Here is a 72,089-nt window from a genome sequence, read left to right on the forward strand (position 1 = left end):
GGTAATATGAACTTGTGGGACTTCAGCAAGATCAAAAGCTTCAGCACAGCCAAGGAAACAGTCGAAGTAACTAGGAGGCAGCCCACGGAATGGGAAAATATATTTGCAAATGACACTACAGATAAAAGACTGGTATCCAAGATCTACAAAGAACTTCTCAAACTCAATACTAGAAACAAATAATCAAATCAAAAAATGGACTCAGGGAAACAAACTGAGGGCTTTAGAGGGGAGGGGGATGGGGGATCGGCATAGGCCGGTGATGGGTATTAAGGAGGGCATATATTGCATGGTGCACTGGGTGTTATATGCAAGTAATGAACCACGGAGCTTTACATCAAAAACTTGGGATGTACTGTATGGTGACTAACATAACATAATAAAAATTATTATTAAAAAAGGATAAAGAAGACGTGGTTCATATACACAATGAAATATTTCTCAACCATCAGAAAGGATGAGTACTTACTATTTGCATTGACATGGATGGAACTGTAGGGGATTATGCAAAAGGAAATGAGTCAAGCAGAGAAAGACAATTATCACATGGTTTCACTCATATGTGGAACATAAGCAATAGCATGGAAGACCACAGGGGAGGGTAGGAAAAACTGAATGGGAAGAAATCAGATAGGGAGACAAACCATGAGAGACTCTGTACTCTAGGAAACAAACTGAGGGTTACTGAAGGGTGGAGGGTCAGGGCATGGGGTAACTGGGTGATGGGTATTAAGGACGGCATGTGTTGTGTTGAGTACTGGTTATTATATGCAACTAAGGAATTGCTGAATAGGGGTGCCTGGGTGGCTCAGTCGTTGAGCGTCTGCCTTCAGCTCAGGGCATGATCCCGGTGTTCTGGGATCGAGCCCCACATCAGGCTCCTCCGCTGAGAGCCCACTTCTTCCTCTCCTACTCCCCCTGCTTGTGTTCCCTCTCTCGCTGGCTGTCCCTCTCTCTGTCAAATAAATAAATAAATAAAATCATAAAAAAAAATAAAAGGAATTGCTGAACAGTACATCAAAAACTAATGATGTAGTATATGTTGGCTAACTCAACACAGACAAAGACAATTATCATATGGCTTCATTCATGGGTAGCAAATAAGGAATAGAGCAAAGGACAACAGGGGAAGGGAGGGATAACTGAATGGGAAGAAATCAGAGAGGGAGACAAACCATGAGAGACTCTGGACTCTGGGAAAGAAACTGAGGGTTACAGAAGAGATGCGGATTGGTGGATGCATTAACCAGGTGATGGGTATTAAGGAGGGCATGCACTGTGATGAGCCCTGGGCATTATACACAACTAATTAATTGCTGAACACTACATAAAAAAAGTATGATGTAGTATATGCTGGCTAACTGAACATAATAAAGAAAAATACAAAAGGAGAAAAAATAAAATAAAATAAAAAGAAATGCTATGAATTTTCTGGGTATTAATTTTGTATCCTGCACATGTACTGAATCCATTTATTACTTATAATCGTTTTTCAGTAGATTCTTTATTGTTTTTTATGTATGGTATTGTGCCATCTACAAATTGTGATACTTAAACTTCTTTACTAATAAGAATATCTTTTATTTCATTTTCTTGCCTGATTGCTGTGGTTAGTACTTCCAGTAGTATGTTCATTAAAAATAATGAGGGGAAATACTTCTTTTTCTTCTGATCTTAGAGGAAAAGCTCTCAGCTTTTCATTATTGAGTATGCTGTTAGCTATGGGTTTTTCATATATGGCCTTTATTATAATGAGGCATGTTCCCTCTAAATCCATCATGTTGAGAATTTTTAACATGAGTAGTTGTTGAAATCTCTCAAAACTTTTTTTTTTTTTGCCTTTGCTGAGATGATCATATGTTTTTTAATTTTTCATTTTGGTGATGGGGTGTACCCCATTGTTTCACTTGCAAATATTGAACCATCCTTTGCATACCAAGAATAAATTGCACTTAATCACAGTGAATGATATTTTTAATGTATTATTGTGTTGAGTTTTTATTGTTTGTTTTCAACTTTTAATTTAAATTCCAGGTAACATACAGTGTAATAATAGCTGTAGAATCAGTGTAGAATGTAGTGATTCAACACTTACATAGAATGCTCAGTGCTCACAACAAAAAGTGCCCTCCTTAATACCCATCATCCCTTTTTTATTATTATTATCTTATCCATTACCCCTTTAACACAACCCCATCCCCTCCTCCCCTCCTGTATCCCTGAGTTTGTTCTCTATAGTTTAGAGTTTGTTTCTGATTTGCCTCTCATTTTTTTCCCAAAATGTTCACATCTCTTTTGTTACTTAAATTCCACATATGAATGAAACCGTATGGTATTTACCTTTATCTGACAGATTATTTCACTTAGCATAATACTCTCTAGCTCCACCCATGTCTTTCCAAATGGCATGATTTCATTGTTTCTTATAGCTAAGTAATATTCCATTGTACATATATACCACCTCTTTATCCATTCATATATCTTTGGATTTGGGTTCTTTCCGTAATTTAGCTATTGTTGACAATGTTGCTATAAACATTGGTGTCCTTCCTTCTTATGACAGCTTTTGCTGCATCACAGTCTTGGCCTGTCATGTTTTCATTTTTGTTTCCATGTATGTTTTTTTTCTTCTTTTTTAATTTCATGATTAAACCATTTACCCTACTAGGATGTTTCTTAACCTTCATGTATTTGAGGTCTTTCCAATTTTTTTCTTGTGGTGGACTTCAAGTTTCATAGCATTGTCATATGAAAATATGCATAGTATGATCTCAAACATTTTGTAGCCGTTGAGTCATGATTTGTGACCGAGTATGTGATCTATTCTGGAGAATATCCCATGTGCACTCAAAACGAATGTGCATTCTATTGCTTTAGAGTGAAATGTTTTGAATATATCTGTGAAGTCCATCTGATACAGTGTGCCATACAAAGCCATTGTTTCCTTGTTGATTTTCTGCTTAGATGATCTGCCCATTGCTGTGAGTGGGGTGTTAGAGTCCCCTACTACTATTGTATTATTATTAGTGAGTTTCTTTATGATTATTATTAATTGATTTATATATTTGGGTTCTCCCAAGTTGGGACATAAATATTTATAATTGTTAGACTTCCTGTCGGATTACCCCCCACCCATTATGTTGTAGTGCCCTTCTTCATCATTTGGTAGTCTTTGGTTTAAAATTTAGTTTGTCTGATATAAGTATTGCTACTCCAGCTTTCTTTTGACATCCACTTGCTTGATAAATGGTTCTCCATCCCCTCACTTTCAATCAGCAGGTGACTTCAGGTCTAAAATGAGACCTGTAGGCAGCATATACATGGGTCTTTTAAAAATCCATTCTGACAATCTATGTCTTTTGATCGGAGTGTTTACTCCATTTACATTAAGAGTAATTATTGATAGATATGTATTCAGTGTCATTTCATTACTTGTATTGTCAGTGTTTCTGGAGATTTTCTCTTTTCCTTTCTAGGCTTTGTTGCTTTTTGTTTTTCCTTTTCACTCAAAGAGTCCCCTTTAGTATTTCTTGCAGGGATGGTTTAATGGTTATGAACTCATTTGGTTTTTGTTTGTCTGGGAAACTCTATCTCTCCTCTTCTGAATGATAGCCTTGTTGGATAGTCTTCTTGGCTCCAGATTTTTTTTCCCATTCAGCACATTGAATATACCATGCCACTCCCTTCTGGCTTGCCAAGATTCTGTGGGGGAAGATATGCTGCTAAACTTATAGGTCTTCCCTTGTGTATGTTAAGGGTAACTTTTCTCTTGCTGATGTTAAGATTTTTTCTTAATCACTATATTTTGCAAATTTAATTACAGTATGTAACAGTATGGGACTTCTCTATGCCTCCTGGCTTTGGATGTCTGTTTCCCTTCCGAGATTACGGAAGTTTTCAGGTATAATTTCATCAAATAAACCTTCTGCCCCCTTTTCTCTGTCTTATTTTGGGACTCCTATGATATGCAAGTTATTATAATTCAGGGGATCATTGAGGTCACTAAACCTATTTGTGTGATTCAAAGATTTTCATTCTATCTTTTGTTCAGCTCCATTACTGTCAGTAATTTTATCTTTTTTTTAAAATTAGTTTAAGAGGTAGAACGTAGTGACTCATCAGTTGCATATAACACTTAATGATCATTAGACCAAGTGCCCTGCTTAATGCTCATCAGCAAATTTTCCCTTCCACCAACCATCATCCCACCAGCAACCCTAAATTTATTCCTAGAGTTCAGCATCTCTTATCATTTCCCTCCCTCTAAATTTTCATCTTATTTTACTTTGCCTTGGCTTCCCTTATGTTCATAAGTTTTGTTTCTTAAATTCCAATATGAGTGAAATAATAAGCTATTTCTCTTTCTCTGACTGACATATTTTACTTAGCATGATACCTTTTAGATCCATCCATGTTGATGCAGATGGCAAGATTTAATTCTTTTTGAGAGCTGAGTAATATATATATATATATATATATATAATCACTTTCAGATATCTATATCTATATATCTCCATCACTTATTCTTTATTAATTCATCTGTTGATGGACATCTGTGCTCTTTCCAAATTTGGGCTATTTGGAATATTGAGATATTGCTGCTATAAACATTGGGGTGCATGTGTCCCTTTGAATCACTGTATCCTTTGCTTTAAAACACAGTAGTGCAATTGCTAGGGTGAATGATAGCTTTATTTTTAAATTTTTGAGGAACTTACATACTGTTTTCCAGAGTGGCTGCACCAGTTTGCATTACAACCAACAGTGTGAGAGGTTACCTGTATGTCTGCATCCTCTCCAAAATCTTTTGTTTCCTCAGTTGCTAATTTTAGCCATTCTGACCAGTGTGAGTTGATAACTCATTTGGATTTTCCTTTATTTCCACATCTTATTAATGCAAATAATGCTGATGTGCACATATACTGAAAGAATTTTACATTAAAAAATTACATATAATGTAATTTTGGTTTCAGATGTACAGATCTTTGAGTCATCAGTCTTTTTTTTATTATGTTCAGTTAGCCATCATATACTACATCGTTAGTTTTTTATGTGGTGTTCAATGATTCTTTAGTTGTTTATAACACCCAGTGCTCATCACAACATGTACCCTCCTTAGTACCCATCATCCTGTTACCCCATCCGCCCCCACCTCCCCTCTGAAACCCTGAATCTGTTCTGCAGGATTCATAGTCTTATGGTTTGCCTCCCTCTCTGATTTCTCCCCCATTAGATTTCCTCTCTTCACCTATGATCCTCCGTGCTATTGCTTACATTCCACATATGAGTGAAACCATACGATAATTGTCTATCTCTGATTGACTTATTAACTTAGCATAATCTCCTCAAGTTTCAACCATGTCAATGCAAATGCTGGGTATTCATCCTTCCTGATGGTTGAATAACATCCCATTATATATATATGTACCTTATCTTCTTTATCCATTCATCTGTTGAGGGGCATCTTGGATTCTTCCACAGTTTGGCTATTGTGGACATTGCTGCTATGAACATTGGGGTACATGTGCACCTTCTTTCACTACATCTATATCTTTGGGGCAAATACCCGATAGTGCAATTGCTCGGTCATAGGGTACCTCTATTCTTTTTTTTAAAAAAGATTTTTATTTATTTGTTTGACAGAGAGAGTGAGTGAGAGAACAAGCAGGGAGAGAGGGAGAAGCAGACTCTCCACTGAGCAAGGAGCCCAATGTGGGGCCTGATCCCAGGACCCTGGGATCAGGACCTGAGCTGAAGGCAGATGCTTAACCTACTGAGCCACCCAGGTACCCCAGGGTACCTCTATTCTTAACATCATGAGGAACCTCCATACTGTTTTCCAGAGTGGCTGTACCAGCTTGCATTCCCACCAAAAGTGTAAGAGGGTTCCCCTTTCTCCATATCCTCGCCAACATTTGTTGTTTCCTGTCTTGTTAATTTTGGCCATTATAACTGGTATGAGGTGGTATCTCATTGCGGTTTTGACTTGTATTTCCCTGATGGCTAGTGGTGTTGAGCATTTATTCATGTGTCTGTTAGCCATTTGTATTTCTTGTTTGGAGAAGTGTCTGTTCCTGTCTTCTGTTCATTTTTTATTTGATTATTTGATATTTTAGGTGTTGAGTTTGATATGTTATTTATAGATTTTGCATATCAGCCTTTTACCTGTAATGTCATTTGCAAATATCCTCTCCCATTCCATAGGTTGTCTTAGTTTTGTTGAATGTTTCCTTTGCTGTGCAGAAGATTTTTATCTTGAAGTCCCAATAGTTCATTTCTGCTTTTGTTTCCTTTGCTTTTGGAGGCGAGTCTTGAAAGAAGTTGCTGTGGCCAATGTCGAAGAGGTTACTGCCTATGTTATCCTCTAGGATTTTGATGGATTCCTGTCTCACATTGAATCTTTCATTCATTTTGAGTTTATCTTTGTGAATGGAGTAAGAGAATAGTCCCGTTTCATTCTTCTGTTTATAGCTATCCAATTTTCCCAGCACCACTTATTGAAGAGACTGTCTTTTTTCCATCCGAAATTTTTTCCTGATTTGTCACTATGGTCCATTTCTGGGGTCTCTATTCTGTTCCACAGATCTATGTGTATGTTTTTGTAGGAATACCACAGTGTCTTTGAGATCCCCACTTTGTAATATAGCATGAAGTCAGGCAATGTGATGCCCCTAGCTTTATTTTTCTTTTTTTTAAGTTCAATATATGCAAACATTTATTTAAATAGTTTTCTCAAATAGAACAAAAAAAATTCCACATGATCTTGCTTTCAGGGCTCACAATAAATAATTGTCCAAATATTTTCATAAGCTATAATTTCAAAAGCTCAAATTGTATTTTGGTAAGCTAAATTCTAGGGACCTGATGTAAAATCATAATTTTTGTCACAAAGCATAACTTTGAGTTGCCCATTTATGAAGTTTATTGGAAGTAGGGTACATAGAGAGTATCAGTTGCTTTAGAAAGTGTGTGAATTTTGTCAGTCCAAATGTGATTGTTCTTCCCAAGCATCAAGGTATCTCCTTAGTCTATTCCTGTACTTCTTACTTGGTTTTGGTGATGATCATCTATGCTATCTATGTGTGTGACTTGTTTATTGAATTTGGTGACCATTTTCATAGATTATCAGTTTCTCTGTGTTCTTCGTTTACTTCCCACCTCAGTTCATTTAGAGATTTAAGGAAATAGTTATTTTCTCACATGTTATAGATGATTTGAAGAGTTTTGTGAAATGCAACAGATTACATCCCCACCCCCCAAGGCTGAAAAAGGTAGAATGTGAACCCAGAATACTTGGCTTTATTTTTCTTTTTCAACATTCCCTTAGTGGTGCCGGGCCTTTTCTGGTTTGATAAAAAATTTAGAATTGTTTGTTCCAGGTCTTTGAAAAATACCAATGGTATTTTAATAGGGATGGCATTGAAAGTGTAGATTGCTGTAGGCAACACAGACTTTTTAACAATGTTTATTCTTCCAGTCCATGAGCATGAAAAGTTTTTCCATTTCTTTGTCTTCTGCAGTTTCCTTCATTAGTTTTCTGTAGTGTCTAGTGTATAGATCCTTTACCTCTTGGGTTAGGTTTATTCCTAGGTATCATATGGTTTTGGGCGCTATTGTAAATGGAATCAATTAATTAATTTCTCCTTATACAGCCACATTGATAGTGTACAGAAAAGCAACTGAATTCTGCACATTGATTTTGTATCCTGCCACATTGATGAATTGCTGTATGAGTTATGGCAATTTGGGGGTGGAGTCTTTTGGCTTTTCCACATAAAGAATAATGTCATCTGCAAAGAGAGAGAGACTGACTACTTTGCCAATTTAAATACCCTTTATTTCTTTTTGTTTTCTGATTGCTGAGGGTAGGAATTCTAGTACTATGTTGAAAAATAGTGGTGAGAGTGGGCATCCCTGCCACCTTCCTGACCTTAAGGGAAAAGAATGAGATTCGCTGTGGGATTTTCATAGATGGATTTTATGATACTGAGGAATGTACCCTCTATGCCTACACTCTGAAGAATTTTAAGTAGGAAAGTGTGCTGTATTTTGTCAAATGTTTTTTCTCCATCAATTGAGAAGATAATATGTTTCTTGTCTTTTCTTTTATTAATGAGATCTATCACACTGATTGATTTGGGAATGTCGAACAAACCTTGCATCACAGGAATAAATCCCACTTGGTCATGGTGAATAATCCTTTTAATGTATTGTTGGATCCTATTGGCTAGGATCTTGTTGAGTATTTTGGCATCCATGTTCATCAGGGATATTGGTATGTAATTCTCCTTTTTGATGAGGTCTTTGCCTGGTTTGGAAGAGGGTAATGCTGGCCTCATAGAAGGAGTTTAGAAGTTTTCTTAATGTTTCTATTTTTTGAAACAGCTTCAGAAGAATAGGTATGATTTCTTCATGAAATGTTTGGTAGAATTCCCCCTGGGAAGCCATCTAGCCCTGGACTCTTGTTTTCTGGGAGGTTTCTGATTACTGTTTCAATTCCGTTACTGGGTATTCATCTATTCAGATTATGTCTTTTTTCCCATTTCAGTCTTCATAGATTATAAATTTCCAGGAAGGCACTCATTTCTTCCAGATTGCTTAATTTATTGGCATATATTTGCAGATATTAATTTCTAATAATTTTTTCCTATTTCCTTGGTGTTGTGATCTTTTTCCTTTCATACATACTTTTATTAATTTGGGTCCTTTCCCTTTTCTTTTGGATAAGGATGGCAGGAGGTTTATTGATCTTGTTAATTCTTTCAAAGAACCAGATTCTAGTTTTGTTGATCTGTTCTACTGTTCTTCTGGTTTCTATTTCATTGATCTCTGCTCTAATCTTTATTATTTCTCTTCTCCTGTTGGTTTAAGCTATATTTGCTGTTCTTTCTCCAGTTCCCTAGGTATAAGATTAGCTTGTGCATTGGGGATTTTTCTAATTTTATGAGAGAGGTTTAGATGGCTATGTATTTCCCTCTTAGGACCACCTTTGAAAATATCCCATAAGTTTTGGACTGATGTGATTTCATTCTCATTAGGGTCCATGAATTCTTTAAGTTCTTCTTTAATTTCATGGTTAAATCATTCGTTCTTGAGCAGGATGCTTTTTAGCCTCCAAGTGTTTGTGTTCCTTCCAAATTTTTCCTTGTGGTTGACTTCCAGTTTTAAAGTATTGTGGTCTGAAAATATGAAGAGAGTAATCTTAATCTTTTGATATCATTTGAGACCTGACTTGTGACCCAATATGTGCTCTACTATGGAGAAAGTTCTGTGTGCATTCCAGAAGAATGAGTATTCTGTTTTTTTAAGGGGGAATGTTCTGTATATATCTACGAAGTCCATCTGGTCCAATGTGTCATCCAAAGCTCTTGTTTCTTTGTTGATTTTCCGCTTAGATGACCTGTCTATTGCTGAGAGTGTAATGTTGAGGTCTCCCACTATTAAAGTATTATTATCAATATGTTTCTTTATTTTGGATAACAGTCAGCTTATGTATTTGGCTGCTTCCATGTTGGGGGCATAGATATTTGCAGTTGTTAGATTTACTTATTGGATACACCCTTTAGGAATGATATAGTGTCCTTTTGTATCTCTTACTACTGTCTTTAGGTTAAAATCGAATTTGTCTGATATAAAAATTGTTACCCCAGCTTTATTTTGAGATTCGTTGTCGTGATAAATGGTTTCTCATCCCCTCACTTTCAATCTGGAAGTGTATTTAAGTTGAAAATGAGTCTCTTGTAAACAGCGTATGCATGGATTCCATCTTCGCATCCAATCTGCAACCCTATGCCATTTCATGGGAGCATTTAGGCTGTTCACATTGAGGTTAACTACTGAAGGATACGAATTTATTGCCATCACATTCCCTGTAAAATCCCTGTTCTAATAGATTGACTCTGTACATTTCTGGTCTCCTATATTACCCCCTGGGGTCTGTCTTCTTTTAAAGAATCCCCCTTAATATTTCCTGTAGGTCTGGCTTGGTGGTCACATATTCTTTCAGTGTCTGCCATTCCTGGAAGCTCTTTATCTCTCCGTCTCTTTTGAATGACAGCCTTGGTGGATACAGTATGCCTGGCTGCATGGTCCTCTCATTTAGTACACTGAATATGTCTTACCAGGCTTTCTGGATTTCCAGGTCTCTGTGGTTAGTTCTGATGTTATTCTAATGTTCCTCCCTTTGTAGGTAAGAAATTTCTTCCCCATAGCTGCTCTCAGGATACCTTCCTTGGCTCTAAGATTTGAAAGATTCTCTCTTATATGCCAGGTTCTTGGTGTCTTTTTATTGATATTGGGAAGGGACCTCTCTGCCTCTTGGACACGAATGTTTGTTTTCATCCCCAGATTAGGGAAGTTCTCAGCTACAGTTTGCTCAAATATATCTTCTAGACCTCTCTTTCTCTCTCCACCCCCTCAGGGATCCTAATATGTCTGACATTGGAATGTTTCATGGCATCATTAATCTCTCTCACTCTGATCTCTTGGGCTTTAAGCTGTTTTTGCCAGGCCTCCTGGGTTTCCTTCTTTTCTATCATCTTATATTCTTGCTCACTAATTCGTTCTTCTGCCTCATTTACCCTGGCAGTCAGAGTATCTAGTTTAGACTGTACCTCATTCATAGTGTTTTTAAGTTCCAACTGATTAGATCTCATTTTTGCCCATAGAGATTCTATATTGTCATGAATACTTCTCTCATGCCTAGATATCAACTTCATAATTGTTACTCTGAAGTCTATCTCTAACATCTTGCTTATATCCATATCCATTAGGTCTGTGGTAGAGGCCATTGTTTCTGGTTCTTTTCTTTGTTGGGAGTTCCTCCTTCTAGTCATTCCATTAAGGGATGGTTGAGGGAATGTACAGAGTCCAAAATATCAACCACAACCCAAACAAGATGCACCCTAGAAAAATCTGGAGCATTCGGACACTTGAAATCAACCACAAAAAAATATTTGTAACATCAACACATATATGGAAGTTAAAGAACATCCTACTAAAGAATGAAAGGGTTAACCAGAAAATTAAGAAGAAAAAAAAGTACATGGAAGCAAATAAAAATGAAAATATTGCAGTTCAAAACCTTTGGGATGGAGCAAAGTCAGTCCTTAGAGGGAAGTATATTGTAGGGGAGGAGAAAAGATGGTGGAGGAGTAGGGGACCCCTTTTTCAGCTGGTCCCCTGAGTCGAGTTGGATATCTACCAGACCATCCTGAACATCCACAAAATCAGCCGGAGACACAGGAAGATACATCTGGATCTCTACAAATGAACATCTCTGGATCTGAGTATTGAGGTACAAAGGGGGAGCCATGAAACCGCGCACAGATATTGGAAGATAAACAGAAGGAGAAGGGAGCCACTGCACCAGGAAGCAGTAGCCACCTACACTGGAGAGAAGGAGGGACTCGCCGACCAGCACCCTCAAGAAAGCAGACTGAGACCATGAACCTGGGAATGCACATGTAACCAGAATGAAAACTGGAGCTCTGGAGCTCTCACTAGAACCGGACTAAAACCGGGAGCTCGGGAACTTGCGCTCATCCAAACTGAAAACAGGAGCTACAGATCACTCGCAAACCACACTGAAATAGGGAAATCAAGAAAATGCGCAGGAACCAGGGGTGGCTGGCTCTATTAGAAGCACAAAGGAGAGAGACATGTCGGCCCTGGAAATGAGGGATGGGAGAGGGGCTGTGGGGTGCACAACCCAGGATCCTGCAAGGGTATTTGGCAGCACCAACAGAAACAGAATTAATGAGGCCAAGAGAGCTCAGTGGAGAGCGGACTGCGATCTCTCTGTTCAGAGACAGAGGCTAGGATATAGCCACTGCTGCTCTGACTCTCAGAAAAGTCACAGAAAACCACAAGGGAAAGCCACCAGAGAACAAAAGCCCGGAAATACCAGCTCACATTGTGCCCATCTTCATCACCCCTCGCAGGGGACAGGGCGAGTCTACCCAAACAAGGTTGCCTGAATATCAGCACAGAAGGCCCCTCCCCCAGAAGGCAGGCTGAAAAATCAAGAAGCCCACATCCCGAAGGTCCCTATAAAACAAGTGCACACTGCCTGGGTCCTGGTCAATAATTTGGGCTCTGGGCATCCCTGCAACCTCTCGTCATCAGAATGACGAGGAAGAGAAACCCTCAGCAAAGAAAGGAGACAGAGACTGTGGCCTCTGCCACAGAAATGATGGACATGGATATAACAAAATTGTCAGAAATTGAGTTCAGAGTAACAATGGTCAGGATGATGTGTGGGCTTGAAAAAAAATTAACAAAAATATTAACGAGAATATAGAATCTCTAAGGGGGGAAATGAGAGCAAATCTGGCAGAAATTAAAAATGCTATGAATCAATTGCAGTCCAAACTAGACGCTCTGATGGCCAGGGTAAATGAGACAGAAGAATGAATTAGTGAATTTGAGTATGGGATGGTGGAAGAGAAAGTTAAAACAGAAACTTGGCTCAAAACAATCCAATCTCAAGAATGTAGATTACTGGAGATTACTGACTCAATGAAACATTCCAATATCAGGATCATCAGCATCCCTGAGGGGGTGGAGAAAAGAGGTCTAGAGGAGATATTTGAACAAATTGTAGCTGAGAACTTCCCTAATCTGGTGAAGGAAACAAGCATACATGACCAAGAGGCAGAGAGGACCCCATCCAAGATCAATGAGAACAGACCTACACCACCTCACATCATAGCGCAATTTGCAAATATTAGATCCAAGGATACAGTCTTGAAAGTGGCCAGGGGGGAAAAATACTTACGTACAGAGGGAAGAATATCAGAAAAATGTCAGATCTGTCTACAGAGACCTGGCAGGCTATGAAGGGTTGGCAGGGTATTTTCAAAGCTTTATCTGAGAAAAACATGCAGCCAAGGATCCTTTATTGAGCAAAGCTGTCATCAGAATTGATGGAAAGATAAGGACCTTCCAAATAGGCAGAAACTGAAGGATTTGTGACCACCAAGCCAGCTCTACATGAGATATTAAGGGGGTTCTATAAAAGTAAAAAGGCCACAAGAGTGATACAGAACAGAAATTACAATCTATAGAACAAAAGACTTCACAGGCAACATGACAACATTAAAATCATATCTCTCAATAATCACTCTCAATGTGAATGGACTAAATGCTCCCATAAAGACACAGGGTTGCAGATTGGATAAAAAGACATGACCCATCCATTTGCTGTCTACAAGAGATTCATTTTGAACCTAAAGATGCATCCAGACTGAAAGTGAAGGGATGGAAAACCATTTTTCCTGCCAATGGACCTCAAAAGAAAGCTGGGGTAGCAGTTCTCATATCAGACAGATTGGATTTTAAACTAAAGACTATAGTTAGAGATACAGAAAACATTATATTTTTCTTAAAGTATGTATCCAACAAGTGGATATGACAATTATAAATATCTATGCCCCCATGAGGGGGGCAGCTAGATACACAAGCCAACTCTTAACCGGAATAAAGAGACATATAGATAAAAATACGTTAATAGCAGGGGACCTCAACACTCCGCTCTCAACAATAGACAGATCACCTAAGCAGAAAATCAACAAAGAAACAAGAGCTTTCAATGACACGCTGGACCAGATGGAATCTATATATATATAACACTTCTCCCCAGAACACCAGAATACTTATTCTTTTCGAGTGCACATGGAACGTTCTCCAGAATACATGATATACTGAGTCACAAAACAAGTCTCAACCGATACAAAAGACTGAGATTATTCCCTGCATATTCTCAGACCACAGTCCTTTGAAGCTGGAACTCAATCACAAGGAAAAATTTGGAAGAAACTCAAACACTTGGAAACTAAGAACCACACTGCTCAAGAATGATTGGGTAAACCAGGAAATTAAAAATCAATTTAAACAATGTACTGTATGGTGACTAACATATTAAAATAAAAATATTATTATAAAAATAATAAACAAATTAACAATTTATGGAGACCAAGAAGAATGAAAATACATCATTCCAAAACTTTTGGGACACTACAAAGGCTGTCCTATGGGGAAAATACATAGCCATCCAAGCCTCACTCAAAAGAGCAGAAAAATCTAAAATATAGTTTTTATATTCTCGCCTCAAGAAGCTGGAGCTGGAACAGAAGAACAAGCCTAAAACATGCACGAGAAGGCAGTTGAATAAGATTAGAGCAAAGAACAATGAATTAGAAACCAGGAGCACAGTAGAGCAGATCAACAAAACTAGAAGCTGATTCTTTGAAAGAATCAATAAGATCGATAGGCCACTGGCCAGACTTATTCAAAAGAACAGACAAAGGATCCATATTAATAAAATTTTGAATGAAAGGGGAACGATCACAACGAAGAACAATGAAATAGGATCTTTAGAAACTTTTTTCAAGAGCTTTAAGCCAATAAATTAAACAATCTGGAAGAAATGTATGCCTTCCTGGAAACCTATGAACTACCAAGACTGAAACAGGAAGAAATTGATTATTTAAACAGACTGATTAATTATTAATCGAGGCAGTGATCAAAAACCTCCCCGAACACAAGAGTCCAGGGCCTGACAGATTCCGTGGGGAATTTTACCGAACATTCAAATAAGAAATAATACCTATTCTCCAGAAGCTGTTTCAAAAAATTGAAACAGAAGGAAAACTACCAAACTTATTCTTCAAGGACAGTATTACCTTGATCCCCAAACCAGGCAAAGACCCCATCGAAAAGGAGAATTACAGACCGATATCAATGGTGAACATTGACACCAAAATTCTCAACAAGATCCTAGCTAATAGGGTCCAATAGTACGTTAAAAGGATTATCCATCATGACCACGTGAATTTCATCCCTGAGATGCAAGGGTGGTTCAACATTTGCACATCGATCAGTGTGACAGATCGTATCAACAGGAAAAGAATCAATAACCTTATGATCCCCTCAATTGATGCAGAAAAAAACATGTGAAAAAACAGCATCCTTTCCTGATTAAAACCCTTCAGAATGTAGGGATAAAGGGTACATTCCTCAATCTCATAAAAACCATCTATGAAACACCTACAGCGAATATCATTCTCAATGGGGAAAAGCTAAAAGCCTTTCCCTTAATATCAGGAACACAACAAGGATGTACACTCTCGCCATAATATTTCAACATAGTACTAGAAGTCCTTGCAACAGCCACCAGACAACAAAAAGGGACAAAAGGCATCCAAATCAGCAAAAAGAAATTAAACTGTCTCTCTTCACAGATGACATGATACTCTATATGGAAAACCCAAAAGAATCCACCCCCAAATTACTAGAAGTTATAGAGCAATTCAGTAATGTGGCAGGATACAAAATCAATGCTCAAAAATCAGTTGCATTTTTATACACAAAGAATTAGACTGAAGAAAGAGAAATTAGGGAATCCCTTCCATTTACAATAGCACCAAAAATCATATGTTATCTTGGAATTAACTCAACCAGAGACGTAAAGGACCTATATTCTAGAAAGTACAAATCACTCTCAAAAGACATTGAATAAGACCGAAAAAGTTGGAAAAAAATTCGTTGTCATGGATCGGAAGAATAAACATATTAAAAATGTCTAAGGTACCCAGAGCAATCTACACTTTCAATGCCATAATGAGCAAAATACCAATGACATTTTTCAACGAACTGGAACAAGTAGCCCTTAAATTTGTGTGGAACCAGAAAAGTCCTGAATCTCCAAGGAATTGTTTAAAAGGAAAAACAAAGCTGGGGGCATCACGTTACCAGATTTCAAGGTATCCTACAAAGTTGTAATCAAAAAGACAGCATGGTACTGGCACAAAAACAGACACATAGACCATTGGAACAGTATAGAGAACCCAGAAATGGACCCTCGGCTCTTTGGGCAACTAATCTTTGACAAAGCAAGAAAAAACATCCAGTGGAAAAAAGACAGTTTCTTCAATAAATGGTGGTGGGAAAATTGGATAGCTGTATGCAAAAGAATGAAACTTGACCACTCTCTCACACCATACACAAACATAAACTCCAAATGGATGAAAGACCTCAATGTGAGACAGGAATCCATCAAAATCCTATAGGAAAACTTAGGCTGCAAACTCTTTGATATCGGCCACAGCAAGTTTTTTCATGACACATCTCCCAAAGCAAGAGAAACAAAAGAAAAAATGAACTTGTGGGACTTCATCAAGATCAAAAGCTTCGCACAGCCGAGGAAACAGTCACAAAATGAAGCGGCAGCCCACGGAATGTAGAAGATTTTTGCAAATGACACTACAGATAATAGACTACTGTGCAAGTTCTACATAGAACATCTCCAACTCAATACATGGGAAACAAATAATCAAATCAAAAAATGGGCAGAAGATATGAACAGACACTTTTCCCAAGAAGTCATACAAATGGCTAACAGAGACATGAAAAAACATTCAAAATCGTTAGCCATCAGGGAAATTCAAATCAAAACTGCACTGAGATACCACCTTACGCCAGTTAGAATGGCAAAATTTGACAAGGCAAGAAACAACAGACGTTGGAGAGGATGTGGAGAAAGGGGATCCCTCTTACACTGTTGGTGGGAATGCAAGTTGGTACAGGCACTTTGGAAAATAGTGTGGAGGTCCCTGAAAATGTTAAAAATTGAGTAACCTTATGATCCAGCAATTGTACTCCTGGGTTTTTACTCCAAAGTTACAGACATAGTGAAGAGAAGGACTATATGCACCCCAATGTTCCTAACAGCATTGTCCACAATAGCTAAATTGTGGAAGAAGCCGAGATACCCTTCAACAGATGACTGGATTAGGAATATGTGGTCCATATATATAATGGAACATTACTCAGCCATCCGAAGGGACAATTACACAACATTTGCAGCAGCATGGATGGGACTGGAGGAGATTATGCTACATGAAATAAGTCAAGCAGAGAAAGACAATTATCATATGGCTTCACTCATTTATGGAACATAAGAAATAAGAAGATCGGTAGGAGAAGGAAGGGAAGAATGATGGGGGGGAAACAGAAGCGGGATTGAACCCAGAGAGACTGTGGCCTCTGGGAAACAAACTGAGGGCTTCAGAGGTGCAGAGAGTGGGGGACTGGGATAGGCCAGTAACGGGTATTAAGGAGGGCACATATTCCATGGTGCACTGGGTGTTATATGCAAATAATGAATCATTTAACATTACATCAAAGACTAAGTATATACTCTATGGTGACTAACATAACATAATAAAAAATTATTAGTAAAAAATGTAAATGGATCAAACTCCCCCCCAAAAAATGGAAGTGTATTGTAATACAGGCCTAGCTCAAGAAGGAAGAAAAGTCTCAAATACAATACCTAAGTTTACACCAAAAGGAGCTAGAAAAGGAACAGCCAATAAAGCCTAAAACAAGCAGAAGAAAGGAGATAATAAATGTTAGAGCAGAAATAAATGATATAGAAACAACAATAACAACAATAATCAATAATACAAATCAACAAAACAAAGAGCTGGTTCTCTGAAGGTATTAACAAAATTGATAAACCCCTAGCCAGACTTAACAAAAAGAAAAGTTAATGGTCCCAGATAGTTAAAATCATGAATGAAACAGGAGAGATGACAACTAACATGACAGAAGTAGAAGTAATTATAAGAGAAAATATGAAAAATTATATGCCAAGAAACTGAGTGATTTGGAAGAAATAAACAAATTTATAGAAACTTACATGTGACCAAACTGAAACAGGAAGAAATAGAAAATTTAACCAGACCCATAACCAGCAAAGAAATAGAATCAGTAACCAAAATCTCCCAACAAACAAAAGTCGTGGGCCAGAATACTTCCCAGGGGAATTCTAGAAAATATTTAAGTACAAATTAATATGTATTTTTCTCCAAAGTTCCAAAACATTGAAATGGAAGGAAAACTTCTTTTTTTTTTTAATGATGATTTTTATTTTATTATGTTAGTCACCATACAGTACATCCCCGGTTTCCGATGTAAGGCTCGATGATTCATTAGTTGTGTATAACACCCAGTGCACCATGCAATACGTGCCCTCCTTACTACCCATCACCGGCCTATCCCATTCCCCCCCCCTCCCCTCTGAGGCCCTCAGTTTGTTTCTCATAGTCCATAGTCTCTCATGTTTCATTCCCCGGAAGGAAAACTTCTAAACTCATTATATGAGGCCAGCATTACTCTAGTAACAAACCAGACAAAGACTTCACTAAAAAGGAGAATTACATGCTAACATCTGTAATGAACATGGATGTAACCATCTTCCATAAAATACTAGCAAATCGAATTCAGTTGTACATTGAAAGAATTATTCAACACTATCAAGTGGGATTTATTCCTGGGCTGTGTGTGTGGTTAGATATTTGCAAATTAATTAATATAATACACCACATTAATAAAAAAAGATAAGAAACTTAAGATCCTGTCAATAGATGGAGAAAAAAAATATTTGACAAAATACAGCATCCATTCTTGATAAAAATGTATCAACAATGTAAGGATAGATGAAACATATTTCAACATCATAAAGGCCATAAAAGAAAGACACAAAGCTAATATCATCATCAATGGGGAAAAGCCCTCGGCTTTTGGTCAGGAGCAACATGTCCACTATCATCATTAGTATTTAACATAGAACCGGAAGTCTTAGCCTTAGCAATCAGACAACAAATAGAAACAAAGTGCATCCAAATCATCAAGGAAGAAGGCAAACTTTCACTATTCACAGACAACATGATACTCTATATAGAAAACCCAAAGGATTCCACTAAAATATTGCTAGAGTTAATACACGGATTAATCAAGTTTGTAGGACATAAAATCAAGGTACAGAAAATTTTGCATTTCTGTACACTAACAATGAAGCAGTACAAAAAAGAAATCAAAGGATTGATACCATTTGCAATTACACAAAAACCGATAAGATTCCTAGGAATAAACCTAATAAAAGAGGTAAAAGATCTGTACTTTGAAAACTATAGAACAATTATGAGAGAAATTGAAGCTGACACAAAGGAATGAAAAGGCATTTCACACTCATGGATTGGAAGAGCAAACATTGTTAAAATGTCTATACTACCCAGAGCAATGTACACATTTAATGAAATTGCTATTAAAATACCAACAGCACTTTTCACAGATATATTCCTGGGCTACATGGATGGTTAGATATTTGCAAATTAATAAACATGATACACCTAAATATTGTATGGAGCTACAAAAAACACTGAATAGAAAAAAGTAATCCTGGGAGAAAAAAAAAAAAAACCCAAGCCACCACGATTCCAGACTTCAATCTCTATTAGAAAGCTGTGATCATCAAGACAGTATGGTAGTGTCGCAAAAACATACATAGATCAATGGAACAAAACAGAGAACCAGAAATAGACCCTCAACCAGATGGTCAGCTATTCTTCAAAAAAGCAGGAAAGAATATCCAATAGAAAAAATTCTCTTCAACACATGGTGTTAGGAAAACTGGACAGCAATATGCAGAAGAGTGAAACAGGACCACTTTCTTACACCATACAGAAAAATCAATTCAAAATGGATGTGGGCATCTGGGTGGCTCAGTTGGTGAAGCATCTGTCTTTGGCTCACATCATGATCCCAGGGTTCTGGGATCAAGTCCTGCGTCTGGCTCCCTGTTCAACTGGGAGCCTGCTTCTCCCTTTCCCCCTACCCCTCCCATTCCCCCTGCTCATTCTATCTCTCTCTGTCTTTCTCAAATAAATAAATAAAATCTTTTAAAGAAATGAATGAAAGACCTAGATGTGAGGCAGGAATCCATCAAAATCCTAGAGAACACAGCCAGCATCCTCTTTGATCTCAGCTGTAGCACCTTCTTACTAGACACATGTTTGGAGGCAAAGGAAGCAAAAACCAAATTGAACAACTGGGACTTCATTGACATAAAAATATTCTTCACAGTGAAAGAAAGACTCAATAAAAGTGAAAGTCAGCCTATGGAATGGGAGAAAATATTTGCACATAACATATATAATAAAGGGGTTAGTATCCAAAAGCTATAAAGAACTTATCAAAGTCAACACCCAAAAACCAAAAAATATCCAGTTACTAAATGGTCAGATTACATGAATGCATGCTTTTCCAAAGAAGACAACCAGATGGCTAACAGGTACATGAAAAGATGCTCGACATCAGTCATCATCACGGAAATACAAATCAAAACAACAATGAGATACCACGTGACACCTGTCAGATTGACTAAAATTAACAACACAAGAAACAGCAGGTGTTGACAAGGATGCAGAGAAAGGGGAAAACTTTTACATTGTTGGTGGAAATGAAAGCTGGTGTAGCCACTCTGGACAACAGGTTGGAGGCTCATACGAATGTTAAAAATAGAACCATCTTATGATCCAAGAATTGCACTAATAGGTATTTACCTAAAAGACACAAAAATACAGTGTTGAATGGGGTCTGCAACCAGATGTTAAAGCAGCATTATCAACAATAGTTAAATTACAGAAAGAGCCCAAATGCTTAACTGATGAATGGATAAAGAAGTGTATATATGTGTGTGTATATATATACACACACACACACACACACACACACACAATGGAATATAACTCAGCCATCAAGAAAAATTAAATCTTGCCATTTGCAACAACATGAATGGAGCTAGTGTGTATTATGATAAGTGAAATAAGTCAATCAGAGAAAGACAAACACCATATGATCTCACTCATATGTGGAATTTAAGAAAGAAAACACTGGGTGTCATATACAAGTAATAAATCATGGAACTTTAAAAAAATAAATAAATAGTCTGGACGCCACTGACCGCCACCTGCCCAGCACGTGCTCTCCTCTCCCAGCCCTTGGCTGCCCAGTGGTTCTGACGCAGAAAGGCAGGTACCCCGGGGACAGGAGAAGGTAAGATGGTGGAGGAGTAGGGGTCCCCTTTTTCAGCTGGTCCCCTGAGTCGAGCTGTATAGGTACCAGACTATCCTAAACACCCACAGAATCAGCCTGAGACATAGGAAGATATACCTGGACCTATACAAATGAATATCTCCAGCACCGAGTATTGAGGTACGAAGTGGGGAGCTGTGAAGCCACGCACAGATATCAGAAGATAAACGGAAGGGGGAGGGAGCCTACGCATTCGGGTGCTGGGAAGCGGTAGTCACCTGCACTGGGGAGTGGGCGGACTCACGGACCAGCACCCGCAAGAAAGCAGACTGAGACCCTGAGCCCGGGAATGTGCATGACCAGTCTGCAAACTGACAGTCCAGAGCACATGTGAACCACATTGAAAAGGAGCTCCAGAGCGTACGCGGGGGAAGCTGGTGGCTGGCGGTGTCAGAAACACAAAGGACAGAGATGTGCCAGCCATGAAAGTGACGGCTGGGATGCCGGCTGTGGGGCACAAATCCCGGGACTCTGCAGGGTTTAACAGCACCAACAGAAAGAGAGTTAAAGAGGCAAGAAGAACTCAGTGGAGAGAGGACTGCGATCTCTCTGTTCTAAGACAGAGGCTGGGATTTGGCCACTGCTGCTCTGACTCTCAGAAGAGGCACAGCAAACAGCCAGGGAAAGCCGCCAGAGAACAAAAGCCAGGAAATACTTGCTCACAGTGTGCACATCACCATACCCCCTTGCAAGGGACACAGAGACTCTACCCAAACAGGGTTGCCAGAGTATTGGCGTGGCAGGCCCCTCCCCCAGAAGGCAGGCTGAAAAATCAAGAAGCCCACATCCCTAAGGTCCCTATAAAACAAGAGCACACTGCCTGGATCCTGGTCAATAATTTGGGCTCTGGACAACCCCACAACCTCTCCTCATCAGAATGACGAGAAGGAGAAATCCCCCCCAGCAAAGAAGACAATGAGCCTGTGGCCTCGGCCACAGAACTGATGGATATGGATATAACCAAATTATCAGAAATGGAGTTCAGAGTAACAATGGTCAAGATGATATGTAGACTTGAAAAAATAGTAACAAAAATATTAAAGAGAATGTAGAATCTCTAAGGGGGGAAATGAGAGCAAATCTGGCAGAAATTAAAAATGCTATGAATCAAATGCAGTCAAAACTAGACGCTCTGATGGACAGGGTAAATGAGGCAGAAGAATGAATTAGTGAATTGGAGGATGGGATGGTAGAAGAGAAAGCTGAAACATAAACTTGGCTCAAAAAAATCCAATCTCAAGAATGTAGATTATGGGAGATTACTGAATCAATGAAACGTTCCAGTGTCAGAATCATCGGCAGCCCAGAGGGGGTGGAGAAAAAGAGAGGTCTAGAAAAGATATTTGAACAAATTATAGCTGAAAACTTCCCTAATATAGCAAAGGAAACAAGCATTCGTGTCCAAGAGGCAAAAAGGACCCCTCCCAAGCTCAACCACGACAAACATATGCCATGTCACGTCATAGTGCAAATCACAAATATTAGGTCCAAGGATACAGTACTGAAAGCGGACAGGGCAAAGAAATTTCTCATGTACCAAGGCAAAACTGTCAGGATTACGTCAGACCTGCCTACACAGACCTGGAATGAGAGAAAGGGCTGGGGGAGAGGTATTTTTAAGGCTCTTTCAGAGAAAAACATGCAGCCAAAGATCCTTTACCCAGGAAGGCTGTCATTGAGAATTGATGGAGAGATAAGGACCTTCCAGAATCGCCAGTCACTCACCAATTTCGTAACCACGAAACCAGCCCTACAGGAAATATTAAGGGGGGTTCTATAAAAGTAAAAAGGCTCCAAGAATGATATAGAACAGAAATTTACAATCTATAGAAGCAAAGACTTTACAGGCAAGATATCATTAAAATCTTATTTTCAATAATCACCCTTAATGTGAATGGCCTAAATGCTCCCATAAATGCCACAGGGTTGCAGATTGGAAAAGAAGACATGACCCATCCACTTGCTGTCTACAAGAGACTCATTCTGAACCTAAAGATACATCCAGACTGAAAGTAAAGGGATGGAAAACCATCTTTCATGCCAACGGACCTCAAAAGAAAGCTGGGGTAGCAATTCTTATATCAGACAGATAGGAATTTAAACTAAAGACGATAGTTAGAGATACAGAAGGGCACTATATTATTCTTAAAGTATGTATCCAACAGGTGGATATGACAATTATAAATATCTACGTCCCCAACAGGGGAGCAGCAAGATACACAAGCCAACTCTTAACCAGAATAAAGAGATATATAGACAAAAATACATTAATAGTAGGAGACATCAACACTCCACTATCAGCAATAGATATATCGCCTAATCAGAAAATCAACAAAGAAAAAAGGGCTTTGAATGCCATACTAGACTAGATGGACCTCTTAGATATATAGAGAACACTACACCCAAGAACAACAGAATACTCATTGTATTCTAGTGCACATGGAACATTCTCCAGAATAGATCATGTTCTGGGTCACAAAGCAGTTCTCAACCAATACCAAAAGACTGAAATTATGCCCTGCATATTCTTAGACCACGATGTGCTGAAATTGGAACTCAATCACAAGGAAAAATTTGGAAGAAACTCAAACACTTGGAGACTAATAACCATCCTGCTCAAGAATAATTAGATAAACCAAGAAATCAAATATCAATTTAAACAATTTATGCAGACCAAAGAGAATGAAAACACAACAGTCCAAAACCTATGGGACACTGCAAAGGCATTCCTACAGGGAAATACATAGCCATCCAAGCCTCACTCAAAAGAATAGAAAAATCTAAAATGCAGTTTTTATATTCTCACTTGAAGTAGCTGGAACAACAGAAGAACGGGCCTAATCCATGCATGAGAAAGCAGTTGATCAAGATTAGAGCAGAGATCAATGAATTAGAAACCAGGAGCACAGCAGAGCAGATCAACAGAACTAGAAGCTGGTTCTTTGATAGAATAAATAAAATTGACAAACAACTGGCAAGACTTATCCAAAAGAATAGAAAAGGACCCAAAATAATAAAATTATGAATGAAAGGGAGAGGTCACAACCAACACCAATGAAATAGTAAAGAATTATTAGAAACTTTTATCAACAGCTTTATGCCAATAAATTAAGCAATCTGGAAGAGATGGAGGCCTTCCTGGAAACCTACAAACTACCAAGACGGAAACAGGAAGAAGTTGATTTTTTTAAACAGGCCTATTAATTATGAAGAGATTGAAGCAGTGATCAAAAACTTTCCAAAAAAAAAACAAAACTGAAGGGCATAATGGATTCCCCGAGGAATTCTACCAATCATTCAAAAAAGAAATAATACCTATCCTCCTAAAGCTGTTTCAAAAAATAGAAACAGAAAGAAAACTACCAAACTCATTCTATGAGGCCAATATTGCCTTGATCCCCAAACGAGGCAAAGACCCCAACAAAAAGGAGAGTTACAAACCGATTTCCCTGATGAATATGGATGCCAAAACTCTCAACAAGATCCTAGCTAATACGATCCAACAGTACATTACAAGGATTATCCATCATGACCAAGTGGGATTCATTCCTGGGATCAAAAAATATATATATCAAAAAATACATATATCTTTTTTATCATATTATGTTAGTCACCATATAGTACATCCATAGTTTTTGATGGAAAATTCGATGATTCATTACTTGCGTATAATACCCAGTGCACCATGAAATACGTGCCCTCCTTACTACTCATCACCAGCCTATTCCATTCCCCCACCCCACTCCCCTCTGTAGCCCTCAGTTTGTTTCTCAGAGTCCATAGTCTTTCATGCTTCCTTCCCCCTTCTGTTTAACCCTCTTTTTTCTTCCCTTTCTTTTTTTTTTAAGATTTTATTTATGTATTTGACAGAGAGAAAGCCAGCGAGAAAGGGAACAGAGCAGGGAAGTGGGAGAGGAAGAAGCAGGCTCCCAGCGGAGGAGCCGGATGTGGGACTTGATCCCGGAATGCCGGGATCACGCCCTGAGCCGAAGGCAGACGCTTAACGACTGTAGCACCCAGGTGCCCCTTTCTTCCCTTTCTTCTCCTACTAATTTCCTACTTCTTATGTTCCATAAATAAGTGAAACCATATGATAATTGTGTTTCTCTGCTTGACTTATTCGCTTAGCATTAACTCCTCCAGACCCGTCCATGTTGCAGCAAATGTTGAGAAACCGATCCTTTTAATGGCTGAGTAATATTCCATTGTATATATATGGACCACATCTTCTCAATCCAGTCATCTGTTGAAGGGCATCTCGGCTCCTTCCATGATTTAGCTATTGTGGACAATGCTGGCCCTTCTCTTCACTATGTCTGTATCTTTGGGGTAAATTCCCAGGAGTGCAATTGCTGGGTCATAGGGTAGCTCAATTTTTAACTTTTTAAGGAACCTCCACACTGTTTTCCAATGTGGCTATACCAACTTGCATTGTCTCCTACATTGTTGGTGGGATAACTAGTCTTTGACAAAGCAGGAAAAAACATCCAGTGGAAAAAAGACAGTCTGTTCAATAAATGGGGCTGGGAAAATTGGACAGCTGAATGAAAAAAAAAAAATAGAACTTGATCATTCTCTCACAACATACACAAAGATAAACTCCAAATGGATGAAAGACCTCGATGTGAGACAGGAATCCATCAAAATTCTAGAGAAGAACATAAGCAGGAACCTCTCCGACATCAGCCACAGCAACTTTTTTCATGACACGTCTCCAAAGGCAAGAGAACCAAAATAAAAATGAACTTGTGGGACTTCATCAAGATCAAAAGCTTCTGCACAGCCAAGGAAACAGTCAAAAAAAAAACCTAAGAGGCAGCCCTCGGAATGGGACCATATATTTGCAAATGACACTACAGATAAAAGACTGGTATCCAAGATCTACAAAGGACTTCTCAAACTCAACACACAAGAAACAAATAAACAATTCAAAAAATGGGCAGAAGATATGAACAGACACTTTTCCAATGAAGACATACAAATGGCTAACAGACACACACACAAAATGTTCAAAATCATTAGCCATCAGGGAAATTCAAATCAAAACCACATTGAGATACCAACTTACTTTCTTTTTAAAACATGTAATATTTCAAGGCAAAATGTTCACAGCTTTTGGGTTACACATATTTTTTTTTCACATGAAGTATTCTATGTAATTGCCACCACAACCCTGTGAACTGGATAAGGAAGGCATTCATATTTTCCCCTTACATGCCAGAAGACTATATCTCAGAGAATTGAGGTGATTTGCTCAAGGCTAAACAGCCAACATTCGGCCATTCCAGGAGTCAAACCCAGATCTTCTGACTGACGATTCCTGGCTCTTTCTAATGATTTTAGCTCCCAAAACCTCAGCTGAGAGTGCACTGAACATTGCAACATTGCCCGTATCTTCAACCACTTATTGACATCCATGGTATCTCTGGAGTCACCCTGGTTTCTATGATGTATCAATTGCAGGGTGTGGGGCAAGGGTGGACATTCTCAGTGCCATACTCTAGGTTATCTTTTCTTATTTCTGCATGTATTATGTTAGTTTTATGTTGTCTTGGACAGTTAACAGCACTCAGGAGACACTGGAGTTGATGGTAGGGTTCTGGAACGAGTAGGATGGATAGGGTTCTCTTTTCCATTTAGCCCATTTACCTTTTGAACAGGAATTGCCAGTGAGTCAGTAAGACGGTGGGCCTGGAGCATTATCCTCCGCTCCGTAGGCTGCCAGCTTGTTTACCCCTCACAGTAGATAATGCTATCACCTTTTATAATGGGCCTGGACGGACTTTGCTGACTCAGGTTCAGCACCATTTTGTGACTAAAACAGCAGACAAAGATTTTATTTGTAAATGATAAGCCTTTTAGGGGTGCTTGGGTGGCTCAGTTGGCTAAGCATCCGACTCTTGATTTCGGCTCAGGGTCCTGAGACTGAGCCCTGCATCAGGCTCCGCACTCAGCTCTGGAACTCAGCTCAAGTCGGCTTGAGATTCTCTCTCTCCCTCCCCCCACCCACACATTCGCTCCCTCTCTCTCTCTTAAAATCAATCAAACTTAAAAAAATAAATGATACGCCTTTTATATGATGATGGATCAGACAGTATACCGGAAACCTGAATTAACCTCCATTTCATTGACAGCTTTTTAATGATAGGAATTAAATGATATGCTTTACAGGATGGATGGAGAGAAGTGCCGAGTAAATAGACAGAATCTGATGATTTCAATGAAAATAAAGGGATGGTCTCAGCAAATTAAACCTCAAATTTGAATTAGTAATTCATATCGTATTAATTTGTTTTTCACAAAGCCTTTCTTCTTGCATGAAATACACATAGACCAGGAAAGTTTAATAGAGCTCCATGATGGCTCCAAAGTACTTTCCTGTATATCATGCAAACAACAACAAGAGATTCAAGAGGGCATATTCAGTCCAACTCAGTGAATCTCATTGGTATCTTCATGCCTGGTGCCGTGCTAGCGACTGTAAGAAATTCACAGATGTAGCCACTTTGAGGGGGCAAAAGGCATATATTTAACCCACAAGCACACATTTGTGGTGGCCCTTTATACAGTCAGCACTGTTCCAGGCACCATGGTTCTCAGAGAGGAAACTGAGAGAAGAAACTCAATGTGTTCACTCTTTCATTTTTAAGATTTATTTATTTATTTGAGAGAGAGCAAGAGGAAGGGCAGAGGGAGAGGGAGAGAGAGAATCCCAAGCAGGCTCCCCGCTGAACACAGAGCCAGACCTGGAGCCCGATCTCAGGGCCCCGAGATCATGACCTGAGCTGAAATCATGTGCTGGATGCTCAACCGACTGAGCCACCTAGGTGCCCCTAAAGTGTTCAGTCTTTAGTGAGCGTTAGTGAGCTTAGAATCTAGTTGGGAATAATGGTGAGACAGAAAGCCTTCCACATTAGGGAAGAAGTAGAGTAGCCATTAATCACTGGGCCATAAGTGCAACCAGGTTTCCAAGATGAAAGAGATTGGGGTTGACCGGTGCGTTTGGAGAGGGAGCAGGAGGGGACTGCAAAACTGAGACTCGGAGGGCAGAAAGGATTTATACAGACAGAGGAGAAGAGAGAAGGTATTTCTAGGAGAATGAGGAAAAAAGTGAACACGGGCACAGAGATAGGAATGAGCATGGCAAATATGGGAAGCATCAAGAAGAGCTCTCAGGACCTGAAAGAAATAACTGTTGACAATATCATAGAACTGGCCTCCTGGGACTGTGGAGCATACAGTGGACTAGGAACCAGAGGGTCTGAATTCCTGAAGGTATTATCCTGGTTCTGCATTTACTACACGGGTGGCCTTGGTTAGGTCGGTTAGAAGCTTTGGGCCCTGGTGCCCTGACCTACTCACAGTCATGTGAGGATACCGACAGTAGCCCGCTTCTCTTTCATGCTTGTTGTAAAAACCACAAGATATGAGGCCTGAAGAAGTTTTTTTTTTCTTTTATTATTTTTACGTTTTTAAAAATTCATTTATTTGGGAGAGAGAGAGCACACAAGCAGGGGGAGTGGCAGGCAGAGGGAGAGGGAGAAGCAGGCTCCCTGCTGAGCAAGGAGCCTGATGCAGGGCTCGGTCCCAGGGTCCTGGGATCGTGACCTGAGCCGAGGGCAGACACTTAACCGAATGAACCATCCAGGTGCCCCAAGAAGTGTTTTTAAAATACTAAAATAAAAATGAGGACCCCTTCTTCCATTTGGTATTACACCAGCATGGTGAAGAAATGGCTCCTGAGTCTACAGTAGGGTTTGTTTTCGAGTTGGCTGCAGGCAGAAGGTTACTGCATGTGGGGACAGGGGCTGCTGATTAGTTGATATGAAGGCAATTTTTGCCCCTGAAGAGGGGCAGGCCTGGGAGCCTGAACACAGGGGAGGCAGATCATCCATGCAAGAGGCGTTTCTTGGGTTCTCCGCTGGGTTGTATGACCTCTCTGAAAGAGGTCCCTGTTCTCTGACATCAGATGGGACAAGTGACAAAACTGTGCACGAAGGCCGGTGCGGTGTGGTGGAAAAAGACCTGGACCTGGAATGAAATCTATGTGAGATCAGAGTTTGGGGTTCACTCCATACTAAACATGTGAACTGAAGCAAGCAACTTGCTATCTCTGGGCCCCCATTCCCTCATCTGTCAAACCGAAGTAAAAACAACACCTGCCCCACTTCCTTGTAGAGTGGGTTGTTGCAAGGATCAAATGCACAACATGTGAGAGGTTTCTGTAAACATTGAAGTGGTAGGCCAACCTGGCTTATTTTCGTTTTTCTTATTAAAAATGAAAAAGTAATGAATCATGGAACATTGCATCAAGAACTGGGGATGTACTGTATGGTGACTGATGTAACAAAATAAATATTAGTAAAAAAAAAAAAAGAAAAAGAAAACTGAGTTTTCTGACCAGTTGCCATCTACTATTTTAGTGTACTCTATCATCATTTCTGAAAGGTTATATGCCAGTAGAGCTAGCTGTACCTTACCACAGTATTAACACTGTAGTTAGGCTGAATTCTTAGCGTTCCTATATAATTAAATCAGAACCCCAATTTAGGATGAAGATCACAGAGTCATAAACCATTCCGGGGGGGGGAGGGGGGGAGAAGTCTGAAACTGCAGTTAAAATACAAGGCAAATTCGCTCAGTTCTATTTTACTCCACCTGACCATTTGCTTTATGTGGGCAACAACACAGAGCTCAACAAGGTTTTCGGAATGTCCCAGCTAACAAAAGTGTTCCCACTCAGCTTCACTACTCTACAACCCTAACACTAGCCTGGATAAACCTGGACTAGTTTAGCGTCCTCTCAGTACTAGCATTCTAGCCCTGTCAGGCTTCCCCAGTCCCTCCTCAGGAAAACAAAATAAAACAAACAACCCATAGTGGGCTTCTTTGATTGGGTCTTAATTTCATGTGGTTGTCATTTTGTCTCAAGTTACACAAAATGCCTCACCCACGTATAGAGCGCACAAGCAGTTGGAAGAAGAGCAGGGTTTTGTGAGAGTATTTAAGAGAGTGCCCTTAGAAGGTTGGGGATATCTCCAACAGAGAGAGAGAGGAAGAAAGAGAGAGAGAGAGAGAGAGAGAGAGAGAGATGGAAAGTGGGTTCTCTCTTCCCACCCACTCAAACAAGCAAGAGAGTCTTCAAGAAGACCACTTCCTAGAGCTTCAAATGCACCCCCTCTCCATGAGCGACCAAGAGATGCTGTGACGTGGCGCCTGGAGCTGGAGGCAGAGCGCATCCGCCCCGCCCCCCAGCTCAAGCAGCCTCTAGGACCCCACTGAGACGTCACCGCGGCAACCACTGTTTGGTCCGCGTCCTGTTGCCCCAGGAGACGCCACAGGCCTTTCCAGGAGTCTCAAGAGGGAAGCCAGAGAGTCCTTAGCCCTGACCCACGACCCTTCCTTCCAGAGCGAGGCTCCTGCCTCCAGACCGAGCCCCTCCCCCCTCCCCCCCATCACCGAGGACCAAATTCCCCTCAGGTTCTCCGTGAAAGGAGAGCAAGGACAGCCTCATGAGTGAGGTGGGAGAGGTCACCGTCACGGAGGTGACCGCCTCAGTCTCCCCTCAAGCCGCGCAGAAACTCCTGGCTTCCTTGGGTGGCGGAGATCCTCCCCGGGCCCCAGTCGCAGGCAACCTCAGCGGAGATGCGACCCCCAAGACCACCGCGGCAGCAGGCGCCAAGGGAAAAGTGCCCAAAAAGGTCATCGCCAAGAGGGTGCGAGGTTCCGTCAAGTGGTTTAACGTGAAGAATGGGTACGGTTTCATCAGCAGACATGATACCCAGGAAGATGTGTTCGTTCACCAGACGGCCATCACCCGAAACAACCCTCACAAATACCAACGCAGCGTGGGCGACGGCGAGACAGTCGAGTTCGACGTGGTGCAGGGTGAGCGGGGCACCGAGGCCGCTAACGTGACCGGGCCAGCAGGTGCCCCAGTGCAGGGCAGCCGCTATGCTGCCGACCGGCCCCGCTTCCGCAGGGGCTTCTATATCCGCCGCCGCACACCACCCCCGCGAGGTCCCAGGGGCGCTGAGGAGGACGTCGACGAAGGTGAAGCCAGTGGCGAAGGCCTCACCGAGGCCCAGGGCCAGAAGCGCCGCCTGCCCGGCGGCCCCCAAGACCAAAGGCTGGGGCGCTTCCCGCCCTCCCGCAGGGCCTCTGCCGAGTCCCGCCGCCCCTCGATCCTCGCTCCCACCAGCGGCCCGCGGCCCGCCCACCTGCCCGGGTCCGCCCCAGCCTCAAGGCCCGAGGGCGCCCCGCGGCGAGGGCCAGGCCCCAGCTACCTGCTGAGTCGCCCTAGGGGCCGAGGCACCGCCCCTGGTCCAAGACCCTCAGCGGGCATCCCTGAAAAGCTGGAAGCTGAAGACAAGGAAAGCGGGCGTGACGCCAGCGGTCCGCAGCAGAAGCCCCCGCCACGCTATGGATCCCGCCGCCCCAACAACCCACGCCGCCGTCCACAGCAGGCGCCTGGTGCCCAGGGCCAGGACATCGTGGGAGGAGAAGGCAAGATCGGGAAGAGCCCTGCTGAAACACCCGCTTCGGTTGCTTTGGCCAAGAAGAGCAGCGCCGCTGAGGAGGAGGACGCCTTGGTCGCGGATGTCCCCTCTGCCACCCAGGCCAAGTAACAACAGCCTGGCTCCCTCCCCAGGGACTCCCAGGCCTGGGCTGCAGGGAATGTCCCCTTGAGGAGATGATGCCCTTTAATGCAATACAGTCCAAACATCCACCTTGACTGTTAAATTTGTGCCCTGAGAAAAAAATAACATGCCCCTTCCCCAAGGTTTGAGGATAAACTACAAGATCTAAACATTTCTAAATTCCCTCTTACCATCTGTGTTGGTAAATTCTGTACACACACACACACACACACACACACACACACACACCCATGCACACACCTATTCTTTTAAAAGATCACCAGGACCGCAGCTATTATTCTGTGTCACCCGGGGAATTAGTTGAAGTACTTATAAAAATTATTTTTATTTTTAACACACACAAAACAATGATCTGATATTGAAGATTACCTTGCATTGCTGTGTTATACTACTCACCTGAGTGGTCATTTTCTCAATAAATCATTTCATGTTACTTTTATCTGTTATTGTTGCCTGATTTTTTTAAAACGTCTTGTCAGCACATAATTGTATTAGGCAGTCTTTTCAGTCCTGTTTCAGAACCAGTGTTAGCAAACATCATACCTATTGCTCTGTGTACAAGTCATGAATTTAAGACTATTTGTGGACTTACTTGGGGGGGGGGGTGTTGAACTTCTCAAGGATGTACTAAAGGATTAGAGTACACTGAGAGGGGAGAAGTGCACCCATCACATCCTCTTCCCCTGCCATTTGAGCAATAAATCCAGAGTGTGGGTCCAACTACCCACACTTACTGCTTAGATACTCTGTGAGACAAAACTCAAAAAGCTGGGCAAAACACCACGGCAGGGTAAAAAAAAAAGGGGGGGGGCTCTCTGGAAGCAGAATTTGCCTTTATTTTTTAATGGATTTCATCGAATGCCATTTAAGTATTTAAAAGAAAATGGGCACGAGGGGCTGGGGGGTGTGGGAGAAATGGAAAGATGTTGGTCAAAGGGTAAAATCTTCCGGTTACAAGATGAGTAAGTTCTGGGGGCCTAATGTACGACATGATGACTATAGTTAACCATACTGTGTTGTATACCTGATAGTTGCTACGAGAGTGGAGCTTTAATGTTCCCACCATGACAATAACAAAAGGATAATTATGTGAAGTGAACGATGTGTTAAGTAATCTTATTGTGGTAAACATCTCACGACATAAGCCTGTATCACATTATCCCGTGGTACATCTTAAACTTACACAATATCATATGTCAACTCTATCTCAATAAAGCTAGAAAAAAAAACTGAAGAAATTTTAAAAAGAAAATGAGCATGGAAGCAGGCATAATTTTTGTCGTGCATACCTCTGGAGCTGAAGAGAAACACCTAGTCCAGATTTTCCATCTGTGCTTCCCGATTGGGTCCATCCAGGGGGGGTTGTGCAGGATTCCTGAAAGGCTGAACGGGTGAGTTTCAGCCCAACTCAGCCCCTTTCCCATCAGATAGAGAAGCTCCGACTGGGAATGCCATCCCTGTTCTGGTTTTCCTTTGAATATATGGTGGGATTGGTGCGTGGGTCAGAGGCAGGGTTGGGAGGCGGCGAGTGGGCAATTAATACATTTGAAACTAACAGGGGGCTTTAGAGTTTCATTTTACAGATTGAGGAAATTGGATTATCAATAGCAAAATAAAAAAAAATACTTTCCTGGTTTAAATGGTGAGGCATTTCATACCACGTTATAGCCCAGCATAAGGGATTTGGAGAGTGAGTACTCAGGCATTCAATTATGGCTAAATATCCTCACTCAATTCGAGTAGAAACAATAGAGATTACTCATTCAGGAAACATTTGAGTGTGCACTTGTGCCAGACACTCTGCCAGGCACTAGGAGTTACATCGTGGTGAAGAAGATGACCCCTTCTCTCAAGGAGCCCACAGTCTAGTGAAGAGGGAGACAAAACTGGCAATGACCACACAATGGAGGGAGTACTCTGGTAGAATTAACGCAAGATGTCAGAAGAAGCACAGGTGACTTAGGTGCTGGAGGGGTTCGTTCCAGGCTTAAGGAACCACTACTTCAATACCTGAATTTAAAATCATATCTAGCATGGGGCGCCTGGGTGTCTCAGTTGGTTAAACGTCCGCCTTTGGCTGAGGTCATGATCCCAAGGTCCTGGGATCTAGCCCCTCAGGTCTGGTCAGGCTCCCTGCTCCACGGGGAGTCTTTTTCTCCCTCTCCCTCTGCCCGTCCCTACCCCCCACCCCTCCAACCTAACAACCCAGCCCCCCACACCCCAACCTCACACCAGCCCCGCTCGTGAGCACTCTCTCTCACAAATAAATAAATAAAACCTTTAAAAAAGTATATCTAGCAATCACCACAAACAGAGCTCAGATTTGATAAATTTATGTCAACATAGAGCTACAAGTTGTTACTCCAGACTCCTAGCCCAGTGCACTATTCCCACTACACCAGCTGACTTCTTTGGAGATTAGCAGAGTGTACCGCAAATCACTAAGCATAAGAATTTGTACTGAAACACAGCACCAGGAGACAATGGCGGGGGAGGGGGGAGACTTGAAGTGAGACTAAACGTGCTATGATTGGGGGATAGCTCAGATCCCTCCTACATGCCTTGTCATGCCAATCAACAGGCATAGATATGCTAAGGGAAATGTTTATGTTTAAAAATTATGCTGAAATTTACATTGTACTACTGGGTATTTACCCCAAAGATACAGACGTAGTGCGGAGAAGGGCCATATGCACCCCAATGTTCATAGCAGCATTGTCCACAATAGCTAAATCATGGAAGGAGCCAAGATGCCCTTCAACAGATGACTGGATTAAGAGGATGTGGTCCATAGATACAATGGAATATTACTCAGCTATCAAAAAGAACGATTTCTCAACTTTTGCTGCAATATGGACGGGACTGGAGGAGATAATGCTAAGCAAAATAAGTCAAGCAGAGAAAGACAATTATCATATGGTTTCACTCGTTTATGGAGCATAAGAAGTAGGAAGATCGGTAGGAGAAGAAAGGGAAGAAGAAAGGGGGGTTAAACAGAAGGGGGGAATGAACCCTGTGAGACTATGGACTCTGGGAAACAAACCGAGGGCTTCAGGGGGGTGGGAATGGGATAGGCTGGTGATGGATATTAAGGAGGGCACATATTGCATGGTGCACTGGGTGTTATATGCAAGTAATGATTCACGGAACTTTAAATCAAAAACTGGGAATGTACTGTATGGTGACTCACAGAATATAATAAAAAATATTATTATTTAAAAAAAGTTTAAAAAATGTCTATGCTACCCAGAGCGATCTACACTTTCAGTGCCATTCCGATCAATGAAGACCAATGCACTGTGGAAAGATCATGAAGGAAAGGACTAGGGCAGATAACCTAAATGCAGATTTTTCTGACCATACTCAGTGGAAATATTGCATTCCATTCCGAATGAGGAGGTGCCTTATCTCGCCCTGTGTCCTGTCTCCCTTTCTCTCAAAACCATTTATCGAGTACTACTTCATCTCTTTGCTATATAACGTACCAGACAGTGGAGATACACTGGTAAACAAGATATAGTCCTTATTCTGTGCGACAAGGGAGTAAACAGACAACTGTAACACTCTGGGAAAAGGTCTATGATGGATTAAGTTTTAGGGTGCAGTGAGTGCCTCCCACAGAGACATATATACGAGTTAATCTTGTAGTGACTGGAGCATATTTTAGCAAAATATAATAACTGGTTTTCAAATGCCTCAGATGATCCTCAAGTTTAAATCATATTGACACTTCTATTACAAATAAAACATCCTTAAACTCGCACAACTGGTTTTTGAAACCCTAATTCCTTTAAGGTCTTTCCTTGTAGGTTTAACGTTTTAGTTTTCGTTCATTCAATACTCTTTGCCAATAAATAATTTGGTTAGTTTACATATTTCATTCCAAATTTCAGAAACATGAGCTTTAATATTCCTTATTGAATTTTGCTGTTTAAAACAAACATGCATTATGACATGTTAGCAGTGGATGTGGAATAAGTGCATATTCCCTTCGTAACTGAGAAACGTTTTTATTTTTTACTAATAACACCATAAAATCTACACGTTGTTTCCTGTTCATGTTTTCTATGGATCAAGTGCAGAGGGGCAAGTATGCTGACGTTCTTCCACTGAGATTTGATTATTGGTGGGTAACAACTCTAGTAGTGACATTATAAGGAGCCAAGATGCCCTTCAACAGATGACTGGATTAAGAGGATGTGGTCCATAGATACAATGGAATATTACTCAGCCATCAGAAAAAATGAGAAAAATACGGGGCCTTTTCTGCTTCCACACAAATTTAAGGGGTGTTTATTTCAGTTCTTTGAAAAATGTCATTGGTATTTTTTTAAAGATTTTATTTATTTGAGAGAAAGAGAGAGCACAAGCAGGGGCAGAGGGAGAGGGAGAAGCAGACTCCCCCACATGGGGCCTCATTCCGGGACCCCAGGATCATGACCTGAGCCAAAGGCAGATGCTTAACTGACTGAACCACCCAGCCGCCCCTAAATACCGTGAATACTTTACATAGCTATATTGTTTAAAAAGTACTTAGAGCCTATGGAAAAAGACCACTGCTTTTTCTTGCTCGTGACTGACTTCCACACAGCAAAGAAACTGCATGCTCTAAAAAGTTTATTAAGTTGACACTTATTACTCTCCCCAAACTGATGTACCAGGAATCCCAGTTGGTTCAAAGTCCACTACTGAATATTGAATCTCTTTCTGTTTTGTGTTGTTCCTCTTGAAATTAACAAAGCTTTTAGGTCATTAGCCGAGTTAGTCTATAATAGTGTTTCAAGGTTATGTTGATTCTGCCTGAGAAATTACAATAATAATAATTAGAGTCATAGTGATGTCGGTGCACTTACGGAGTGCTAAGAAACTTTACACACCTGCTTACCTGTAATGTGCATGTTAACTCTGTGAGGTAGGTACTGTTATCCCCATTGTATAGATGAGGACACTCGAAGTGCCTAGGTCTCATAACTGTTGAGTGACCGTTTGGAGGCCCATCCTTGCCTGCCTGACTCAGCTATGCTTTTAAGCACTCCATTCTGGTCCCTTTATCGTCAGAGAGTTTCCAGGGCCTCAGGGATTGACATGATGTTCCTGAGGACAGTGTGAGAGACACGGCTGGGTGAATTCATGGTCAACTACCAAGTGTTCTGTTCCTTTACCTTTTGTGCACAGACCATGCGATGCCAGAGAGATGCCTTAATAACCTCTAACACCAATGTAAATTTAAATTCTGGAACCCCGCAGCAGAGGGACTCCTCCTGGCTGGCCAGCCCCCAGCAACAGGTCAGGAGTGAGGCCTGCCCCCCCCCCCCGAGTTCTTCCATGGTTTCGTATTGTGGGCAGGAAACAGTTCATCCCTGCACAGTACTATAGGCTTTTCATATGGTTTTATGAGATTGAGGAATGTACCCTCTATGCCTACACTCTGAAGGGTTTTTTTTAAAGATTTTATTCATTTATTTGACAGAGATAGAGACAGCCAGCGAGAGAGGGAACACAAGCAGGGGGAGCGCGAGAGGAAGAAGCAGGCTCATAGCGGAGGAACGTGATGTGGGGCTCGATCCCATAACGCCGGGATCACGCCCTGAGCCGAAGGCAGACGCTTAACCACTGTGCCACCCAGGCGCACCTGAAGGGTTTTAAAAAGGAAAGAATGCTGTAGGTTGTCAAATGCTTTTTCTGCATCAATTGAGAGAATCGTACGGATTTTGAATTTTTCTTTCTGGATAAAATCTATGACATTGTTTGATTTGCGAATGTTGAAACACCCTTGCATCGCAGGGATGAATCCCACTTGGTCATGATGGATAATCCTTTTAATGTACTGTTGGATTCTATTAGCCAGGATCTTGTTGAGGATTTTGGTGTCCATATTCATTAGGGAAATCAGTCTGTAACTTTCCTTCTTGATGGGGTTTTTGCCTGGTTTGGGGATCAAGGTAATATTGGCCTCATAAAATGAGTTTGGTAGCTTTCCTTCTCTTTCTGTTTTTTGAAATGTCTTTAGTAGAATAGGTATTATTTCTTTTTTGAATGTTTGGTAGAATTCCCCAGAAAAACCGTCTGGGCCTGTAGTTTTGTTATTTGGAAGGTTGTTTATCACTGACTCAATATCTTCATAATTAATTGGCCTGTTTAAAAAATCAATTTCTTAATGTTTCAGTCTTGGTAGTTTATAGGTTTCTAGGAGGTGCTCCATCTCTTTCAGATTGCTTAATTTATTGGCATGAAGCTGTTGATAAAAGTTTCTAATTATCCTTCCAATTTCATTGGTGTTGGTTGTGACCTCTTCTTTTGCATTCATAATTTTATTAATTTGGGTCCTTTCTCTTTTCTTTTGGATAAGTCTTGCCAGTGGTCTGTCAATTTTATTGATTTTCTCAAAGAACCAGCTTCTAGTCCTGTTGATTTGCTCTACTGTACTTCTGGTTTCTAATTCATTGATTTCTGCTCTCATCTTGGTCAACTGCTTCCTCGTGAGTGGATTAGGCCTGTCCCTCTGTTGCTGTTCCAGCTTCTTGAGGTGAGAATATAAAAACTGCGTTTTAGATTTTTCTATTCTTTTTTTTTTTTTTAAAGAATTTATTTATTTGACAGAGATAGAGACAGCCAGCGAGAGAGGGAACACAAGCAGGGTGAGTGGGAGAGGAAGAAGCAGGCTCATAGCGGAGGAGCCTGATGTGGGGCTCGATCCCATAACGCCAGGATCACGCCCTGAGCCGAAGGCAGACGCTTAACCGCTGTACCACCCAGGCGCCCCTAGATTTTTCTATTCTTTTGAGTGAGGCTTGGATGGCTATGTATTTCCCCCTTAGGACTGCCTTTGCAGTATCCCATAGGTTTTGGACCGTTGTGTTTTCATTCTCATTGGTCTCCATAAATTGTTTAAATTGATTTTTGATTTCCTGGTTTATCGAGTCATTCCTGAGCAGGATGGTTCTTAGTCTCCAAGTGTTTGAGTTTCTTCCAAATTTTTCCTTGTGTTTGAGTTCCAATTTCAAAGCGTTCTGGTCTGAGAATATGCAGGGAATAATTTCAGTCTTTTGGCATTGGTTGAGACCTGTTTTGTGACCCAGAGCTTGGTCTATTTTTGAGAATGGTCCATGGGCATTAGAATAGAAAGAGTATTCTTTGGTTCTGGGGTGTAGTGTTCTCTATATATCTATGAGGTCCAACTCCTTGAGTATGGCATTCAAAGCCCTTGATTCTTTGTCAATGTTCTGCATGGGTGCTCTGTCTATTTCTGGTAGTGGAGTGTTGAGGTCCCCTACTATTAACGTATTTTTATCTATATGTCTCTTTATTCTGGTTAAGAATTACCTTGTGTATCTTGCTGCTCACCTGTTGGGGGCATAGATATTTATAATTGTCATATCCACTTGTTGGATACATCCCTTAAGAATAATATAGTGGCCTTCTGTGTCTCTAACTATAGTATTTAGTTGAAAATCCAATCTGTCTGATATGAGAATTGCTACCCCAGCTTTCTTTTGAGGTCCATTGGCGTGAAAGACTGTATTCCATCCCTTTACTTTCAGTCTGAATGTATCTTTAGGTTCGAAATGAGTCTCTTGTAGACAGCAAATGGATGGGTCATGTCTTTTTATCCAATCTGCAACTCTGTGGCACTTATGGGAGCATTTAGGCCATTTACATTGAGACTGATTTTTGAGAGACATGAGTTTAATGATGCCATGTTGCCAATAAAGTCTTTGTTTCTATCGATTGTGACTTTCTGTTCTATATCACCCTTGGTGCCTTTTTACTTTTATAGAACCCCCCTTAATATCTCCTGTAGGGCTGGTTTCATGGTTACGAAATTGGTCAATGACTGGCGATTCTGGAAGGTCTTTATTTCTCCATCAATTCTGAATGACAGCCTTGCTGCATAAAGGAGCCTTGGCTGCATGTTTTTCTCTGAAAGAGTTTAAAAATGCCCCGCCAACCCTTTCTCTCATTCCATATCTGTGTAGACAGGTCTGATATAATTCTCATACCTTTGCCTTGGTACGTGAGAAATTCCTTTGCCCTGTCCGCTTTCAATACTGTATCCTTGGATCTAATATTTGCAAATTGCACTATGACGTGACGTGGCGTAGGTTTGTTGTGGTTGAGCTTGGGAGGGGTCCTGTCTGCCTCTTGGACATGAATGCTTGTTTCCCTTTCTAGATTAGGGAAGTACTCAACTAAATTTGTTCAAATATCTCTTCTAGACGTCTGTTTTTCTCCACCCCCTCGGGGATGCCGATGATACTGACATTGGAACGTTTCATTGAGTCAGTAATCTCCCGTAACCTACATTCATGAGAATGGATTTTTTTGAGTCCAGATTCTATGTTAGCTTTCTCTTCTATTAACCCATCCTCGCATTCGCTGGTACATTCTTCTGTCTCTATCACCCTGGCCGTCTAAGCCTCTAGTTTTGACTACATTTGGCTCATGTGATTTTTAATTTCTGCCAGATTCGCTCTCATTTCCGCCTTAGAGATTCCATATTCTCATTAAGATTTTCGTTAATACTTTTTTCAAGTCTACACATCATCTTTTTTTTTTTTTTAATAATGATTTTTTATTATATTATGTTAGTCACCATACAGTACATCCCCGGTTTTCGATGTAAGGCTCGATGATTCATTAGTTGTGTATAACACCCAGTGCACCATGCAATATGTGCCCTCCTTACTACCCATCACCGGTCTATCCCATTCCCCCACCCCCCTCCCCTCTGTAGCCCTCAGTTTGTTTCTCATAGTCCATAGTCTCTCATGTTTCATTCCCCCTTCTGATTACCCCCCCTTTCTTTATCCCTTTCTTCCCCTACTGATCATTCTAGTTCTTATGTTCCATAGATGAGAGAAATCATATGATAGTTGTCTTTCTCTGCTTGACTTATTTCACTAAGCATTATCTCCTCCAGTGCCGTCCATATTGTAGCAAAGGTTGAGAACTCATTCTTTCTGATTGCTGAGTAATATTCCATTGTATATATGGACCACAACTTCTTCATCCAGTCATCTGTTGCAGGGCATCTCGGCTCCTTCCACGATTTAGCTATTGTGGACATTGCTGCTATGAACATTGGGGTGCATATGGCCCTTCTCTTCACTACGTCTGTATCTTTGGGGTAAACACCCAGTAGTGCAATGGCTGGATCATAGTGTAGCTCAATTTTTAACTTTTTAAGGGACCTCCACACGGTTTTCCAGAGTGGCTGTACCAACTTGCATTCCCACCAACAATGTAGGAGGGATCCCCTTTCTCCACATCCTCTCCAACAATTGTTGTTTCTTGCCTTGTCTATTTTTGCCATTCTAACTGGCGTAAGGTGGTATTTCAGTGTGGTTTTGATTTGAATTTCCTTGATGGCTAATGATTTTGAACATTTTTTCATGTGTCTGTTAGCCATTTGTATGTCTTCATTGGAAAAGTGTCTGTTCATATCTTCTGCCCATTTTTTGATTTGTTTATTTGTTTCTCGTGTATTGAGTTTGAGAAGTTCTTTGTAGATCTTGGATACCAGTCCGTTATCTGTAGTGTCATTTGCAAATATCTTCTCCCATTCCGTGGGCTGCCTCTTAGTTTTTCTGACTGTTTCCTTGGCTGTGCAGAAACTTTTAATCTTGATGAAGTCCCATAAATTCATTTTATCTTTTGTTTCTCTTGCCTTTGGGGGTGTATCATGAAAAAGGTTGCTTTGGCCGATGTCATAGAGGTTGTTGCCTATGTTCCCCTCTAGAATTTTGATGGATTCCTGTCTCACATCGAGGTCTTTCATCCATTTGGAGTTTATTTTTGTGTTTGGTGTGAGATAGTGGTCAAGTTTCATTCTTTTGCATGTAGCTGTCCAATTTTCCCAGCACCATTTATTGAAGAGACTGTCTTTTTCCCACCGGATGTTTTTTCCTGCTTTATCAAATATTAGTTGCCCAAAGAGCTGAGGGTCCATTTCTGGGCTCTCTATTCTGTTCCATTGGTCTATGTGTCTGTTTTTGTGCCAGTACCATGCTGTCTTTGTGATCACAGCTTTGTAGTACAGCTCGAAATCCGGCATTGTGATGCCCCCAGCTTTGTTTTTCCTTTTCAACAGTTCCTTGGAGATTCGGGGTCTTTTCTGGTTCCATACAAATTTGAGGACTATTTGTTCCAGTTCTTTGAAAAACGTTCTCGGTATTTTGGTCGGGATAGCATTGAAAGTGTAGATTGCTCTGGGTAGCATGGACATTTTAACTATGTTAATTCTTCCGATCCATGAGCATGGAATATCTTTCCATCTTTTTATGTCTTCCTCAATGTCTTTTAAGAGTGATTTATAGTTTCTAGAATAAAGGTCCTTTACATCTCTGGTTAAGTTAATTCCATGGTAACATATGGTTTTTGGTGCTATTGTAAATGGGATGGATTACCTGATTTCTCTTTCTTCATTCTCGTTATTCGTGTACAGAAATGCAACTGATTTCTGAGTATTGATTTTGTATCCCGCCACGTTACTGAATTGCTCTATAACTTCTAATAGTTTGGGAGTGGCTTCTTTTGGGTTTTCCATATAGAGTATCATGTCGTCTACGAAGAGAGACATTTTGACTTCTTCTTTGCCGATTTGAATACCTTTGATCCCTTTTTGTTGCCTGATTGCTGTTGCAAGGACTTCTAGTACTATGTTGAATAATAGTGGCGAGAGTGGGCATCCTTGTCGTGTTCCTGATCTTAAGGGAAAGGCTTCCAGCTTTTCCCCATTGAGAATAATATTTGCAGTAGGCTTTTCATAGATGGCTTTTATGAGATTGAGAAATGTACCTTCTATTCCTACACTCTGAAGGGTTTTAATCAGGAAAGGATGCTGTATTTTGTCAAATGCTTTTTCGGCATCGATTGAGAGGATCATATGGTTCTTGAGTCTTTTCTTGTTGATATGATGTATCACGCTGATTGATTTGCGAATATTGAACCACGCTTGCATCCCAGGTATGAATCCCACTTGATCGTGGTGGATAATCCTTTTAATGAACTGTTGGATTCTATTAGCAAGTATCTTGTTGAGGATTTTGGCGTCCATATTCATTAGGGAAATCGGTCTGTAATTCTCCTTTTTGAGGGGGTCTTTGCCTGGTTTGGGGATCAAGGTAATATTGGCCTCATAGAATGAGTTTGGTAGCTTTCCTTCTGTTTCTATTTTTTGAAATAGCTTTAGGAGAATAGGTATTATTTCTTCTTTGAATGTTTGGTAGAATTCCCCAGGAAAACCGTCCGGGCCTGGAGTTTTGTTATTTGGAAGGTTGTTTATCACTGACTCAATTTCTTCATAATTAATTGGCCTGTTTAAGAAATCAATTTCTTCCTTTTTCAAACTTGGTAGTTTATAGGTTTCCAGGAAGGATTCCATCTCTTCCAGATTGCTTAGTTTATTGGCATATAGCTGTTGATAAAAATTTCTAATAATCCTTCCAATTTCAATGGTGTTCGTCGTGACCTCTCCTTTTTCATTCATAAGTTTAATAATCTGGGTCCTTTCTCTTTTCTTTTGGATAAGTCTTCCCAGTGGTCTGTCAATTTTATTGATTCTCTCCAAGAACCAGCTTGTAGTCCTGTTGATCTGCTCTACTGTACTTCTGGTTTCTGCTTGATTGATTTCAGCTTTAATTTTGGTCAACTGCTTCCTCGTGCGTGGATTAGGCCTGTCCCTCTGTTGCTGTTCCAGCTTCTTGAGGTGAGAATATAAAAACTGCATTTTAGATTTTTCTATTCTTTTGAGTGAGGCTTGGATGGCTATGTATTTCCCCCTTAGGACTGCCTTTGCAGTATCCCATAGGTTTTGGACTGTTGTATTTTCATTCTCATTGGTCTCCATAAATTGTTTAATTTGATTTTTGATTTCCTGGTTTATCGAGTCATTCCTGAGCAGGATGGTTCTTAGTCTCCAAGTGTTTGAGTTTCTTCCAAATTTTTCCTTGTGGTTGAGTTCCAATTTCAGAGCGTTGTGGTCTGAGAATATGCAGGGGATAATTTCTATCTTTTGGTATCGGCTGAGACCTGTTTTGTGTCCAAGAACATGGTCTATTCTTGAAAATGTTCCATGGGCATTAGAATAGAATGAGTATTCTTTGGTTCTGGGGTGTAGTGTTCTATATATATCTAAGAGGTCCAACTCGTCGAGTATGGCATTCAAAGCCTTTGATTCTTTGCTTAGTTTTTGCCAGGGTGTTCTGTCTATTTCTGAGAGTGGAGTGTTGAGGTCCCCTACTATTAATGTATTTTTATCTATATGTCTCTTTATTCTGGTTAAGAGTTGGCTTGTGTATCTTGCTCTCCCCTGTTGGGGGCATATATATTTATAATTGTCATATCCACTTGTTGAATACTTCCTTTAAGAATAATATAGTGCCCTTCTGCATCTCTAACTATAGTCTGTAGTTAAAAATCCAATTTATCTGATATGAGAATTGCTACCCCAGCTTTCTTTTGAGGTCCATTTGCGTGAAAGATGGTACTCCATCCCCTTACTCTCAGTCTGAATGCATCTTTGGGTTCGAAATGAGTCTCTTGTAGACAGCAAATGGATGGGTCATTTCTTTTTATCCAATCTGCAACCCTGTGGCGTTTAAAGCAAGAATTTAAACCATTAATGTTCAGGCTGAGTACTGAGAGATATGCTTTTAATTCTGCCATGTTGTCAGTAAAGTCTTTGTTTGTATTGGCTGTGACTTTCTGTTTTGTATCACTCTTGGGGCCTTTTTACTTTTATAGAACCCCCCGTAATACCTCCTGTAGGGCTGGATTTGTGGTTACGAAATTGGCTAGTGACTGTCGATTCTGAAATGTCTTTATTTCTCCATCAATTCTGAATGACAGCCTTGCTGGATAAAGGATCCTTGGCTGCATGTTTTTCTCTGAAAGAGCTTTAAAAATGCTCCCCCAACCCTTTCTCTCATTCCAGGTCTGTGTAGACAGGTCTGACGTAATTCTGATGCCTTTGCCTTGGTACGTGAGAAATTTCTTTGCCCTGGCTGCTTTCAATACTGTATCCTTGGATCTCATATTTGCAAATTGCACTATGACGTGACGTGGTGTAGGTCTGTCATGGTTGAGCTTGGGAGGGGTCCTCTCTGCCTCTTGGACACGAATTTTTGTTTCCCTTGCTAGATTAGGGAAGTTTTCAGCTACAATTTGTTCAAATATCTCTTCTAGGCCTCTGTTTTTCTCCACCCCCTCGGGGATGCCGATGATTCTAACATTGGATCGTTTCGTTGAGTCAGTAATCTCCCGTAGCCAACATTCCTGGACGTGGATTTTTTAAAGACCATCTTCTATTTTTATTTTTTCCTCTATTAACCCATCCTCCAATTCACTAACTCTTTCCTCTGCTTCCGTGACCCTTGCCGTCAGAGCCTCTAGTTTTGCCTGCATTTGGCTCATAGAATTTTTAATTTCTGTCAAATTCGCTCTCATTTCCGCCCTTAGGGATTCTATATTCTCAGTAATATTTTCCTGAATACTTTTTTCATGTCTACTCATTATCTTGACCATTGTTACTCTGAATTCCATTTCTGATAATTTGGTTACATCCATATCCGTTACTTCTGTGGCAGAGGCCACTGACTCACTGTCTTTTCTTTGCTGGGGGGGGCTTCTCCTTCTTGTCATTCTGATGAAGACAGGTTGCGGGGTTTCCAGAGCCCAAAATTATTGACTGGGTCCCAGGCCATGCCCCTTGTTTTATAGGGATCTTAGAGATGTGGGCTTCTTCTTTAAAGATTTTATTTATTTACTTATCTGAGAGAGGGAGACATACAGTCAGCAAGAACGAAACAGAAGCAGGGGAGTGAGAGAGGAAGAAGCAGGCTCCCAGCGGAGGAGCCCGATGAGGTACTCCTTTCCGGAACGCTGGGATCACGTCCTTTCCGTAACGCTGGGATCACGCCCTAAGCCGGAGACAGGAGCTCAATGACTGCGCCACCCAGGTGCCTGGGTTGTGGGCTTCTTGATTTTTCAGCCTGCCTTCTGTGTTCTGGGGGAGGGGCCTGCCGCGCCGATACTCAGGCAACCCTGTTTGGTTAGAGTCTCCGTGTCCCCTGTGAGGGAGGATGGGGATGGGCACTCTCTGAGCCGGTATTTCCAGGGTTTTGTTCTCTGGCGGCTTTCCCTGGCGGCCGGCTATGCCTCTTCTGAGGGTCAGAGCAGCAGAGGCTGCATTGTCGCAGAACAGAGGGATTGCGGCCCGTTCTCCACTGATGTTCTGGCCACTTTAACTCTATTACTGTTGGTGCTGCTCAACCCTGCAGCGTCCCGGGATGTGCGCCCCACACCCGGCGTCCCTGCCCTCACTTCCAGGGCCAGCGCATCTCTGTCCTTTGTGTTTCTAATGCCGCCAGCCACCGGCCGCCCCACAGGCTCCCGGGTCTCCCGGTCTCAGTCTATGCCCGGTGAGCACACCTCGATTCCGGAGTTCCGTGAGAAGCCTGGTGGCGCGCGCACCCGGTTCAGGGTCTCAGTCTGCTGTTTCGCGGGTGCCGACCGCGAGTCCGCCCGCTCCCCCGTGCAGGTGGCCCGCCAGCCGCCAGCCGCCCCGCGCGCTCCGGGAGTTCCTGGTCTCAGTCTGGATCCCGTGAGCACACCGGGATTCCGGTGTTCTGGGAGATGCCTGGTGGCGTGCGTTCACGGCTCACCGGTCTCAGTCCGCTCTCTCGCGGGTGCCGTCTGTGAGTCCGCCCGCTCCCCCGTGCAGGTGGCTGCCGCTTCCAGCGCCCAAACGCGGCGGCTCCCTCCCCCTTCCGTTTATCTTCCGATATCCATGCACGGTTTACAGCTCCCCTCTTCGTACCTCAATACTCAGCGCTGGAGATGTTCATTTGTAGAGATCCAGATGCATCATCCTGCGTCTCAGGCTGATTCCATGGTTATTTAGGCTGGTCTGGTACCTATCCAGCTCGACTCAGGGGACCGGCTGAAAAAGGGGTCCCCTACTCCTCCGCCATCTTAACTCCCTCCCTCAAGTCTACACATCATCTTGACCATTGTTAGTCTGAATTCCATTTCTGATAATTTCGTTATATCCATATCCATTAGTTCTGTGGCAGAGGCCACAGACTCATTGTCTTTTCTTTGCTGGGTGGGGGGGATTTCTCCTTCTCGTCATTCTGATGAGGAGAGGTTGCGGGGTTGTCCAGAGCCCAAATTATTGACCAGGACCCAGGCTGTGCTTACTTGTTTTATAGGGACCTTTGGGATGCAGACTTATTGACTTTTCAGCCTGCCTTCTGGGGGAGGGGCCTGCCGTGCTGATACTCAGGCAACCTGTTTTGGGTAGGGTCTCCGTGTCCCCTGGGAGGGGGGATGCGGATGGGCACACTGTGAGCCGGTATTTCCAGGCTTTTGTTCTCTGGCGGCTTTCCCTGGCGGTTTGCTGTGCCTCTTCTGAGAGTCAGAGCAGCAGTAGCCAAATCTCAGCCTCTGTCCCAGAGCAGAGAGATCGCAGACCATTCTCCACTGATGTTCTGGCCACATTAACTCTGTTTCTGTTGGTGCTGCTCAACCCTGCAGCATCCCGGGATGTGCGCCCTACACCCGGCGTCCCATCCCTCACTTCCAGGGCCAGCGCAGCTCTGTCCTTTGTGTTTCTAACACTGCCAGCCGCCAGCCACCAGTCGCTAGCCCCCTGCATGCTCCGGAGCTCCCGGTCTCAGTCTGGTTCCAGTGAGGACACTGGAGCTCCTGTTTTCAGTCTGGTCACGCCCGTTCCCCGGCTCACGGTCTCAGTCTGCTCTCTCGCGGATGCGGGTCTGCGAGTCCTTCTGCTCCCCTGTGCAGGTGGCTATAGCTTCCCAGGGCCCAAACGCGGCGGCTCCGTCCCCCTTCCATTTATCTTCTGATATCTGTGCACGGTTTCACGGCAACCCGCTTCAAACCTCAATACTTAGCGCTGGAGATGTTCATTTGCAGAGATCCAGGTGTATCTTCCTGCATCTCACGCTGATTCCGTGGATGTTCAGGCTGGTCTGTTACCTTTCCAACTCGACTCAGGGGACTGGCTGAAAAAGGGGTCCCCTACAACTCTGCCATCTTAACTCCTCTCCTTGTTGTTTTTCTGCTTAGATGATCTGTCCATTGCTGGAAGTGGGGTGTTAAAGCCCCCTAGTATTATTGTATAAATATTCTTTATGTTTGATATTAATCAATTTATTTATTTGGGTGCCCCCTTGTTGGCAATATAAACATTTGCAATTGTTAGGTCCTCTTGTTGGATAGACCCCTTTATTATGATACAGTGTTCTTCTTCATTCCTTGTTACAGTCCTTGGTTTAAAATCTAGCTTTCCTAATGTAAGTATTGCATCTCTGGCTTTCTTTTGATGCCCATCAGCATGATAAATGCTTCTCTGTCCCCTCATTTTCAATGTGCAGGTGGTTTTGGATCTAAAATTATCATATGGTTTCACTCATTTATGGAACATAAGAAGTAGGAAGATCGTTAGGAGAAGAAAGGGATAAAGAAAGGGGGGAAATCAGAAGGGGGAATGAAGCATGAGAGATTATGGACTCTGGGAAACAAATTGAGGGCTTCAGAGGGGAAGGGGTTGGGGGAATTGGATAGGCTGGTGATGGGTAGTAAGGAGGGCACGTATTGCATGGTGCACTGGGTGTTATCCGCAAATAATGGATCATGGAACTTTACATAAAAAAACAGGGATGTACTGTATGGTGACTAACATAATATAATAGAAGAAATTATTATTAAAAAAATAAAATAAAATGAGCCTCTTGTAGGCAGCACATAAATGGGTCTTGGTGTTTCTTATCCTTTCTCATACCCTATGTCTTTTGATTGGACCATTTAGTCCATTTACATTCAGAGTAATTATTGATAGATATGAATTTATTGTCATTGTATTACCTGTAAACTCAGTGTTTCTGGACATTTTCCTCTGTTCCTTTCTAGTCTTTTTCTATTTTTTTTTCTTTTTCTTTTTGTCTTTCCCTCTCAAACAGTCCCCTTTCATATTTCTTGCAGGACTGGCTTAGAGGTCACAAACTCTTTCAGTTTTTGTTTTTCTGGGAAAATCTTGATCTCTCCATCTATTCTGAATGACAGCCTTGCTGGATAAATTATTCTTGGCTGCATATTTCTCCCCTTTGGCACATTGAATATGTCATGCCGTTGCTTCTTGGCCCACCAAGTTTCTGTGGAAATTTCTGCTGCAAACCATATTTGTCTTTCCTTGTAGGTAAGGGATTCTTTTTCTCTTGCTGCTTTCAGGATTCTCTCTTATCTGTGTACTTTGCAAATTTAACTATGATATGACTGGCTTTTGTTGAATGCGATGGGAGCTCTCTGTGCCTCCTGGACTGCAACGTCTGTATTCTTCCTCAAATTTGGGAAGTTTTCAGCTATAATATGGTCAAATAAGCCTTCTGCCTCTTTTTCCCTCTCTTCTTCTGGGACTCCTATGATAGGAATATTATTTTGCTTGATGGAATCTCTGAGTTCCCTACATTTGTATTCTTGATCCAATATTTTCCTTTCCCTCTTCTTTTCATCTTCATTATTTTCCATAATTTTATCCCCTATGTCACCTATTCATTCCTTTGCTTCTTCCATCCTCATTGTCATTATATCCAGACAGTTTTGCGTCTCAGTTATAGCATTTTTTAAATTTTGGCCTGACTGGTTTTTAGCTCTTTTACCTCTGTAGTAAAGGACTCCCTGCTGTCTTCTATGCTTTTTCATGCCCAGCTATCATCCCTATGACTTTTCTTTCAAATTCTGGCTCAGACATATTACTTTTATCTGTTTTGATTAGATCCTTGGCCATAACCTATTCATGTTCTTTCTTTTGGGATGGATTCCTCCTTCATGGAATCTTGCCTAGAGCTCAGACTTCTGTGTTTTAGGAAAACCTGTTACATTTGCTGTTCCTGAGAATAATGGCTTTATGAAGAAGAGGTCATATAGTGTCCAGTGCCTGGTGCTTCAGCAGGGTTTTTTTGGTGTATGCTCTGTACATTCTGCTGCTGTGTTTTGTTGTTCTTTCCTTCAGATCAGTCCTATGCAGAGTTACTCCTTGCCTGCAGTGGGGAGTGTTTGGAACTTGTCCAATGTGCGGCGAGTTTTAACAAGGTATGTTTTCATTTGCTTGTTAGAAAAGGCTAGATCCGGAGCACCTGGGTCACTCAGTTGGTTAAGTGTCTGACTCTTGATTTCGACTCAGGTCATGATCTCAGGGTCATGGGATCAAGCCCTGCATGGAGCTCAGTGCTCAGCAGGAAGTCTGCTTGAGATTCTCACTCTCCCTCAGCCCCTCCACCCCCCTCAAATAAATAAAGAAATCTTTAAAAAAGAAAAAAAAAGAAAAGGCTGGATCCTATTCCCCCTGAATCTGAAGCTTGCAACCAGTCTATGATCAATAGACTTGGTTTGTGAAGGGGATTTGAGCTGGTTTTCAGGGAAGGGGACTGCTTCACTGGTTCTCAGGCTGACTTGCCCTTTGTAAAGTTACACCTGCAGGGTGCAGTGAGGCAGGACTTGGGGTAAGCAGCTCCAGCCTCCACTGTGCATGCTGTGTTGCTCACTGAAGTCTCTCCACACTGATGGGGAGGGTGGGGGGAAATGGTGTCACCTCACTCTCTGGTCCCTGGGGATGGTAGCTTGTGCCCACCACTGTTCAGGAAAAACAATCTCCATTCTTGTGTCCCAGGCTTCTGTGAGAACCCCATCTTGACCCTGTCTGTGTCCCAGCTGTCTGCCTGCCTGGTGGCACAGTGCTCCTGTGTTTTATCTCAGGTACATGGCTTTGTTTCAAAACTCCAAACTTCAGGGAGCGGGTGTGGCACAGAACTGTGCTGATCCTTTTGGGGAGGGTCTCACCAAGCTGTGGCTGGTGTCAGATTTTTTTCCCTAAATTTTATTTATTTATTTGAGAGTGAGAGAGAGTGAGAAAGAGTACAAGTGGGGGGTGAAGGGCAGAGGGAAAAGCAGACTCTCCACTGAGCAGGGAGTCCAAAGTGGGGCTGGATCCCAGGACCCTGAGATAATGACCTGAGCCAAAGGCAGATGCTTAAGCGACTGAGCCACCCAGGTGCCCCAAGCTGGAGCCAGTTTGTCCCAGAAAAGCAGTTGCATGACCACATAAGGACTCAGATTTTATGGTAAAGCACAGCCAAACGTGGCTTCCAGGTTAGCTGCCTTAAACAGGTGCTTCTGCTGCTGTGCTAATTAACAGATCCATTCAATGGCACCTGCCGTCTCTTTTGTCCCCTTAGAGGCAGTGCCCCATCACTGAAGTGCACTCCAAGTATTGGAACTGTCTCTCCCAGTCGATCCAGGGGATCCTCAGACCACACTGTTCCCTCCGAGGTCTCTGCCCTACTTCCCCACAAGAGCACTGATAAGTCCACTGGGCATGACACTGGCAATGGCTCTGATTTCTAAAACTTCAGACTTTGAGCTCTGCTATTTATAAAAACGTATAAACAGCACCTTTCCTTTTCTCAGTCATTCAATGGTTTGGGGGAAGATTGATTTTTGTGCACTCCCCTGCACGCTGCTCTCTATGTCTTTCTCTCTCTCTCTCTCTCTCACACACACACACACACACACATGCCTGCGTGCGTGCATGCACGCACACACACGCACACACACACACACATTCTTTCTCTTCTCTCTCCATGATCAGGGCTCCCTCGCATCCACAGCACCTGCAATTCTTTTCTCCCACAAATCAACTCTCCACAGGTCCTACCCTCCACATTTTTCTTCCTCTTGATGCGCAGTTTGTTCTCTCAGTCCTCAGATCGATTTCTTAGGTGTTCATAATGATTTGATATTTATCTAGCTGTTTTCAAGAGATGAGATCAGCATAGGGTCTGCTACTATGCCACCGTCTTAACTCTGCCCTTCACCCCCCACTTGTACTCTTTCTCACTCTCTCTCACTCTCAAATAAATAAATAAAATTTAGGGGAAAAAATCTGACACCAGCCAAAGCTTGGTGAGACCTTCCCCCAAAGGATCAGCACAGTTCTGTGCCACACCAGCTCCCTGAAGTTTGGAGTTTTGAAACAAAGTCATGTACCTGAGATAAAACACAGGAGCACTGTGCCACCGGGCAGGCAGACAATTTTGCTGTCAACATTGGCAGGCATGTATTCATTCGAATTAGTATTTTTGTATCCATTGAGTAAATACCTACTAGTGCAACTGCTGGATCATAGGGGAGTTCTACTTTTAAATTCGGAGGAAACTCCATACTGTTTTCCAGAGTGACTGTGCCAGTTTGCATTCCCACCAGCATTGCAAATGGGTTCCACCTTCTCCATATCCTCGCCAACACCTGTTGTTTTTTGTGTTGTTGATTTTAGCCATTCTGACAGGTGTGAGGTGATATTTCATTTCAGTTTTTATTTTCATTTCCCTGAAAATGAGTGATGTTGAGCATCTTTTCATACGTCTACTGATCATCTGTGTGTCTGCTTTGGAAAACTGTCTACTCATGTCTTCTGCCCATTTCTTAATGTTATTATGTGTTTTTTGGGTGTCACGTTTTAAAAGTTCTTTATATATTTTGGATACTAACCCTTTATTGGATATATCATTTGTGAATATCTACCCCATCCCATAGGTTGCCTTTTAGTTGTGTTGATTGTTTCATTTGCTGTGCAGAAGATCTTATTTTGATGACATTCCAATAGTAATTTTTGCTTTTGTTTTCCTTGCCTCAGGAGACATATCTAGTAAGAAGTTGCAATAACCGATGTCAAAGAAGTAACTGCCTGTTACTTCCCTCTAGGATTTTTGTGGTTTCAGGTATCACATTTAGGTATTTTTTCTTAATGTTTTTTTTTATTATATTATGTTAGTCACCATACAGTACCTCCCTGGTTTCTGATGTAAAGTTCGATGATTCATTAGTTGCATATAACACCCAGTGCACCATGCAATATGTTACATTTAGGTCTTTATTCCATTTGGAATTTGTTTTTGTTTATGTGCTGTAAGAAAGTGGCATAGCTTCATTTTTCTGCATGTTGCTGTCCAGTTTTCCCAGCACTATTTGTTGAAGAGACTGCCTTTTTTCCATCGGATAATCTCTCCTCCTTTGTTGAAGATTAATTGGCCATACAGTTGTGGGTCCATTTCTGGGTTTTCCATTGTGTTCCATTGCTCTATGGGCCTGTTTTTGTGCCAGTATCATACTATTTTGAATACTACAGCTTTATAGTACAACTTGAAGACTGGAATTATGATTCCTCCAGTTTTGTTTTTTATTTTCTACACTGACTTGGCTATTTGTGGTCTTTTGTGATTCCATACAAATTTTAGGATTGTTTGTTCTGATTCTGTGAAAAAGGTTTTTGGAATTTTGATGGGGATTGTCTTAAATGTTTAGATTGCTTTGGGTAGTATTTACATTTTTCATTTTGTTTTGTTTTTAATATTTTATGTATTTATTTGTCAGAGAGAGAGAGAGAGAAAGAGGATGAGGAGAGAGAGAGAGAGAGCACAAGCGGGGGGAGTGGCAGGCAAAGAGAGAAGCATGCTCCTTGCTGCTCAAGGAGCCCAATGCGGGACTTGATCCCAGGACTCTGGGACATGACCTAAGCCAACAGCAGACTCCTAACTGAATGAGCCACCCAGGATTCCCTGGATAGTATGGATGTTTTTGTTTTTCTTTTGTTTAAGCAGTTTATTTTATTTTTTTATAATAATATTTTTTATTATGTTATTCACCATACAGTACATCCCTGGTTCTTGATGTAAAGTTCGATGATTCATTAGTTGCGTATGACACCCAGTGCACCATGCAATACATGCCTTCCTTACTACTCATCACCAGCCTATCCCATTCCCCCAACCCCCTCCCCTCTGAAGCCCTCAGTTTGTTTCTCAGAGTCCATAGTCTCTCATGCTTCACTCCCCCTTCTGATTACCTGCCCTTTCTTTATCCCTTTCTTCTCCTACTGATCCTCCTAGTTCTTATGTTCCATAGATGAGAGAAAACATATGATAATTGTCTTTCTCAGTTTAATGTGTTTTTTAATTTTTTATAGATTTTATTTGTTCATTCGACAGACAGAGGGAGAGAGAGCACAAGCAGGGGCAGCTGCAGGCAGAGGGAGAAACAGGTTCTCTGCTGAGCAGGAAGCCTAATGTGAGGCCTCCATCCCAGGATCCAGGGATCATGACCTGAGCTGAAGGCAGACGCATAACTGACTGAGCCATTCAGGGGCCCCAGTATGGACGTTTTAACAACATTTGTTCTTTCAATCAATGATCATGGAATATCTTTCCAATGCTGTGTTGTCTTCAATTTCTTTCATCAGTGTTTTATAGTTTTTAGAGTACATGTCTTTCACCTCTTCAGTTTTGCTTATTTCTAGGTGCTATATTATTTTTGGTGCAATTTTAGGTGGGATTGTTTTCTTAATTTTTCATTATCTTCCTTCATAATCAGTATATACAAACACAACAGATTTCTGTATGTTGATTTTGCATCCGGAGGCTTTACTGAATTCCTTATCAGTTCTGGTAGTTTTTTGGTGAAGTTTTTAGGGTTTTATACATAGAGTATCTTGACATCTGGAAAGAGTTAAAGCTTTACTTCTCCCTCATTAGTTTGGATGCATTTTACTTGCTTTTGTTGCTCATTGCTGTGTCTAGGACTACCAGGAGTATGTTGAATAAAATTGGTGAGTGTGGACATCCTCGTCTTGTTCCTGATCATAGGGGGAAAGCTGAGAGCTTTTCTATGAAGTAAACTACGAAGTGTGCTTAATATAAGGCCTTTAATATATTGAGGTATGTTTCCTCAAACCTAGTTCATTAAGTCTTATTGTCATGAATGGATATTTTACTTTGTGAAATGTTTTTTCTGCACCTATCTAAATGGTCATATGGTTTTAAGTTTTCTCTTAGTGATGTGGTGTATCACGTTGAATGATTTGTGAAATTTGAAAGTTTTTTTAATTTTTTGATTATTTTAATTTTTTATTATGTTATGTTAGTCACCATAGAGTACATCATTAGTTTTTGATGTGGTGTTCCACAATCCGTTGTTTGCATATAAGAATGTGGCTTTTTTTAGATTTTATTTTATTTATTTGAGAGAGAGAGAGAATGAGCAAGGAGGAGGGCAGAGGGAGAGGGAGAAGCAGGCTCCCTGCTGAGCAGAGACCCTGATGTGGGACTCGATCCCTGGACCTCGTGGATCATGACTTGAGCCAAAGGCAGATGGGTAACCAACTGAGCCACCCAGGTGCCCCTGATTTGTGAAATTCGAACCACTCTTGCATCCTGGGAGTAAATCCCACTTGATTTTGTTGAATGGTTTTTTTTTTAAAAAAATATGTATTGTTAATTGCAGTTTGCTAGTATTTTGTTGAGGATTTTTGCATCTATTTTCATCAGAGATATTGACCTATAGTTCTCTTTTGTGTGTGTGTGTGGTGCCTTTATCTGAAAATGGTATCAGAGTAATGAAGGCTTCATAGAATAAATTTGGAAGTTTTCCTTGTTTTATTTTTTGGAATAGTTTGGGAAGGATAAATATTACTCCTCTTTAATATATGGGAGAATTTGCTGGAGAAGCCATCTGGTCTAGAACTTTTGGTTTTTAGGGTGGGAATTTTTTTGATTTCTGATTCAATTTCCTTGCTGGTAATCAGTTTCCTCAAATTTTCTATTTCTCTTTGCTTCAGTTTTAGTAGGTTATATTTTTCTAATAATTTACCTTTTTCCCCTAGGTTGCCCAATTCATTGACATATATTTTCCCTATATTTCCCTATATTTCTTTGTATTTCAGTGGTGTTGGCTGTTATTTTTACTCTCTTATTTGTGATTTTGTTTATTTGCGCCATTTTACTTTTTTGTTTGTTTGTTTGTTTTTGAGTCTGGCTTGAGTTTTATAAATTTTGTTGATTCTTTTCAAAGAACCCGGTCCTGATTTCACTGATCCACCTACTTATTTATTTATTTAGTTGGCCAGCAGGGTCTGTTGTCAGACTAGTTGTCTGCCTCCTGCCCATTGCTGGGGCCTCCATCCACTGGTGTTGTCATCTTTCAGTCCCTCTGGGGCAGGAGTCACTTTAGAGTGGTGCTGACCACTGTAGGAGCTGCTTGCATACTTCCAGGCCTGTGATACCACCTTGCATGGCCTCTGGCCATGAACATATTGGAGAGGTGGATCCCCTGAAACACAGAGTGGAGATGGTGTAGCAAGGCGGAGATGCTAGTAAGCTTTGAGCACCAGGGTTCCTCTACAGGACAGTCCCTGCCACGCTGGATGAGATGGGACATCGGGAGAGGGAAATAATGGAAGTAAAGCATGTTGGGGCAGGGCAACAGTGCTGGCAAGTTAGGTAGCCAGTCCTGCAGGTGCCCATGTGTTTACTTTGGGGGTGGCCATGGGAAATGACAACTGCTAGTTCCTTTGTTCCTGGAGGAGTCCCCCAGCAATTTATGTGCCCCTGGGACAGGCTTTGAGATGAGTAAGTAACTCTCCCTCCTGTATGCCTCAGATGTCTTTCAAATTGCTGCTTATATGCTGTATCTCCACAGGCTGTTTGTCATGCTATCTCTTTAAAGGCAGGGACTCAGTTTCCTCTCAGCCTCCCAGCTCTCCCAGAGCGATGCCCATTGATTTTTTTTTTTAATTCCAGGATTAAGTCCTGCTGGTTGTAAGAACTCATGTAATTTGGCCCCTCTGGTTTCCAAAAACAAATGTTATGGCGATTTGTTTTCCCCTTGTGGGTGCCCCAGTGTAAAGATGTTTCTCTCCCTTTTCCATGCCCACAGCATCCCTCCCCCACCCCTGCAGATAGTCCTGTGAGTCCGTTTAGCACTTGACAATGTCTCTGCTCTTTCTGTCCTTTACAATATGGTCTCTTCTCTGCATTTAGTTGTGAAATTTATTCTGCTAGTCATTGGGTCAGTTTCTGAGTTATTTAGACACTTGTGAGGGTTCTCTAGTTGTATCCATGCGACAAGATGATCCTTGTGTCCTCCCACTCTGCCATCTTCTTGGCTAAGTGTGTTTAATATAAATAGATACCATATTTTGTCAAAAGCATTTACTCTATCTATGGGAATGATCATATGATGTTTATCTTATATTCTACTAATGTGATTTTACATTGGCATTGATATTTGTATATTTAACCGTCCCTGCATCCCATGAATGAATGCTACTTGAGCATGGCGTATGATCCTTTTAATGTACTGCTCAATTTGTTTTGTCCATATTTTGTTGGAAGTTTTTTTAATCTATACTCGTCAAGGATATTTCACTGTAGTTTAGGTTTTAGTTCATTCTTTCTCTTTCTTTCTTTCTTTCTTTCTTTCTTTCTTTCTTTCTTTCTTTCCTCTTTCTTCTTTTTTTGTAGTGTCCTTATATGGCTTTGATATCAGGGTATGTTTGCCTCATAAATCAAGTTGAAGAGTGTTTTTTCCTCTTCAATGGTTTGAAAGAATTTGAGAAGGATTGGGATTAAATCTTCTATAATTGTTGCTGTAATTCTCCAGTGTAATCATCTGTTCCTGGGGTTTCCTTTATTGGAATATTTTGGATTACTGACACATTCTCATCGCTAGCAATTTGTTCAGATTTTCTGTTTCCTTTTTTTATTACTATGTTCAATTAGCCAACATACAGTACATCACTAGGTTTTGATGTAGTGTTCAACGATTCATTAGTTGTGTATAACACCCAGTGCTCATCACTGCACATGCCCTCCTTAATACCCATCACCTGGTAACCCCATCCCCCCCACCCCCTCCCTTCTGAGATGCTGAGTTTGGTTCCCAGAGTCCAGAGTCTCTCATGGCTTGTCTTCCTCTCTGATTTATTCCCATTCAGTTTTCCTTCCCTCCCCCTGTGGTCTTCTGCCTTACTCCTTATGTTCCATATATGAGTGAAACCAGATGATAATTGTCTTTCTCTGCTTGGCTTATTTCACTTAGCATAATCCCCTCCAGTTCCATCCATGTCAAAGCAAATGCTGGGTATTCCTCTTTTCTGATGTCTGAGTAATATTCCATTGTATCCATGAACCATATGTTCTGATCCATTCATCTGTTGAAGGACATCTTGGATTCTTCCACAGTTTGGCTATTGCAGACATTGCTGTTATGAACATTGGGGTGCACATGCCCCTTCTTTTCACTACATCTGTATCTTTGGGGTAAATTCCTAGTAGCGCAATTGCTGGGTCATAGGGTAGCAGCTCTATTTTTAATGTCTTGAGGAAGCTCCATACTGTTTTCCAGAGTGGTTGTACCAGCTTCCGTTCCCACCAACAGTGTAAGAATGTTCCCCTTTGTCTACATCCTTGCCAACAAATTTATTGTTTCCTGTCTCTTTAATTTTTGCCATTCTAACTGGTTTAAGGTGGTATCTCTTGGTTTTGATTTGCAGATTTTCTGTTTATGACTTTTGTCATTGTGGGTTGTTTTTCTAGGAATTTATCCATTTCTTCTAGATTACCTACTTTCTTGCTATACAGTTTTCCATAATAGTTTCTTATAATCTTTTATATTTCTGTGGTATTGGTTGTAATGTTCACTCTGTCATTTCTAATTTTATTGATTTTTGTCACCTCTCTTTTTCTTGGTTAGTCTAGCTAAAGGTTTGTCAATTTTGTTTATCATTTTGAAGAACCAGTTCCTAGTTTTGTTCATCTTTTCTGTTGTTTTCCCCTTTTTTTTGTTTATTTGTTTTTGCTCTAATTTTAATTTTTCCTTCTTTTTGTTAAATTTGGGCTTATTTTGCTCTTTTTCTAGTACATTGTTGTGCAAAGTTGTTTGGTTATTTGGAATCTTTCTATTTTCTTAATGTATGACTTTATAGCTTCAAACATTCCTCTTAGAACTGCTTTTTTATTTCATTTGTTAGTCTCAAGATACTGTCATTTCTCTTTTAATTTCTTCTTTGGTCCATTAGTTCTTCAGGAAAGTATCCTGTAAATTCCGTTATTCATGAGTTTTCCAGTTTTTGTTTTCTTCTTACTGATTTCTAGTTTCAAATCACTGTGGGCATAGAAAATATGTGGTATGATTTCAATCGTCTTGAATTTCCTAGGACTTGTTTTGTGACCTAACCTAATCAGTCTTAGAAAAATTCTGCATGTGTTTGAGAAGAATCTGCATTATGCTGTTTTCAATTAAAATGTTTTGTATATGACTGTTAGTTGTATTTGTTCTAAGTGTTGTTCAAATCCACTCTTTTCTTAGTGATTTTATATCTGGATGGTGTAATCATTGTTGAGAGAGGGGTATTAAAGACTCCAATTATTACAACATTGCAATTTATTTTCTTTTTAGTTGCGTTAGAATTTGTTTTATATATTTAGGTGTTCCTGAGTATGTGTGCTTTTTAAAACATATTTAGGTTGTGTGCATATTTATAATTGTTATATCTATCTGATAATTTTTGTTATGTAACAATTGTCTTAATCTCTATGGATCTTTTTTTTTTAGATTAAAGAATATTTTGTTTCATATTCGGATGGCTACCCGTTTTCCTCTTACCATTACTTTGATGTATATTTCCATCTTTCCGCTATCAGTTAAAGCTAAATGAGACTCTTGTAGGTATCACACATTGGACTTTTTTTTTTTTAAATCCATGCAGCCATTTATGTCTTTTGGTTCAAGAATTTAATCCATTTACATTAAAGTTACTATAGGCAAATACTCATGTTGTCATTTTGCTAAATGTTTTCTGTATTGTAGATCCATTGTTTATTGTGTTTTATCATGCTGCCTTCATCTGTGATTGTGTTACTTTTTGTTTGCTATGCCTTGACTTCTCATCATAATCTTTGTGTAACTACTACCATTTTTTCCTTTGTGATTTCCATGAGGATAAGAGAAAATATCCTAAAATTTTAATAATTTATTTTACTATAATAACTATTTAACTTCTAAAAGATTTTATTTAGAGCTTGTGGTTAGTGAACACGTGGAGATTTGGGGAGAGTGGCGGCCTGGAGAAGGCAGGGAAACTGCTTGGTCTCTCTCCAGACCTTGCCCTACTAACTGTTCCATCTGGCTGTTCCTGAGTTACATCCTTTTATAATCAACCACTGATCTGCCTGACATATTCCACAGAGCTCTTAAGGGAGCTGGCTTCACAGTTTTCTATCTGGCAGAGTTTCAGAGAGCTACAGATCTCTATGGGGACTACGAATAAGCAGATATTTCATTAGACAACAGTGAGAACAGATGGCGGAGGAGTAGGGGACCCCTTTTTCAGCTAGTCCCCTGAATTGAGCTGTATATCTACCAGACCATCCTGAACACCCACGAGTTCAGCCTGAGATGTAGGAAGATACATCTGGATCTCTACAAATGAACATCTCCAGTGCTGAGTATTGAGATACGAAGCGGGAAGCCGTGAATCTGTGCACAGATATCAGAAGATAAAGAGGAGGGCAAGGGAGCCACCATGCTCAGGCACCGGGAAGCAGTAGGCACCTGCACTGGGGAGGTGGCCGGACTCGCGGACCAGCACCCGCGAGAAAGCCGACTGAGGCCATGAGCCTGGGAATGCACCCGAAAGACCGAAAACCGGAGCTCCGGAGCGCTCACTGGAAGCAGACTGATACTGGGACCTTGGGAGCACGCACGACTGGATTGAAACTTGGAGCTCCACAGTGCACACTCGAACGAGATTGAAACTGGGAGCTTGGGAGTGAACACGTGACCAGACTGAAAACCGGCACTCCAGAGCACGCACACGAGCAGACTGAAACAGAGAGCTCAGGAGCGCGCCCGGGAACTGGGGGCGGCTGGCAGTGTTAGAAACACAAAGGACAGAGAAGTGCCATCCCTGGAAGCGAGGGCTGGGAGAGCCACTGTGGGGCGCACAATTCGGGATGCTGCAGGGTTTTTAGCAGCACCGACAGAAACAGAGTTAAAGTAGCCAAGAGAGCTCAGTGGAAGGAGGACTGCAATCTCTCTGTTCTGAGGCAGAGGCTAGGATACGGCCACTGCTGCTCTGACTCTCAGAAGAGTCACAGGAAAACACCAGGGAAAGCTGCCAGAGAACAAAAGCCCAGAAATACCAGCTCACATTGGGTCAATCCCCATCCTCCCTCAGAGGGGACGGGGTGAATCTACCCAAACAGGGTTGCCTGAATATCAGCGTGGCAGACCCCTCCCCTGGAATGAAAGCGGAAAAATCAAGAAGCCCACATCCCTAAGGTCCCTATAAGACAAGTGCACACTGCCTGGGTCCTGGTCAATAATTTGGGCTCTGGGCAACCCTGCAACCTCTCCTCATCAGAATGACGAGGGGGAGACACCCCCCCCCCAGCAAAGAAAAGATAATGAGTCTGTGGCCTCTGCCACAGAACTGATGGATATGGATATAACCAAATTGTCAGAAATGGAGTTCAGAGCAACAATGGATGAGATGATGTGTAGGCTTGGAAAAAATATTAACAAAAATATTAACGAGAATATAGAATCTCTAAGGGTGGAAATGAGAGTGAAACTGGCAGAAATTAAAAATGCTATGAATCAAGTGCAGTCTAAACTAGATGCTCTGACAGCCAGGGTAAATGAGGCAGAAGAACGAATTAGTGAATTGGAAGATGGGATGGTAGAAGAGAAAGTTAAAACAGAAACTTGGTGTAGAAAAATCAAATCTCAAGAATGTAGGTTATGTGAGATTACTGACTCAATGAAATGTTCCAATGTCAGAATCATCGTCATCCCTGAGGGGGTGGAGAAAGACAGAGGTCTAGAAGAGGTACCGGAACAAACTGTAGCTGAGAACTTCCCTAATCTGGCAAAGGAAACAAGCATTCGTGTTCAAGAGGCAGGGAGGACCCCTCCAAAGGTCAATGAGAGTAGACCTGCGCCACGTCACGTCAAAGTGCAATTAGCAAATATTAGATCCAAGGGTACAGTGTTGAAAGTGTCCAGGGAGAAGAAAATCCTTACATACAGGGGGAAAAATATCAGAATTACATCAGACCCGTTTACAGAGACATGGCAGGCCAGGAAGGGTTGGCAGGGTATTTTCAAAGCTCTATCTGAGAAGAACATGCAGCCAAGGATCCTTTATTCAGCAAGGCTGTCATTCAGAACTGATGGAGAGATAAGGACCTTCCAAAATCGGCAGGAACTGCAGGAATTCGTGACCACCAAACCAGTCCTACACAAGATATTATGGGGGGTTCTATAAAAGTAAAAAGGCCCCAAGAGTGATACAGAACAGAAAGTCACAATCTGTAGAAACAAAGACTTTACAGGCAATATGACATAATTAAAACCATATCTCTCAATAATCACTCTCAATGTGAATGGGCTAAATGCTCCCATAAATGCCACAAGGCTGCAGATTGGATAAAAAGGCATGGCCCATCAATTTGCTGCCTACAAGAGACTCATATTGAACCTAAAGATACACCCAGACTGAAAGTGAAGGGATGGAAAACCATTTTTCATGCCAATGGACCTCAAAAGAAAGCTGGGTTAGCAATTCTCATATCAGACAGATTAGATTTTAAACTAAAGACTGTAGTTAGAGACACAGAAGGACACTGTGTTATTCTTAAAGGATTTATCCAACAGGTGGATATGACAATGATCGATATCTATGCCCCCAATGGGGGAGCAGCTAGATACACAAACCAACTATTAACCAGAATAAAGAGACAAATAGTAATAATACATTAATAGTAGTGGACCTCCACACTCCGCTCTCAGCAATACGCAGATCACCTAAGCAGAAAATCAACAAAGAAACAAGTGCTTTCTGTTATACGCAAGATATGAATCATGGAAATTTGCATCAAAAACTTGGGATGTACTGTATGGTGACTAAGATAACATAATAAAAAAATTACTATTAAAAAAAAAGACACAAGAGCTTTGAATGACATACTGGACCAGATGGACCTCATAGATATACACAGAACACTACACCCAAGAACAACAGAATATTCATTCTTTTCAAATGCACATGGAACTTCCTCCACAATAGAACATATACTAGGTCAAAAAACAGTTCTCAAACAATACCAAAAGACTGAGATTATTCCCTGCATATTCTCAGACCACAATGCTTTGAAATTGAAACTCAATCATTAGAAAAATTTGGAAGAAACTCAAACACATGGAAACTAAGAACCATCCTGCTCAGGAATGATTGGGTAAACCAAGAAATTAAAAACCAGATTAAACAATTTTTGGAGACTAATGAGAATGAAAACACATCGGTCCAAAACCTATGGGACACTGCAAAGGTGGTTCTAAGGGGAAAACACATAGCCATCCAAGCCTCACTCAAAAGAATAGAAAAATCTAAAATTCAGTTTTTATATTCTCACCTCACGAAGCTGGAGCTGGAAGAGAAGAAGAGGCCTAACCCATGCACAAGAAGGCAGCTGATCAAGATTAGAGCAGAGATCAATGAATTGGAAACCAGGAGCACAGTAGAGCAGATCAACAGAACTAGAAGCTGGTCCTTTGAAAGAATAAATAAGATCGATAAGCCACTGGATAGAAGTAGTCAAAAGAATAAAGGTAAGACTCAAATTAATAAAATTATGAAGGAAAGGGGAGAGATCACGACCACCACCAATGAAATAGGAAGTATAACTAGAAACTTTTATCAACAACTTTATGCCAATAAATTAAACAACCTGGAAGAAATGGATGCCTTCCTGGAAACCTATAAACTACCAAGACTGAAACAGGAAGAAATTGTTTATTTAAACAGACCGATTAATTATGAAGAGATTGAAGCAGGGATCAAAAACCTCCCCAAAAGCAAGAGTCCAGGGACTGATGGATTCCCCAGGGTATTCTCCCAAACATCGAAGAAGAAGTAATACCTATTCTCCTGAAGCTGTTTCAAAAAATTGAAACAAAAAATAGAAAAGGCCCCGAATCGCCAAGCAATTGTTGAAAAGGACAAACAAAGCTGGGGGCATCACGATGCCTGATTGCAAGCTATACTGCAAAGCTGTGATCACAAAGACAGCGTGGCAGTGGCACAAAAAGAGACACATAGACCAATGGAACAGAATAGAGAACCCAGAAATGGACCCTCGGCTCCTTGGGCAACTACTCTTTGACAAAGTGGGAAAAAGCATCCAGTTTACAAAGACAGTCTCTTCAATCAATGGTGCTGGGAAAATGGGACAGCTACATGCAAAAGAATGAAACTTGACCACTCCTGTACACCATACACAAAGATAAACTCCAAAAGGGTGAAAGACCTCAATGTGAGACAGGAATCCATCAAAATCCTACAGGAAAACATAAGCAGCAACCCCTTTGACATCGACCACAGCAAATTCTTTCTTGACACATCTCCAAAGGCAAGAAAAGAAAAACAAAAAAATGAACTTGTGGGACTTCATCAATGTCAAAAGCATCTGCAAAGCTAAGGAAACAGTCAGAAAAACTAAGAGCAGCACACGGAATGGGAGAATATATTTGCAAATGATACTACAGATAAAAGACTGGTATGCAAGATCTACGAAGAACTTCTCAAACTCATTACACAAGAGACAAATAAACAAATCAAAAAATGGGCGCAAGATATGAACAGATACTTTTCCAATGAAGACATTCAAGTGGCTAACAGACACATGAAAAAATGTTCAAAATCATTAGCCATCAGGCAAATTTAAATCAAAACAACCTTGGGATACCACCTTATGCCAGTTAGAAGGGCAAATATTGACAAGGCAGGAAACAACAATTGTTGGAGAGGATGTGGAGAAAGGGGATCCCTCCTACATTGTAGGTGGGAATGCACGTTGGTACAGCCACTCCGGAAAACAGTGTGGAGGTCCCTTAAAAGTTAAAAATTGAGCTACCCTATGACCCAGCCATTGCACTACTGGGTATTTACCCCAAAGATACAGACGTAGTGAAGAGAAGGGCCATATGCACCCCAATGTTCATAGCAGCATTGTCCACAATAGCTAAATCATAGAAGGAGCTGAGGTGCCCTTCAACAGATGACTGGATTAGGAAGATCTGGTCCATATACAATGGAATATTACTCAGCCATCAGAAGGAATGGTTACACAACATTTGCAGCAACATGGACATGACTGGAGGAGATTATGCTAAGTGAAATAAGTCAAGCAGAGAAAGGCAATTATCATATGGTTTCACTCATTTATGGAATATAAGGAATAGCGGGGAGATCGGTAGGAGAAGGAAGGGAAGAATGAAGGGGGGATAGACAGAAGGGGGAACGAACCATGAAAGACTATGGACTCTGGGAAACAAACTGAGGGCTTCAGAGGGGAGGGGCGTGTGGGTTTGGGTGTCTTTTCCACTGGATGTTTTTTCGTGCTTTATCAAAGATTAGTCGCCCAAAGAGCCGAGGGTCCATTTCTCGGTTCTCTATTCTGTTCCATTGGATTATGTGTCTGTTTTTGTGCCAGTACCATGCTGTCTTGGTGATCACAGCTTTGTAGAAATCAATGAATTAGAGATCAGGAACAGAGTAGAGCAGATCAACAGAACTAGAAGCTGGTTCTTTGAGAGAATCAATAAAATTGACAAACCACTGGCAATACTTACCCAAAAGAATAGAGAAAGGACTCAAATTAATAAAATTATGAATGAAAAAGGAGAGGTCACAACCAACATTAATGAAATTGGAAGGATTATTAGAAACTTTAATCAACATCTATATGCCCATAAATTAAGCAATCTGTAAGAGATGGAGGTCTTCCTGGAAACCTATTAACTACCAAGACTGAAACAGGAAGAAATTGATTTTTTAAATAGGCCAATTAATTATGAAGAGATTGAGTCACTGATAAACAATATTCCAAATAACAAAACTCCAGGCCCAGGCTTTTTTCCTGGGGTATTCTATCAAACATTCAAAAAAGAAATAATACCTATTCTCTTAAAGCTATTTCAAAACATAGAAACAGAAGGAAACTCATTCTATGAGGCCAATATTACCTTGATCCCTAAACCAGGCAAAGCCACCATCAAAAAGAATTACAGACGGATTTCCCTAATGAATACGGATGCCAAAATCCTCAACGAGATCCTGGCTAATAGAATCCAACAGTACATTGAAAGGATTATCCATCATGACCAAGTGGGATTCATACCCTAGGATGCAAGCGTGGTTCGACATTCGCAAATCGATCAGCGTGATACATCATATCAACAAGAAAAGATTCAGTAACCATATGATCCTCTCAATTGATGCAGAAAAAGCATTTGACAAAATACAGCATCCTTTCCTGATTAAAACACTTCAGAGTGTAGGGATAGTGCACATTCCTCAATCTCATAAAAACCATCTATGAAAAGCCTACAGGAAATATCATTCTCAATGGGGAAAAGCTGGAAGCCTTTCCCTTAAGATCAGGAACACGAGAAGGATGCCCATTCTCGCCACTACTATTCAACATATCACTAGAAGTCCTTGCAACAGCAATCCGACAACAAAAAGGGATTAAAGGTATCCAAATGGGCAAAGAAGAAGTCGAAATGTCTCTCTTTGCAGATGACATGATACTCTATAAGGAAAACCCAAAAGAATCCACTCACAAACCATTAGAAGTTATAGAGCAATTCAGTAATGTGGCGGGACACAAAATCAATGCTCAGAAATCAGTTGCATTTCTATACATGAATAATGAGACTGAAGAAAGAGAAATTAGGGAATCCATCCCTAATTAACTTAACCAGAGATGTGAAGGGTCTATATTCAAGAAACTATAAATCACTCTTGAAAGACATTGAGGAAGACACAAAAAGATGGAAAAATATTCCATGCTCATGGATCGGAAGAATTAACATAGTTAAAATGTCCATGCTACCCAGAGCAATCTACACTTTCAGTGCTATCCCGATCAAAACAGATGACATTTTTCAAAGAACTGGAACAAAGAGCCCTTAAATTCGTATGGAAACAGAAAAGGCCCCGAATCACCGAGGAAGTGTTGAAAAGGAAAAACAAAGCTGGGGGCATCACAATGCCGGATTTCGAGCTGTACTACAGAGCTGTGATCACAAAGACAGTATGGTACTGGCACAAAAACAGGCACATAGACCAATGGAACAGAATAGAGAACCCAGAAATGGACCCTCGGATCTTTGGGCAACTAATCTTTGATAAAGCAGAAAAAAACATCTGGTGGAAAAAAGACAGTCTCTTCAATAAATGGTGCTGGGAAAATTGGACAGCTACATGCAAAAGAGTGAATCTTGACCCCTCTCTCACACCATACACAAAGATAAACTCCAAATGGATGAAAGACCTCGATGTGAGACTGGAATCCATCAAAATCCTAGAGAAGAACATAGGCAGCAACCTCTACGACATTGGCCAAAGCAACCTTTTTCATGACACATCTCCAAAGGCAAGAGAAACAAAAGATAAAATGAACTTGTGGGACTACATCACGATTAAAAGATTCTGCACAGCCAAGGAAACAGTCAGAAAAACTAAAAGGCTGCCCACAGAATGGGAGAAGATATTTGCAAATGACACTACACCTAAAAGACTGGTATCCAAGATCTACAAGGAACTTCTCAAACTCAATACGTGAGAACCACATAAACAAATCATAAAATGGGCAGAAGATATGAACAGATACTTTTCCAATGATGACATACAAATGGCTAACAGACACAAGAAAACTGTTCAAAATCATTAGCCATCAGGGAAATTCAAATCAAAACCACACTGAGATACCGCCTTATGCCAGTTAGAATGGCAAAAATTGACAAGGCAAAAAACAACAATTTTTGGAGAGGATGTGGAGAAAGGAGATCCCTCTTACATTGTTGGTGGGAATGCAAGTTGGTACAGCCACTCTGGAAAACAGTGTGGCGGTCCCTTAAAAAGTTAAAAATTGAGCTACCCTATGACCCAGCCATTGCACTACTGGGTATTTACCCAAAGATACAGACGTAGTGAAGAGAAGGGCCATATGCACCCCAGTGTTCGTAGCAGCTCTGTCCACAATAGCTAAATCGTGGATGGAACCGAGATGCCCTTCAACAGATGACTGGATGAAGAAGTCGTGGTCCATATATACAGTGGAATATTATTCAGCTATCAAAAAGAACGAGTTCTCAACATTTGCTGCAACATGGACGGCACTGGAGGAGATAGTGCTAAGTGAAATAAGTGAAGCAGACAAAGACAATCATCATATGGTTTCTCTCATCTATGGAACATAAGAACTAGGAAGATCAGTAGGGGAAGAAAGGGATAAGGAAAGGGGGGTAATCAGAAGGGGGAATGAAGCATGAGAGACTTTGGGCTCTGAGAAACAAACTGACAGCTTCAGAGGGGAGAGGGGTGGGGGAATGGGATAGACTGGTGATGGGTAGTAAAGAGGGCACGTATTGCATGGTGCACTAGGTATTACAGGCAACTAATGAATCATCGAACTTTACATCAGAAACCAGGGATGTACTGTATGGTTTCTAACATAAGAAGAAAAAAAAACATTAAAATTAAAAAAAAAATAAAATAAAAAGGTATAACTCAGGAACAGCTAGATGGAAGAGATGCATAGGGCAAGGTATTTGGGAAGGATCGTGGAGCTTCCATGCCCTCTCCAAGTGTGCTACTCTCCCTGAATCTGCATGTGTTCACAGACTCCGGAGCTCTCCAAACTCCATTCCTTTGTTTTTTTTTTTTTTTTTTATGGAAGCTTCATTGCACAGGCATGAATGATTAAATCATTGGCCATTGACAGTTGATTCAACCTCCGGTGCCCCTCCCCTCCTGGGAGGTCAAGGGAGTAGGACTGAAAATTCTAACCTTATGATCACATGGTTCTATCTCCTGGCAACCATCCCTATCCTTAGGTGCTTTCCAAAAGTCCTTCATTAACATAAACAAAGACACCTTTATCACTCTCTTCACAGGAAATTCCAAGGATTTTAGGCTTCCCATGCCAGGACCAGGGCCAGGGGCCAAATCCATATTTCTTATTAGAAATCACAATCTCACAGTGGGTGAGAGAGGTGTGATGTGAGAAAGACTTGACACACCATTGCTTGCTTTGAAGTTGGAGAAAGGGGGCCATGAGCCAAGGAATGTGGCAGCCTCTAGAAGCTGGGAACAGGCCTCAAATTGCAGCCAGCAGGGACCTCAGTCCTACCACTGCAAGGAATTAAATTGCACCAACAACCCAAATGACCAGGAAATGGATTCTCCCCAGAGCTTCCAGAAAAGAATATGGCCTGCTGACACCTCAATTTTAGTCCACTGGAACCCCTACTAGATTCCTGACCTAAAAACTGGAAAATGATAAATGCATGGTATTTTAAGCCACTAAATCTGTGGTCAACTGTTACAGCAGCTATAGGAAACAAATACAGCCTGTCAGGGGTAACAAGCCCCCCACTTCACATGTGCTTTCAGTGCAGACCAAATGGGGGAGCAGTGATGAGGCACCTCCTTCCCCCAGGGTGTCAACACAGGCCTAGTGGGAACCAGGATTTCTATCCCCACCTGGCCATCATGAGGAGGTGATCATCCTTCACCTGCTGGTATGGTTTCAGAGGAAGTCTGCTAAAGGAGAAGAATTACATAATACAGAGAGCCTTATACCAACCCAAATGTCCAGGATACAACTGAAAATCACTCATCATGCCAAGAACCAGAAAAAGCTCAGTGTGAATGGGAAAGGCAATCAATAGATGCCAGCACCAAGATGACACAGATAAGAGAATTATCTGACAAGGATTTTAAAGCAACCATCATTAACATGTTTTAGTGAGCAATTACAATCACTTAGAAAGAAATGGAAAAAAAAAAAAGAAAGAAAGAAAGCCTCAGCAAAGATAAAGTAGAAAGAAAGCCCCAGTGGAAATTTTAGAACTGAAAAAATAAAATAGTCAAAATGAAAAATTAATTAATTAAAAACTCAGTGGACGGACTCAGTAGCATAATGGAGAGAAAAGAATCAGTGAACTTAAAGATAGAGCAATAGAAATTACACAGACTGACCAAGACAGAGAAAATAAACTGGAAACAAAAATGAACAGAGCCTCAGAGACAATAACCAAAGGTGTAACTGTTTTAACTTATTTTATTTAAATGCAAGTAGTTAACATACAGTGTATCATTTGTTTCAGATGTAGAGCTCAGTAATTCATCAGTTGCATATAACACCCAGCGCTCATTGCACCATGTACCCTCTTTAATGCCCATCACACAGTTACCCCATCCCTCCCCCACCTCCCCTCCAGCAACCCTCAGTTTGTCTCCTGTAGTTAAGAGTCTCTTACGTTTTGTCTTCCTTTCTGATTTCTTCCCAATTTTCCCTCCCTTCCCCTATGATCCTCTGCACTGTTTCTTGTAACTTTTATGTCATTGGCATCTCAGTGGATTTCTCATCAGAAGCTATGGAGGTCAGAAGAAAGTGGTATACTATTTCTCAAGGGATGACAGAAATGACTGTCATCTCAGAAGCTCATAAATGGTGGAAATATCTTTCAGAAATGAAAGAGAAATAAACACATTCTCAGACAAATGAAAACTAAGAATTTGTTGCTGGTAGACCTACCGAAAAATCACTAAAGGAAGTTCCTGAAACAGAGGGTAAATGATGAGGAAAGAAATCTTCAATCATCAGGGAAACAACAACAACAGCAGCAGCAGCAGCAACAACAACAACAACAACAACAAAAGAGTATAAAGAGTATTGATATGTGCAAATGCAATAGATTTTCCATCTCCCACTGAATTTTCTAATTATATTTGATAATTGAAGCAAAAAAGTATAACATTGTCTGTGATTCTCAATGTAGAAAAATTATATGAAATTGCAATATTTTTGTTAACCATTTTGTTATAGAGATGATGAATAAATTCTCAAGTTATTGAATACCTACTACATTAGGAATATTTTCTGTTATCTTTAATTTTCTTTGCCTTTTGTGATGGTAGGGGTAGTCCTACTTTGCAGATGTGGTACCAGAGGCTTTGGGCCCCAGTGTGTGTGTGTGTGTGTGTGTGTGTGTGTGCGCACGCGCGCACATGCACGCACAGGTGCACGCACACACACACGCATGCATGTGGTGTGAGTGGGGGATGGACGGGGTGGGTGCTCTGCTAAGCAAGGATGTTAGTTAAATGACTTAAGATGAACTTCTGGGAAAAAGGCAGAACATAGATGAAGAAATAGGCAGTTGTGAGTATTCAAGAATTTTAGCACACTATTTGTGTATACACTTCTTATATCTGTATATGTGGTGATCACTGGAGACCATCTTTCTGTCTCTCTAAGAAAGCAAGAGTTCAACAGGTAGCTGGTAAGGGTGGGACAAATGTAATTTTCCCTTTTCCATAAACATCAATGGAGGATGGATTATCTGCGTTTGTGTGGCAGTGGCAGTTTTGAGGCCAAAAAAACAAAAACAAAAACAAAAAACAAAAGAAAACAAAACCAAAACCAAAACCAAAAACTCACTTTGCTGTGGTTGGATCTCTCACGTTATAGAACATGACCCAAAGCCTCATAAGTTTAGCTGTTCAAGGTGAGGGGCCACATGTGGCTACTGTTTATGTATCTACCTTTGAAGACAACGTGGAATAGTGGAAAGCCCCTGTAATTTATAGACAAAGTGACCTAGATTTATATCCTCACTCCAGAAATCACTAGCTATGCCATAAGGGAAAGATTACCTAACTGTTCTGATTCTCATTTTTCCCAATTCAAATGTGGGTGTAAGAATGCGTACGTGGGGGGCGCCTGGGTGGCTCAGTCATTAAGCGTCTGCCTTCGGCTCAGGGCGTGATCCCGGCATTCTGGGATGGAGCCCCACATCAGGCTCCTCCGCTGGGAGCCTGCTTCTTCCTCTCGCACTCCCCCTGCTTGTGTTCCCTCTCTCGCTGGTTGTGTCTCTCTCTGTCAAATAAATAAATAAATAAAAATCTTAAAAAAAAAAAAAAGAATGCGTACGTGGTATAGTGTTTGTGAGGGTCAAGTGAAAAAAAATGCATATAAAGTGCTTAGAATGTTAAAGCTGTTCAGTAAATGTTAACTCCCTGCTCTTCCACAACCCCCCCAACCTCCAACTCAAAACAACTGAGTTTAGATCTTTGTAGTGACATCCGTTAAATTGTGTGGAGATCTTAAATTGCTCTAGAGAAACACTGGTTTAGAGTAGAGCAGTCGGTGAACAAGTGTATTTACTCATGGCATCACACCTGACTCGGCAACTTTGGAGAGCATGTTAAAATATCATGGCTGAACTTGTCAAATAGAAATAAGATATCTTACTTCCAAACCACTAGAGAGGTAGGAAAGAACACTCGGTCTACCCAATAGAAACTCAATGAATCCAATAGAAAACCAAAAAAGAGAGTAGTACATGAGAAGCATAGAAAAAAAAAATCACGATAAATGGAAAGCAGAAATAAGATGGCAGAAACAACTGCATAGATAGAGATTACTAGGGAAAATTCAAAATGGAGCCATATGACCTTTAAAAGAGGTGTATGTAAACCATAAGGACACCAAAGAGTTAAAA

The 72,089-nt window shown here is 41.1% G+C and overlaps 1 protein-coding gene across 1 annotated transcript; it reads left to right on the top strand.

Moving 5' to 3' along the window:
- Positions 1 to 30,452: 30,452 nt before the first annotated feature.
- Positions 30,453 to 31,568, top strand: LOC125281256 (Y-box-binding protein 3-like). The gene has a single exon (XM_048213797.1). The coding sequence runs from the start codon at positions 30,453 to 30,455 to the stop codon at positions 31,566 to 31,568; it is 1,116 nt and encodes a 371-aa protein (XP_048069754.1).
- The last annotated feature ends 40,521 nt before the right edge of the window (positions 31,569 to 72,089 follow it).

This window comes from Ursus arctos, chromosome X (assembly GCF_023065955.2).
Source record: "Ursus arctos isolate Adak ecotype North America chromosome X, UrsArc2.0, whole genome shotgun sequence".
Taxonomy (NCBI): Eukaryota; Metazoa; Chordata; class Mammalia; order Carnivora; family Ursidae; genus Ursus; species Ursus arctos.

What these genes read in the sequence shown, in the direction of transcription:
- LOC125281256 (XM_048213797.1), top strand. Translation starts at nt 30,453, where the DNA reads ATGAGTGAGGTGGGAGAGGTCACCGTCACGGAGGTGACCGCCTCAGTC.